Below are 72,089 nucleotides of genomic sequence, written 5' to 3'. Positions count from 1 at the left end.
GCCCAAATCTGTTGTTTCCTGAGTTGTTAATTTTGGCCATCCTAACTGTTGTGAGGTGGTATCTCATTGTGGTTTGATTTGTATTTCTCTGATGCCAAGTGATGTGGGGCATTTTTTCATGTGTCTGTTGGCCATTTGTATGTCTTCTTTGGAGAAATGTCTGTTCATGTCTTCTGCCCATTTCTGGATTGGATTATTTGTTTTTTAGATGTTGAGTTTGATAAGTTCTTTATAGATTTTGAACACTAACTCTATCTGATAAAACATTTGCAAATATCTTCTCCCATTCTGTAGGTTGTCTTTTGGTTTTGCCAACTGTTTCCTTTGTTGTACAAAAGCTTTTTAGCTTGAAGAAGTCCCAATAGTTCATTTTTGCTTTTGCTTCGCTAGCCTTTGGAGATATGTCTAGCAAAAGGTTGCTGGGGCTGAGGCCAGAGGTTGCTGCTTATGTTCTCCTCTAGGATTTTGATGGTTTCCTGTCTCACATTTAGGTCTCTCATCCATTTTGAGTCTATGTTTGTGTATGGTATAAGCAAACGGTCCAATTTAATTCTTCTGCATGTGGCTGTCCAATTTTCCCAACACTATTTGTTGAAGAGACTTTTTCCCTTTGGATATTCTTTCCTGCTTTGTTGAAGATTAGCTGACCATAGAGTTGAGGGCCCATTTCTGGGTTCTCTATTCTGTTCCACTGATCTCTGTGTCTGTTTTTGTGCCAGTACCATACTATCTTGAGGATTACAGCTTTGTAATAGAGCTTGAAGTCTGGAATTGTGATGCCTCTACCTTTGGTTTTCTTTTTCAATATTCCTTTGGGTATTTGGGGCCTTTTCTGATTCCATACAAATTTTAGGATTATTTGTTCCAGCTCTGTAAAAAAATGTTGGTCTTTTGAAAGCAATTGCATTGAATGTGTAGATTGCTCTGGGTAGCATAGACATTTTAGCAATATTTGTTCTTCTAATCCATGAGCATGGAATGTTTTTCCATTTCTTTGTGTCTTCCTCAATTTCTTTCCTGAGTGTTCTACAGTTTTCAGAGTACAGATCCTTTTATTTTTGGTTAAATTTATTTCTAGGTATCTTATGGCTTTAGGTGCAATTGTGAGATTGACTCCTTAATTTCTCTTTCTTCTGTCTCATTGTTAGTTCAGAGAAATGCAACTGGTTTCGGTGCATTGATTTTATATCCTGGCACTTTGCTGAATTCCTGTATGAGTTCTAGCAATTTTGGGGTGGAGTCTTTTGAGTTTTCCACATAGAGTAGCATCTCATCTGCAAAGACTGAAAGTTTGACTTCTTCTTTGCCAATTTGGATGCCTTTTCTTTCTTTTTATTGTCTTAGTGGTGAGGCTAGGACTTCTAGTACTATGTTGAACAGCAGTGGTGAGAGTGGACATCCCTGTTGTGTTCCTGTCCTTACGGGGAAAGCTCTCAGTTATTCCCCGTTGAGAATGATATTTGCTGTTGGGTTTTCGTATATGGTTTTTATGATATTGAGGTATGTTCTCTGTATCCCTACATTGCAGAGAGTTTTAGTCAAGGAAGGATGCTGTATTATGACAAATGATTTTCCAGAATCTATTGAGAGGATCATATGGTTCTTGTCCTTTCTTTTATTTTTGTTTGTTTTTTTAAAGATTTTATTTATTTATTCATGAGAGACACAGAGAGATAGAGAAGCAGAGACACAGGCAGAGGGAGAAGCAGGCTCCATGCAGGGAGCCTGACAGGGGACTCGATCCCGGGGCCCCAGGATCATGCCCTGGGCTGAAGGCGCCACTAAAGCACTGAGCCACCCGGGCTGCCTGCCTGTTGTCCTTTCTTTTATTAATGTGGTGTATAACACTGATTGATTTGTGGGTCTTAAACCACCCTTGCAGCCCAGAAATAAATCCCACTTGGTCATGGTGAATAATCCTTTTAATGTACTGTTGGATCCTAGTGGCTAGTATCTTGGTGAGAATTTGTGCATCCATGTTCATCAGGGATATTGGTCTGTAATTCTCCTTTTTGGTGAGTTCTTTGTCTGGTTTTGGGATCAAGGTAATGCTGGCCTCATAGAATGAATTTGGAAATTTTCCTTTCCTTTCTATGTTTTGAAAACAGCTTCAGTAGAATGGGTATTAATTCTTCTTTAAATGTTTGGTAGAAGAGGTGCCTGGATGGCTCAGTCAGTTAGATGTCTGCCTTCAGCTTGGATCATGATCCCAGGGTCCTAGGATGGAGATCCACAACCTAGGATGGGCTCCCTGCTCAGTGGAGTCTGTTCTTCCCTCTGCCTCTGCCCCTGCTCATATATGCTCTCTCTCTCAAAAAATTAATAAAATCTTTAAAAATATGTTTGGTAGAATTTCACTGGGAGGCCATCCGGTGCTGGACTCTTGTTTGTTGGGAGATTTTTGATTACTGAGAAAGACAATAATCTTAAAGGTATAGGCAGCTTTCACGGAAGAACAGTTACAAACAGGATTTATGAAGGTGGGAACATAGGACCAGAATTGAGAGTTTATATACAGGGACATTGGATGTGAGCAGGTTTCCGTATATGGGATCCTATCTATGTAAAACTTAATCATGGAATAGCAGAGGGGGACTCATGCTCTTTGCTGGTTATTTACTCTCAAAAGGAAGGGAAGAAGAGTTGAGCCAAATGTTCTTATTTCTTAGAAGAATTCAGATCTTCTAAAATTTACCAATCAAATAAGTCTCTTTCCTTGAATTGCAGTGCAGTCAGGGTGGACAGAGGTCAGGAGTATTACACTGAGTTCTTCCAATATGGAAGGAAATTTTGGGAATGGAGAATATATTTGAAAATAAGAAAAACTGAAAATAAATGAAGTATTCAATTGTAGAAGCTACAAAAAATCCATAGAAAGTAGAGTAAGAGAAAAAATAAATATAAATCAGAAATTAAAATGAAAATAAATAAAAATAAAGGATATGTTCATAAAACCAAATGCAGCTTGTTTGAAAAGACTAATAAATAGACCCACATTTCACAAAGTAATTGAAAAAATAAGAGAATGGCATTAAGTGAACAATATTAGAAATTTTAAACGGTGGGGCACCCGGGTGGCTCAGTTGGTTAAGTATCTGCCTTTGGCTCAGGTCATGACCTTAGGGTCCTGGGATCAAGCCCTGCATTGGGCTCCTGCTTGGTGGGTAGCCTGCTTCTTCTCTCACTCCCTCTGCCCCTCTGCCCCTCCCCCTGCTCATGCTCTCTCTCTTTCAAATACATACATACATACATACATATATATCTTTAAAAAAAGAAAATTTAAAGGGCAACATAACTACAGAAGTTGTAAATATTTTAAAAATCAGGATAATTTTATTAATTTTGCCAGTATGTTTGAAAACAGAATAGTCAATTTTCTAAAAAAAATAAAAATCACTAACACTCATTCAAGAAGAAACAGAAAAATAGCCCAAAACAATAGCTGTTAAGAAAATTTTACTGGCATAGGTGCAGCCACTCTGGAAAACAGTATGCAAGGTCCTCAAAAAGCTAAAAATAGAACTACTCTATGACCTAGCAATTGCATGTTTAGGTATTTATCCAAAGGATACAAAAATACTCATTTGAGGGGGTACATGAACTGCAATGTTTATAGCAGCACTTATCAACAATAGCTAAATTATGGAAAGAGCCCAAATGTCTATTGATGAATGGATAAAGAAGATGTAGTATGTGTGTACATATATATACTCATACATCAAAAAGAATGAAATCTTGCCATTTGCAATGATGTAGATGGAACTAGAGTATACATTTTTTAAAAGATTTTATTTGTTAGAGAGAGAGAGAGAGAGAGACGCACAAGTAGGGGCAATGGCAGGCAGAGGGAGAGGGCAATGGCAGGCAGAGGGAGAGAGTAAAGTAACCCTGACACCCAAAGCAGAGTAGAAGCAAATAAAATTTTAGGTAATTTTACTTATGAACACAAATGCAAAATATTACATAAAGCATTAGAAAATTGAATCTAACATTGAATAAAAATGATCAGACAGGATTTATAAGAATGCAACAATAACTCTAGAAAATTATTTAATTCACTATATTAACCTATTAAAGAACAAATATCATATGAATACCTCAAAAGATACATTAAAAAGCATTTGAAAAAATGTAGTCCTCACTCATGATTTTGTTTGGATTTTTCATTGATTAAAACTTTTTTTTAAAAAAGATTTTATTTATTTATTCATGAAAATACAGAGAGAGAGGAGTGAGAGAGAGGCAGAGACACAGGCAGAGATAGAAGCAGGCTCCATGCAGGGAGCCTGATGTTGGCCTCGATCCCGGGCCTCCAGGATCAAGCTCTGGGCTGAAGGCGGTGCTAAACCGCTAAGCCACCCGGGCTACCCAATTAAAACTTTTAAAGATTATTTTTAAGTTTTAATTTAAATTCCAGTTAGTTAACATATTAGTATTAGTTTCAGGTGTACAACACAGTGATTCAACACTTCCATACATCACCCAGTGCTCATCACGGCAAGTGCACTCCTTAAATCCCATCACCTATTTAATTCATCCCCCACCCATCTCCCCTCTGGTAACCATCAGTTGGTTCTCTATAGCTAAGAGTTTGTTTCTTGGTTTGCCTCTCTCTTTTTTCCCTTTGCTTATTTGTTTTCTTAAATTCTACATATGAGCGAAATCATATGGCATTATCTTTCTCTGACTGACTTATTTCACTTACTGTAATATTCTCTAGCTCTATCTATGTTGTTGCAAATGGCAAGATTTCATTCTTTTTGATGGCTGAATAGCATTCCAGTGTGTGTGTGTGTGTGTGTGTGTGTGTGTGTGTGTGTATGCATATATATGTACTACATCTTCTTTACCCATTCACCTGTCGATAGACACTTGAGCTGTTTCCAGTTTGGCTATTGTTAATAGTGCTGCTATAAACATCAGGGTGCATATACACCTTTGAATTAGTATTTTTGTTGGGTAAACACCTAGTAGTGCAATTGCTGGATCATAAGATAGTTCTATTTTTAACTTTTTGAGGAACCTCCATACTTTATTTTCTAGCATGGCTGCACCAGCTTGCATTCCCACCAACAGTGCAAGAGGGTTCCCCTTTCTCTACATCATCACTAATACCTGTTGCTTCTTATGTTGCCGAGTTTAGCTATTTTGACAGGTGTGAGGTGACATTTCATTGTAGTTTTGATTTGTATTTCGATTTGTATTTGATGATCAGTGACGTTGAGAATCTTTTCATGTGTCTGTTGGCCATTTGTATGCCTTCTTTGGAGAAATGTCTATGTCTTCTGCCCATTTTTAAATTGGATTATTCATTTTTTGGATGTTCAGTTTTGTAAGTTCTTTATATATTTTGGATACTAACCCTTTATCAGACATGTAATTTGCAAGTATCTTTTCCCATTCTGTAGGTTGCCTTTTAATTTTGTTTCCTTCACTATGCAGAAGAAGTTTTTATTTTTATGAAGTCCCAGTAATTTATTTTTGCTTTTGTTTCCTTTGCCTCAGGAGACATATCTAGAAAGAAGTTGCCACAAATGATATCAAAAAGGTTATTGTCTGTGTTCTCCTCTAGGATTTTTAAAGTTTCATATCTTCCACTTAGGTCTTTAATCTATTTTTGAAAATTTTAAAAGATTTTATTTATTTATTCATGAGAGACACACACACAGAGAGGCAGAGACACAGGCAGAGGAAGAAGCAGGCTCCACACAGGGAGCCTGATGTGGGACTCGATCCTTGGTCTCCAGGATCATGCCCTGGGCTGAAGGCGGTGCTAAATGGCTGAGCCACTCAGGCTGCCCTATTTCAAATTTGAGAACTTTTCCTCTACAGTCAGGAAGAAGACAGGGATGTCCACTCTCACCACTATTATTTAATATAGTACTGAAAGTCTTAGCTATAGCAATCAGACAACGAAAGAAAGGCATCCAAATTGGCACGGAAGATGTAAAACTTTCACTATTTGCAGATAATATGATACTATATGTAGAAAATCTGAAAGACTCCATCAAAAAAATGGCTAGAATACATGAATTTAGTAAAGTTGCAGGATAAAATATCCCATTTTACCCATTTATATACCCAATAATGAAGCAGCAGAAAGAGAAATCAAGGAATCAATTTCATTTATAAATGCACCAAAAACAGTAAGATACTTAGGAATAAACCTAACCAAAGTAGTGAAAGACCTGAAAACTAATGAAAGAAACTGAAGAAGACACAAAGAAATGGAAAGACATTCCATGCTCATGGATTGAAGAATAAATATTGTTAAAATGTCTATACTACTCAAAGCAATCTGAACATTTATGCAATCCCTATCAAAATATCAACAGCATTTTTCACAGAGCTATAACCAAACAATCCTAAAATTTATATGAAACCTCAAAAGACCCTGAATAGCCGAAGCAGCCTTGGAGAAGAATAGCAAAGCTGGAGGCATCACAATTCTGGACTTTAAGTTATATTACAAAGCTATAGTGATCAAAAACAGTATGGTACTGGCACAAAAATAAACATATAGATCAATGGAACAGAATAGAAAATCCAGAAATGAACCCACAAATATATGGTCAATGAATCTTTGACAAAGCAGGAAAGAATATCCAATGGGAAAAAGATAATCTCTTCAAGAAACGATGTTGGGAAAACTGGACAGCAACATGCAAAAGAATGAAATTGGACCACTTTCTTCTATCATACACAAAAATAAACTCAAAATGGATGAAAGACCTAAATGTGACCCATTCGTGATTTTTAAAAATTTCTCAGCAAAATATTAATAGAATTTCCCTAACCTGATTATTTGATATCCACTAAAAACATACACACAAACAGCATGCTAAGTGGTGAAACTTCAGAAACATTCCTTTTCTTTAACATAAGTAATCTCCATGCACAATGTGGGGATCCAACTCATCACCCCAATATCAAGAGTCACATGCTCTACCAACTGAGCCAGCCAGGTTCTCAGAAACATTCCTTTTAAAGTTAGGTGCAAGGCAATACTAAAATACTACCACTCCTACTTTTTAATACTGTATTGGAGATCCTTGACAACCTACTGGGATTTTAAAAAAGTAGAATAAAAGTTCAAAGAGACAAAATATATCTCTTAAGAGTTCTTAGTTATGAGCAGTAGATGCTGACTCTGGTTGATTAAGCAGAAACAGTTTATTACCAGAATATTTGACAGCTCACAGAATCTTTGGGAGAGCTGAAAAACTAGACTTAAGGCTGAATTCCCAGAAGTGCCTATAACATGCTGCAGAAATGTCTGACAAGGAATCCTTTGCTGCCACCACTGAGGCCTAGACATTATTGATAGACCATTATCACTTCTGTTCCTGCAACTTGACTGCAACTGCTACTCTTGCTCACACTGATGTCAGCTCTGCTCCATCACCGCTCTTAATGTCACTGCTGTCACCACTACAGTATCAGTAATTGCTTGTTCCTCAGCTTCAAGGAAGGCTGGGAAAGACGTCTGGAATATTTTAAGCTCCTAAAGAGGGAGCAGTCTTTATCCTACAACCAGACTCATAAAGTGGGAAATTCCTCAAACATAGAAAAGAGTTCAGATGCTGGGTGGTCAAAACAAAGGATAAATGTACACTCAGGAAAAGAAAAAATAAAAAGTGTTATTTGCAGATGCTATAATAATCTACATGGAAAATCTAAGGCAATTTATAGTCAAACTTGTAAAATTAATGAAGAAGTTTAATTTCCTTGACATAATACTACCACAAACATCAATGGTATTTCTATAAGTCAGCATTATGTAAATAATTTTAAAACGAATAGAAAAAGGATACCGTTCACTAGAGTAAACATACTGTACTATAACATACTTGGAAATAAATCCGACAAAAGATGTATATATTTTTTAAAAAGATTTTATTTATTTATTTGAGAAAGAGAGAGAAAGAGAGCATGAACAGGGGAAACAGTAGAGGGAGAGGGAGAAGCACACTTCCTGCCCAGCAAGGAGCGTGAAGCAGGGTTCAATCCCAGGATCCTAAAACTATGACCTGAGCTGAAGGCAGATGCTTAACAACTGAGCCACCCAGGTGCCCCAAGATGTATACATTTTTTTAAAGAGAAAACTATAACATTACGAATGACATAAGGATTTTTTTTTAAAGTAGAGGTACATATCATGTTCTTCTTTGGGAAGACTTGATTCCAAACACAACAATTTGATGTTTAAATTTTTTTTTTTTTTTTTGATGTTTAAATTTAACATAATTCCAGGTGGGATTTTTAAATGCAATTTGAGAAAGTGATTAAAATGCAAACAGGAGAGTAAATATCTAAAAATATCCCAAACAGTTCTAAACAAAATGAACAAGGAGGTGTGACTGCTTTTTAAAATATCATGTCATGGGTGCCTGGGTGGCTCAGTCAGTTGAGTGTCTGCCTTCAGCTCAGGTCATGATCCCAGAGTCCTGGGATCAGGTCCCTCATCAGGCTCCCTGCTCTGTGGGGAGTCTGCTTCTCTCTCTCCTTCTGCCTGCCATTCCCCCTGCCTGTTGTGCTCTCTGTCAAATAAATAAATAAAATCTTTTCAAAAAATCAAGTTATTATAAAGCTTTAGAAATTAAAATAGTTTAATACTGGTTCAGAAATATTTGAAGAGATCAGGTGAAAGAGAAAGCCCAGAAACAGACTTAATGCATTTAGGGGATATTGAAATCAGGGGTAAAAAGATGGATCAGTTAATAAATAATGTTGGAACAATTCACTTTCCACATAGAAAAATAAAATTAAGATCTTAACTTCACACAAAACACAAAAACAAATTTCAGATAGATTAAAGCTTAAAGTGTAAAAAAAAAAACCCCAAACTTTAAACCATTTGAAGAAAATACAAGGAATATCTTTAGGATCTTGGGTTACAGAAAGTGTGTCCTTTTTAAATGTTCTCTCTCTCTCTCTCTCTCTTTTTTTTTTTTTTTTTTTTTTTTTTAGAGAGGGAGAGTAGGGAGGTGCAGATGGAGAAAGACAATCTTAAGCAGGCTCCACACTTGGTACAGAGCCTGGAGCCCAGAGTCCAAAGCCCAGATCCAGGCTCAGTCTCACAACCCTGAGATCATGACCTGAGTCTAAATCAAGAGTTGGCTACTTAAACAACCGAGCCACCCAGGCACCCTTAGATTTCTTAAAATAGACACAAAAAGTACAAATCATAAAGGCAAAGAACTGACATTTGACTACATAAGTTTTTTGTATGACAAAAGCCATATAATCAAAGTGTAATGAAATGCACAAGCAACTCAATAGAAAGATGGCTACAGGAGCAGCTGGGTGGCTCAGCTGGTTGGGTGTCTGCCTTTGGCTCAGGTCATGATCCTAGGACTCTGGAATTGAGTCCTCACATTAGGTCCCCTGCTCAGCAGTGCGTTTGCTTCTCCATCTACCTCTGCCCCTCCCTTCGCTTGTACTCTCTCAAGGAAATAAATAAAATCTTTTTAAAATTATTTATTTATTTATTTATGAGAGAGAGAGAGACAGAGAGAGAGAGGCAGAGACACAGGCAGAGGGAGAAGCAGGTTCCACGCACCGGGAGCCCGATGTGGGACTCGATCCAGGGTCTCCAGGATCGCGCCCTGGGCCAAAGGCAGGCGCCAAACCGCTGCGCCACCCAGGGATCCCTCTCAAGTAAATAAATAAAATCTTAAAAAAAAAAAAGTGGCTACAGTATGAACAGAAACCCAAATGATTCACCAACATATGAAAAGATGCTCAACCTCCTAGGTAATTATGAAAAAACAACAACAATGAGATATCATGTATCACCAATTAAAAGGTTGATATGCAAGTTGGGAAAAGGTACCTCTTAAACTACTGGCATAAGTATAAACAGGTATAATCTTTTAGGAAAACAATTTGGAAGTATATTGTAGAATTTTAAGTGTGGTAATCCATAGATTGAGTACTGAATAGTGGTTAAAAGGAACTAACTATAATCTAAATACACCAACATGAACTGATGTCAAAAATATTGAGAGAAAAAGAAGCAAGATGCACAATATACACATTATGAAATCATTTTTATAAATTGAAAGCATATGAAACATTGCACATTTTTATTTGTTTATAAAGAGTTCGTTTATAGATATTCACAGAAAAGTATAAAATAATTAGCTAGAAAGACACACACTTTGGTAGCCAACCCATAAGATGATCCCCAATGAATCCTGCTTCCTGTTCTCCATGCCTTTCTATAATCTCCTCCCCTTGAGTTTGACCAGGGCTTAGTGATTTGCTTATAATGAATAGAAGTTATGGTATTACTTTCAAGATTACGTATTTAAAAACTGACTTTTCTCTTATTGGCTCTGGCTCTTCTAGTTCCTATGAAACAAGTTGCGTGTTGTGAGCTGCTCTATGGAAAGGTCCATGTGCCAAGGAACTGAGGGCAGCCTTTAGCTAAGGGCAAGGAAGGAACTGAAGCCCTCGGTCTGATAATCCTCAAGGAACTGAAGCCTGCCCACAACCACTGAGTGAACTTGGAAGTGAATGCTGCCCTAGTTGAACCTGCAGCCCCAGGTAATACCTTGACTGCAACCTTGTGAGATCCTGGGCCAGAGGGTCCAGGTAAAGCACAAGAATTCCTGATCCGTGGAAATTGTAACAAAATAAATGTTTTAAATCATTAAGTTTTGGGGTAATTTGTTTTGCAGCAATAGATACTAATAAATCACATTATGAGGGTTATAGTCTGGATTGGGAAGGGAGTGGGAGGGAATCGGATTAGAGGAAAAATACAGGAATTTAAAACATACTTTTATAGAAATGACTTTCAAAAAGCATGACAAAATGTTAATAACTGTTAAAATCTGGGTGGTGGGAACATGGATATATTTATTTGGTATATCATCATATATGATTTTCCATATTTTATTTTTCAAAAAAGAGAATAAATTCTCAATCCCAGACTAAGAGAAACCTAGGTCTGATATCTTCTAGCCCTCTAGACATGAAAAATGCACCTTTTGTTTTCAGTTTCGCATAGTTGTTAGAGGCTCTCTTGATAAACTCTTTAAGTTATTGTTTCATTTATTCTCCATAGAACTAGTTAAAAGTGAGGTCATTTAAATTCTAAATTCAAAAGCACCAGATTTTAAGAATGACGAGTCTATGGACAAGAAGAATTAAAAGTTGAAAGGGAACCGATTTGTCTTTGAAAATTATGTCACACTAAGTTGAAAACACAAATTTACCCAAGCACATATCAAAGAGGAGTAATGAGACAACTGTAACAATTATCCTACAATTCAGACAAAAATCCTGAAAGTACCATGGGCTACTTACATTTTTTGGTTCTTTCTTCTTTTGACTTTAAGATAAATCAACTTTAAAAATGTTTATTTCATGAAGATATATTTAAAAATTGTCATATGATAAAGTAGCAACTTATATTATTGGATATATCTTTTTTTTTGGATATATCATTTTTATGACATTTGCTACCTACTCACTTCTGCTATAACTAACCATATATTTAAATCATTTGGGTTGGTCAAAAAATATTACTTGAGATAATTTAATAATTATGCAACCTCAAATTTTAGGCTTTGATTTTAAGGCTCAATTCCACATTTTATTCCTTCTCTTTGGATTAACCAGCCATTTTTTTAGGGGCATCTTGACTTTCTCTTACATAAAATCTAGTAAATCAGTGTTTCTTTTTTTTTATTTATGATAGTCACACACAGAGAGAGAGAGAGAGAGAGAGAGAGAGAGAGACGGGCAGAGGGAGAAGCAGGCTCCATGCACTGGGAGCCCGATGTGGGATTCAATCCCGGGTCTCCAGGATCGCACCCTGGGCCAAAGACGGGTGCTAAACTGCTGCGCCACCCAGGGATCCCTAAATCAGTGTTTCTTACATTTCATAATGAATGGTACAATCAATGTTTAATTGGAAGCATACCAGGAGAGGCACCCAGGTGTCACAGTTCGTTGAGGGTGGACTCTTAGTTTCTGCTCAGGTCATAATCTCAGGGTCATGGGATCAAGCCCGTGCTCAGCAGGAGTCTGCTTAGGACTCTGTCTCTCTCTTTCCCTTTGCCCCTTCCCTAAAAATAAATAAAAATGAATCTTTGGGGGGAAAAAAAAGCATACAAATACAGGGAATTGAAAGCTACTCTGAACCTGTAAATGAGATGTTACATTTAAATTGCTCACATGTTGCAACCCACCCTCCCTAAAAAACTGCTGCATGTAAATTTCGAGATGGAGCTCTTTAAAATAACATGATTGCTTGTTACATTGAACCTCTCCCTTGCCATGTGTTCACCAAAAAAGTTCATTTTATCTAAAGAAGAAAGATTCACAGATGCTTCAAAGAAGAAAAGGGGGAATTTTCACTACATTTGCTTTTCAAAGAACATCCTGTACAAGTATTTAAGGGTGAGCAAACCTTACGCTCATTAATGCATGTCCCATCTACTCTTCCTTTTTCATAACCTTACAAAGCAGCACACTTGAGAAGTGATTAGTCCATCACAAAATATGAATCAATTTTGAATAAATATGTAGCTTTATATTTATTTATTATTGAAGTATAGTTGATATACAATGTCACATTAGTTTCAGGTGTATCACATAATGATTCAGCAGGTCCATACCTTATGCTGTGCTTGCCACAAGAGTAGCTCCCATCTGTCACCATAAAAAGCTATTACAATATCATTGATTATATTCTCTGTGCTGTACCTTTTAATCCTGTGACTTAGTCATTCCATAACTGGAAGCCTGTATCTTCCACTCCCTTTCATCTATTTTGCACATCCCCCACCTCCCCCTCTGGTGATCATTAGTTTGTTCTCTGTATGTATGGGTCTGTTTCTGTGTAGCTTTGTATTTAAAACAATGATTTAAAAAACTAATACTTTCTTTCAGAATTTGTGTCATTACTGCTTCTAGTATTATTATTATTATTATTTTTATCAAACTTAGATATATCATTTCCAAGACTGAAGTAGAAGGTACGTTTAAAGATGAAATTGCAGGATGCCTGGGTGGCTCAGCGGTTAAAGCATCTGCCTTCGACTTGGCGTGATCCTAGTGCCCCGGGATTGAGTCCCACATTGGGCTTCCTATGGGGAGCCTGTTTCTCCCTCTGCCTATCTCATGAATGAAAAAAGATGGAATTGCAATTATTGGCTTTCTTATTTGAGTTGGGATGACAGTTGACCCTTGAACAATGTGGAGGTTATACACAGCAAGGGCTGATCCTTGTGCAGTGGAAAATCGGTGTATAACTTTTCTATCCCCCCCAAACTTATTATTAATAGCCTACTGTTGACTGGAAGCCTTATTGATAACACAAGCAGTTTATTAATACATATTTTGTATAGGTACTACATTTTGTATTATCATAATAAATCTAGAGAAAGATAAAATGTTAAGACAATCATTAAGAGGAGATACATTTATAGTATTGTATTTATTGAAAAATATCTGTGTGTAACTGGACCTGCACAGTTTAAACCTGTGTTGTTCAAGAGTCTACTGTAAATATTTTTCTAAAAGGCAGAATGGAATAGGAACAATGCAGAGGTTTGAGCCTTGGTGAAGTGAAGGAAGTCTTCAAGGTTGCTCCAAATGATCTTACAAATGTATCCTGGCTATAGGAAGAGGGCTGGCTTTGCTGCAAAAAGGATTTCAAGCACAACTGCTTAGGGTGTGAAATATTTCTGACAACTTGGACTACACGTAGAGAATATGTATTTTAGAAACCTATCCATCTTGTTCTTTCCATCTGGGTCCAGAGGGCCTAATCATGGAATGAAGCAGAAAATAACCAAGCACTTGTGATCATTATGGAGATGAGGACTTGCAGAAAACCCTAAACATCCAAGATCTTGACATTCACAGGATCCAAAATTCATGCTCTAAAGGCAGAACATTTTGGGAAACAACTTATCACTCACAGATTTCTGTCATTAAGGCATTATATTATTCTAATGAATATATCTTCTAATAATGGGCTGGGTGATATTCTAATATATTTTAAGAGGAAAGCAGGAGGGTTTTGCAGAAGTCATTATTTTAGACCTTATTATTTTAGAGAGATGCCTCGTTATCTCATGTTTATAGATTTCCATGTTTATTGAGTTTGGTAATCTTGAATTTTTTTCCAAAGATTTACTTATTTGAGTGATAGAGAGAATACAAATGGGGGTGGGGAGCAGAGGGAGAAGGAGAAGCAAACTCCCCACTGAGCAGGGAGCCCACACTGAGCTCGATACCAGGACCCTGAGATCATGACCTGAGCTAAAGGCGGACACTCAAGTGACTGAGCCACCCAGGTGCCCAGTAATCTTGAATTTTAAATTTCTCTTCCTATGGTCTTTAAACAATAATAAGAGTCACATATGAATTTATTAAAGTCACATTTTCCCCAGGATATAATTCATTTGCCCAGAATCTATTTAATGAACCACTGTATTTACGTGTGTGTGTTTATCTCCAGAGCTTAAGATTAGCATAGAAGAGGTTTACTGCCTGCCTCGATATAATTATATTCTAAAACAGGAAAGTTTGATGTTTTTTAGGTGTCAGGTTTTTGATGTGTCAGGTAAATATATTATTTCTTTAAGAGTTTATGAAATTTGGGGAGCTTGGGTGGCTCAGTAGGTTAAGCATTTGCCTTCCACTCAGGTCATGGTCTCAGGGTCCTGGGATCAAGTCCCGCATCAGGCTCCCTTCTCAGCAGGGAGTCTATTTCTCCCTTTCTATCTGTGCTCTCTGGTGCTCGCTCTCTCAAATAAATAAAATCTTTAAAATAAAGACTTTATGAAATTTAGAAAGAGTTTATGGATCTTTAATTCTTTCTATGTACTCTTAGATGTCTCAGGATCTCAGGCTGGAACCCATTGGCTTACAGGATGGAAACAACTGAGTCACTACTTGTCCATTCTGGTCATTTCAGGCACTTGTGATAATTGAATCTCTGCAAAGCTGACCCGGATAATTAACATATATTTGAATTTGAAGATGGCTCAAAATCTAGTAATAAATTTGCCACAGTCAGTTAAATCTCAAATAATGAGCTGTATTTTTTTTAAAGATTGTATTTATTCATGAGAGAGAGAGAGAGAGAGAGAGAGAGGCAGAAACACAGGCAGTGAGAGAAGCAGGCTCCATGCAGGGACATGGGACTCGATCCCAGGTCTCCAGGATCACAACCTGGGCCGAAGGCAGGCACTAAAACCGCTGAGCCACCCAGGGATCCCCATGAACTGTATTTTTAAGAAACCATACTTTCAGTATGAATTAAAGGGAGTCACCCAAACCCCAGTTGCCTCAAAATTTCTCCTTTCACTCAATCTACCTTGAAGACCATCCACTTCTTTTTCCTCAGCATGGACTCCAGTAAGCTACTCTTTAATAGCACTTTTTCATTAGGAGTGAAGTGAAGGATCTTGCAATGGGTCATTAGGAGTGAAGTGAAGGATCTTGCAATGGGTCATTAGGAGTGAAGTGAAGGATCTTGCAATGGGTACCTATTAAGTTTGACAGCTAGCCTCCCTTCTCTACAAACTTCTCTCTTTCTCCCTTTTCTACATGGTCACAGGATAGACTCTGAGCAGCCATGGTTATAAATTATGTCCCCTAACTTTCATGTTAAATACAGTTTGGGCTGGGTAGAGACTCAGCCTTGAGAAATTTGGAATTGGGAATAAGAGATGTGGTTTAAGTTGAAATCTTTAATGCAGGAGATATAAAATGGTTTGTGCAGCCATATTTTCTACCATGAAGACTGGGTAGTTAAAGAGATATATAAAGTGGAGCAAAGAAAGTGTCTCACGCATACAGTTCCATCCTGAGACATGGCTTGGTTTCATCCTTATATTTTCCATTTTTCGCTTAAGTTCATTTGGTTTCTGTTTCTTGAAACCAAAGTAATCCAAGAGATAGACTGTCTTGATAGAAGCCTACTGCTTAGTCCTACAGTCACATTGCCTCGATCACATCAGCCAGTACTTATTTTTGAATGCACAAAGAATCCAGTCCCTAAAGATCTAGGAATACAATCAAGGTACCCCAGAAAAGTCAAAATGAGTTCAGAGAAGTCCAAGATTTACATGCACATATAAATGTATATGTATGTAAATATATTCACATATATATTTTTCTATAAAATCAAGTAATTATTTTTTTAACTCATTTTATCATCACACAATCTTTTTTTTTTTTTTTTACACCCAACATGGGGCTTGAATTCACAACTGTAAGATTAAGAGTTGCATGCTCTACCAACTGAGCCAGCCAGGCATCCCTTAAGTAATTAGTTCAAATAGCTATCACAGTCTTTAAAACGTCTAAGACACTAATAAAAGAGAATAGATAGGCAATTATCTCCTCTGTGATACCTAGAGCAGCATAAGTCTCTTTTTGTGGGTAATTTCTTTTTCTAACTTGGGGAAGAAAAAAGTGACCCTGTTCATAGTTTCATTATAGAAAGCATAGCTCTCTATTCATAAAAAGCTGGGGTGGACACAGCTGGTAAAAACTGGATAATTAAAATATTAATCAGAACAGGAGAGATAAAATGACTTTACTTGAATGAAGCAGTTGGACCAAGTTAAAATTGGAAGAAAAATAAAATAGGTTACAAAAGAAACAAAGCAAACAATCTGACATTGTCCAGGTCTCCAAGAAGCACAGTAGAAGGATGGTAACAAGTAGTACTCGCTCTAAATGTTGCTGTAAGTGTACTGGAGAACAGGCGCTTCCTGAGACATGGACATTCATACCCTTTACCTTCTTTGTAACATTTTCTTCCTTCTGCTTTTGTTGTCATGTACACAATGATTGTGATTTACTTACAAAGAATACTTAAAATTTGACATTAAAAAAGGCACATCGGGGTGCTGGGTTGGCTTAGTCAGTTAACCGGCTGTCTTGGCTCAGGTCATGATCTCAGGGTCCTGGGATCCAGCCAAGTCCAGCTCCCTGCTCAGTGGAGAGCCTGCTTCTCAATCTCCCTGTGCCTCCTCCCCCTCTCTTGCTTGCTCTCTCTCAAATAAATAAACTCCTTTTTTAAAAAGGCGTACTATTTCTATAGCATCTTGTTCATTTTTTAAAAATTTTTATTTGAATTCAATTAATTAACATATATATTATTGGTTTCAGAGGTAGAGGGCAGTGATTTGTAAGTCTTTTTTTTTTTTTAAGATTTTATTTATTTATTCATGAAGAAAGAGAGAGAGAGAGAGAGGCTGAGACACAGGCAGAGCGAGAAGCAGGCTCGATCTCGGGTCTCCAGGATCTCCAGGATCACACCCTGGGCTGAAGGTGGTGCTAAACCACTGACCCACCCAGGATTTCCCCTGATTTGTTAAGTCTTTTTTTTTTTTTAAATAATAAATTTATTTTTTATTGGTGTTCAATTTGTCAACATACAGAATAACAGCCAGTGCTCATCCCGTCAAGTGCCCACCTCAGTGCCCGTCACCCATTCACCCCCACCCCCCGCCCTCTTCCCCTTCCACCACCCCTAGTTCGTTTCCCAGAGTTAGGAGTCTTTATGTTCTGTCTCTCTTTCTGATATTTCCCACACATTTCTTCTCCCTTCCCTTATATTTCCTTTCACTATTATTTATATTCCCCAAATGAATGAGAACATATAATGTTTGTCCTTCTCCGATTGACTTACTTCACTCAGCATAATACCCTCCAGTTCCATCCACGTCGAAGCAAATGGTGGGTATTTGTCATTTCTAATGGCTGAGGAATATTCCATTGTATACATAAACCACATCTTCTTTATCCATTCATCTGTCGGTGGACACCGAGGCTCCTCCCACAGTTTGGCTATTGTGGACATTGCTGCTAGAAACATCGGGGTGCAGGTGTCCCGGCGTTTCACTGCATCTGTATCTTTGGGGTAAATCCCCAGCAGTGCAATTGCTGGGTCGTAGGGCAGGTCTATTTTTAACTCTTTGAGGAACCTCCACACAGTTTTCCAGAGTGGCTGCACCGGTTCACATTCCCACCAACAGTGTAAGAGGGTTCCCCTTTCTCCGCATCCTCTCCAACATTTGTGGTTTCCTGCCTTGTTAATTTTCCCCATTCTCACTGGTGTGAGGTGGGATCTCATTGTGGTTTTGGTTTGTATTTTCCTGATGGCAAGTGATGCGGAGCATTTTCTCATGTGCATGTTGGCCATGTCCATGTCTTCCTCTGTGAGATTTCTCTTCATGTCTTTTGCCCATTTCATGATTGGATTGTTTGTTTCTTTGGTGTTGAGTTTAATAAGTTCTTTATAGATCTTGGAAACTAGCCCTTTATCTGATATGTCATTTGCAAATATCTTCTCCCATTCTGTAGGTTGTCTTTGAGTTTTGTTGACTGTATCATTTGCTTCTTATCTTGATGAAGTCCCAATAATTCATTTTTGCTTTTGTTTCTTTTGCCTTAGTGGATGTATCTTGCAAGAAGTTATTGTGGCCGAGTTCAAAAAGGGTGTTGCCTGTGTTCTCTAGGATTTTGATGGAATCTTGTCTCACATTTAGATCTTTCATCCATTTTGAGTTTATCTTTGTGTATGGTGAAAGAGAGTGGTCTAGTTTCATTCTTCTGCATGTGGCTGTCCAATTTACACGCCCTCCTTAATGTTCATCACTCAGTTACCCCATCCCCCCCCAACTCCTTCCCCTCCAGCAACCCTCAGTTTATTTCCTGTGATTAAGAGTCTCTTATGGTTTGTCCCCCTCTCTGATTTCATCTTGTATTTCCCTGATGCCAAGTGATGTTGATCATTTTTTCATGTGTCTTTTGTCATTTGTATGTCTTCTTTGGAGAAATGTCTGTTCATGTCCTGTGCCTATTTCTTGATTGGATTATTTGTTCTTTGGGTGTTAAGTCTGATAAGTTTTTTTTTTTAAGATTTTATTTATTTATTCATGAGAGACACAGAAAGAGAGAGGCAGAGACACAGGCAGAGGGAAAAGCAGGCTCCATGCAGGAAGCCCAATGTGGGACTTGATCCCGGAACTCCGGGATCAACTGCTGAGCTACCCAAGCGTCTCATAGTCTGATAAGTTCTATATAGATTTTGGATACTAGCCCTTTATGTGATATGTCATTTGCAAATATTTTCTCTCATTCTGTAGGTTACCTTTTGGTTTTGTTGACTGTTTCCTTTGCTGTGCAAAAGTTTATCTTTATGAAGTCCCAATAGTCCATTTTAGCTTTTGTTTCCCATCTTGTTCATTTCTTTAATAATCTATATATCCCAACAAATTAAATGGATAACAAACAACAAAAAACAAAACACATTTTAAACTAATAAGAGATACACAAAATTCATATATGGTTATTAATAAGCATTGAATAACAGGATAGTTTTAAAAAGTACAATAACTTTTCTATTTATAATTATGTATGTGTGTTAGGGTTCTCAAGAGAACAGAACCAATATATATATGCAGAGAGACAGAGAAAACTAGTTAGCTAGCTGGCTAGAGAGAGAGGGAGAGACTGAATGATTATAAGGAATTGCCTAACATGATTATAGAGGCTGAGAAGACCTAAGATCTGCAGTTAGCAAGCTGGAGACCTATGAGAGCTGATGTGTAGTTATATTCTGATTCTGATGGCCTGAGAAACAGGAGAGCCAAGAGTTTAAGTTCTAGTCCAAAGCTGGCCAACTCAATACCCAAGAAGAGCTGATGTTTCAATTCAAGTCTGAAGGTAGGAGAAAAAAGTCAATGTCCTAGCTCAAAGCAGTCAGGCAGGAGGCATTCCCTCTTACTCAGTCTTTTTGTTCCATTTAGGTCTTCAACTGATTGAATGAGGCTTACCCACGTTAGGAAGGGTAACCTGCTTTATTCAGTGTACACATACAAATGTTAGCTTATCCAGAAACACCCTTACAGACAAACTCAGCATACTGTTGACCAAATATTGGGTACTTGTAACCCAGTCAGGCTGATATATAAAATTGACCATCAGAAGTCCAGCCACGGCAATTTGAAATCCATATATGCAACTCCTTTTTTAAAAAAATATTTTATTTATTTATTCATGAGAGACACAGAGAGAGAGAGAGGCAGAGACACAGGCAGAGGGAGAAGCAGGCCCCATGCAGGGAGCCCAACATGGGACTCAATCCTGGGACTCCAGGATCATGCCCCAGGCCGACGGCAGACGCCAAACCGCTGAGCCACCCAGGGATCCCCATATATGAAACTCCTTAAACCAAATTTAATCTCTAAATAATGACAATAGCAAGGTCATAATTCTACCTAACATGATACAACTATCCTACATATAACCAAAAATATACTAACTCTTTCCCCAGAAGAGGAGGTCATATTGTTGAGTGATGTTTACTTTTCTTGATATCCCATCCAAATTCTACAATGTAAAATTAACAATACTTAAATATTATGATGTAAACTCAATATATCTTACATTATATGATACGGAAATAAGAATGAAGAAAACAAAGATATTTGTGATATACACACACATGCATGCATAACAAAATAAGGAGAAATGCTCATGACAATTACAATCTTCATTTCTATAACTAGTCACATGGTTATCTCTGGTATTTATAACTAACTTCTTGCACTACTCATTCCGAATTCCCTTGGTCTTCAGCAAGCACCTCAGCTGGTCATGATTCTTTACCTGGTGGGATGACCCAAATCTTCATTCTTGAAGTGTATGAGCCATTAGTAGTTCTGTCTGGATTGTGTTGTTGTAGTTTTCCATTGGTCTTTCTCACAGGGCACAGTAATACTAAGGGATCCCCTGTATTTCAGACATACTCTTCTTTCCTTCTATGGTGGATGAGTAGTCCAATTTCCCTTTGGTAATCAGAGTCAATCACCCTAGCCAGCATAGTAACTCCTTTCTTTGCCTGTTGATTCAGACACATGAGGAACCCAAAGTGGCCAGGCAGCAGTCTTAACTTCCAGTTCAGTGGAATCATCGTTGTATGGTCCGGTAGAAGCAATCCTCCCTTTGGAACAAAGACCTCTAGGCCAGCGGAACATAAGGCTATGGGAACAGGAACCAAAAACTTTGCTACTGGATTACTAGGGGGTAATAGTGAGTGCTACCACTCCTATTTCTACCCCTGGATTCCTGGACCTATGAATTCTGACTATGGAAGAAACAGCACCGTATATAAGGTATTTGAAGTTCTAATAAAATTCATCTAAGAGAAGTATACATTTGTAACCAGATAATCTGTCAGGTAAATGTGATTAAACTTTATGTTTTAAAAATATTCTCTAATGCAGATGTCATAAAATACTCTGTGGTGCAAGATTTGGAAATGAGACTGGCCACCAGAGTGAGTACGTGAGACTCTTTGCAAAGTGTAATGAACGAACAATATGATTTACACGTTCCATGTGCTCAGGTCATTTTAGTCAGGCATGCAAAGTTTATACGCATTAAGAATTAACTTATTATTGTATTTTTCTGCATATTAGAGAACTTGGAAAATAAAAATATAAATTTCTCCTGATGTATCAATGGAAAAAGTATTTAAAGCAGATGTATATTTGCATTACATAAACTCAGTGTAACAAATGTATTGAGTACCTACTAAGGCCAGGTACTTGAGTATACAAATATAAACAGGATAGAGTTCACATTCCCCATGAGGTTATCATCTAATGGGTGGGGGTGGGGGGCATAAGAGATACATTCTAATTAATAAAGAGTGAGGTAAAACAGAGGAAACTGCTACCTAAGGTAGCAAGTTGAATGCGTGATTAGATCTGTTCTTTCCTGAAATCCCACCAAAATGACAGTAAAAGGATTTTCTCTGTGTCACAAAGACACAGAGAACAGAAGGGGAGAAAACTGGAAGAATACTGGAAGCTGGAAAGCAAATGGACTAGTCACAACTGACTTAGCAGAACCAGAAAAGTTGAATCCTAAGCCTACAGTAGAAAAAAAGCAAGTGAAATATGTTATAGAACTCTCAAATAACCTGGGAAATGCAGGACCTGAAGTACCTTTGAAAATGTAGGTAAGGAGGAGCTAAAAGTCAGAAAGACTGTTTACAAATAAGCTTCCTACAACTCTGTCTCACCCAGAAGAATACTCCCAAAGTTTTCTAGACTCTGGAAAGTGAAACAGAAGGAGTCTGGACCAAGAGGCATGCATATATGAGGGCAGGGGTGTTTTACTGAGAATAGAGGGATTAAATAAACTTTTACTAACTGAATGCAGTCTTTTTCTACTGCCAGGATCTCAGAATGCTGGCTGCCAGATAGCATATTGGCAAAGTCTTCTCTGGAGGGTATGACCCGCCCAAGTGAAAAGATCTAAAATACTATGTTTTCAATTCTTTGTTTTAGGTGACCATTCTGTGCATTGTAAGATTTTTAGCAGCATTCCTAGTCTTTGCCCAGTAGATACCAGTTGCACCGCTCCCCCAGTTGTGACAACCAAAAATGTCCCCAGATATTGTCAGTGTCCTTAGGGAAGGGAAATAGATTGCCCTCAATTAAGAACCACTGGCCTACAGTGATGCCTACAGTCAAATACCTCTATCCATGAGCGTCCATTTAGCTTTGTAGTGCCTTTCTGTTGACTATGAGCAGGGAGCCAATGTTCACCAGGTAGTCAAGGAAAAATGAGAAAAAAAAAACTTGGAGGAAATAGGTTATGAGGAAGAAGAAAACTTTTTAAAAAAGATATAGCATCTATAAAAGTTAGAAATTAAAAGTATGATAGAAATGAAATTAAAAGTATGGTAGAAAAAAAAAGTATGGTAGAAATGAAAAACTTAATAGAAGCAGTGGAGATCAAAGTTAATGAAATCTCCAGAAAGTAAAGTAAAAAGACAAAGAGATGGAAAAATAGGACACAGAAGATGAGAAAACTAAAGTAACAGTCTAGGGGGACCGTATTAGGAAAAAGGTTATGTTGGTATAACAAAGAGATTCCAAAATACAGTGGTTTAAATGCACAGAAGTTTTTTTTTCCCTCTGTGGCCTAAGATAGGTAGATGGCTCTACACTATGACCAATTGGCTCTGTTGTGCTAAATATGTTACATCCATATTCATCCCTGTATCCAGGGCTGCTGTTTCAGTTAACACTTTCTAACTAGCAGGAGGGAGGTTAAGAAGAGCCACAAACTTACATATATGACTCATAAGGTACATGTAATACTTCTGTTCACATCTAGCTGCAAGGAACGCTGGGGAATGTAGTCTTGCCTATATGGTCATATGCTTTGCTAAAACTCAAGAGTTCTGTTATTAAAAGGAAGCAGAGGGGGAAAAAAGGAAGGAGAGAAAGGATATTGAAGAAAGTTCAGCACTATCTTCAAAATAAGGACTAACATAAAAGGAGATCCAAAGAAAGAATCAGAGAAAATAGTGGGGAGAAAATCAGCAAACAAACATGTGACTAGGTTTTGCTGTGGTAACAACCCCTAAATCTTAATAGCTTATAAAAACAAAGATTTGGGGTGCCTGGGTAGCTCAGTCAGTTAAGCCTTTGATTCTTGATTTTGGCTCAGGTCATGATTTCAGGGTTGTGGGATCGAGATCGAGTCTTATTACCCTTACTTAATATGCCCACTTTTTAACTATCTAAAACACTTATTTAAAAAAATTTTAAAAATAAAAAAACCACTTATTTCACTTTCTTTTAAAGACTCCAACTTTTTATATTCCACACCCCTCTAAATGAAACCATCTTTCAATAAATACTTATGGAGCACGTATTAAGTGCCAAGCATTGTTCTAAGTACTAGAGATAGAGCAGTAGACAAAACTGTCAGTTTTTTCTCAAGGAGCTTAAATTCCAGTGGCAGGAGTCAGGAAAAGAAACAACTGTATAGGATTAAATATGGTAGTAAGAGCTAGGGAGAAAAATATAGCAGGTTAGGGAGGAAGGGCAGGCTGGTAGGAGTGGTAGATGATAGACCATGTAGATCCTTCTAGGACATAGTAAAGACTTTGCCTTTAACTTTGAGTAAGATGTGTAGCTACTAGTAAAGTTGGAGCCTAAAGAGTGACATGACCCAATCTAGGTTTTGAAAGGATCACTTTGTTTGTAATGATGAGAATAGATCATAGCAGAGAAAAGGTGTTAGCAGGGAGACTTGGTCTCTGGGCCTTGTCTGATCATCTTTGATTATCTTCTTGGCTTACAGCCTTACTTTCTCCCAGTCCGCACGTTCTCAAGGAAATAACTATTAAAGTGTAATTTCCAAATAGTCAAAAATATGACTCATACAAATATAAAATAAAATGCATCAAATACTTATTAATTAATGTCTCTCAAACTGGATATAGACACTGAAAAAAAGAAAATAATATTAGGATTAGATTGCTAGGTTAGATACAAAACTTAATGATCTTCAGGGTAATCAAACTATAACTTGCAGGGTTATCTTTTCTAGGGGAGAGAAATCTATACATTAACATGTAACTTCATAGTGTCTGAGCTCTAAATAGTAAAGAGCCAAACATACGTTTATTCTCCTAGACTTGAAAATTAAATAATCCTTGTTTGGACCTGCTGAACAATGTTTCAGCATACTGACTTTCTTTTGCTTTACTTCCAAATTTGGGGTAAATTAAAAAAAATTGTTTAATTGGCATATAATATTGCCTTTTCTTTTTTCTTTTTTTGAAGTATAATTGGGATACAATGTTATATTAGTTTCAGGTATACAAAACACAGTAATTTGACATGGGTAAATTTTCTTGACAATTTTCCGTGAAAATTGATTCATGTTTTTAGTTTACTGGAGGAATTTGGAGTAGCACTACAGGTCAAATTCTCTTCCTCTTCTCTGGATTTCTTATATACTTTTCCTTTGATCTCTGTCCTTTGCCGTTGCCATAATGTAAGATGCAAAGGGCCTGAATTTAGGCAGTGGCATTACTTTGGTTATTAGGTTTATAGTCAAGATAAGACCTTTCCTTGATCTTATTCTTAAATTTTGTAGCTACTGTGTATATCATTCATGAATGTAATCTTTAACAAGCATTAATTAATCCTACTGTCTCAGTCTTGGGTGACTCCTTTACCTTCACGGACTCAACTATCAACTATCACATAAACCTCAGGAATTTCCAACTCTGAGTCTCTAGCCCAGGCCACTTACCATATACCAGATATGTAATTTAAAATGCTCCCTGGGTGTCTCTATCAAAAGCACCTAAACTAAAAATTCCAGTTGAACTCACTGTTTCTATCACAGTCCAAATGTACCCTACACTTCCTTTATTCTCTATTTCTGTCCATGGTACTACCATTCACCCAGATACCCAAATTTGTGACCATGGAGTCATATCTGGTTCACATTCCAGAACTATATAATCATCAATTCTTGTTCCTTCTGTATCATAAATAGCTCTTCAATCTAATTCCTCTTCTCTCTCACTCCCACCTTAGCCTCCTTTAGGCCTTTACCATCTTTTCCTTTATGTATGCATTAGTCTCAGTACTGCAAAAAATTTCTCTACACTGCTGTGAGAGTTCCATTCTTAAATGCCCATCTGATTCTATTATTGTCCTGCTTAAGTCTTCAAGTGATTTCCCATTTCCTATGGGATAAAACTTAAGTTTTTTAGCATGAAAAGTAGGTAGACAAATTGGCTTCATCACCATCCTCATAATTTCCACCATTAATCCTAGGAAAACAAAATAGTGTGGGGCTCCTGGGTGGCCCAGCTGATTGAGTGTCTGACTCTAGGTTTTGGCTCAGGTCATGTTCTCAGGGTTGTAAGATGGAGCCAGGGCTCTGGGCTCAGCAGGAATCTGCTTGCGATTCTCTTCCTTTCCTTCTGACTCTCCCCATGCTCCCTCACTCTCTCTCTCAAATACATGAAAAAAACCCCACAAAATAGTGTTTGCCATACTGATGCAGCTTTAAGACAAGTCTTGCAGCTGCCTCTGGGTAAATTCCTACTCATTCTATAAGACACCACTCAAAAATCACGTCCTCTTTGGAGACATGCCTGATTCTTTTCCACACCCCTAAATTGGTTCTATATTTAATGCTTCTAAAACACTTCCACATTATCTCCTTTAATATTTAATTTTATTGTACACATTTGATTTTTATATCCTATTCTCTGAGAGCACAATAGGGTTCTAGTCATCTTTGTTTATTGTAGTACCTACCACAATGAAGTACGGCTTTTTGTTTTGCTTTAGTTGTTTGTGCCACATATTCTAAGACAGCTGAGATAAAAAGCAAATTTAATGTAACTCAAACTTGAAGGAAGAAATTTTACTGAGGTTTATTTTATCATTCTTTTATTTTTTTTAAAGATTTTATTTATTTATGAGAGACACACACACACAGAGGCAGAAACACAGGCAGAGGAAGAAGCAGGCCCCAATGCAGGAAGCCCAATGCGAGACTTGATCCTGGGACTCTGGGATCACGCCCCAAGCCAAAGGGAGATGCTCAACCACTGAGCCACCCAGGCATCCCTGAGGTTTATTTTAAATCAATGGTTGTTAATCTTTTGGATTATAGACCCCTATAAAAATATGCTTAAAGTTATGACTTTCTTCTCAGAAAAATATACATACATACATACATACAAAATTCTGCAAAGTTTTGTGGGATTCATAAATGCCCCGAGCCCACTAATGGCTGACAAGTTGAATTCTTGTAGTTTTTATTAATTTATTTCAGTAAGAAGTATACTCCCATGGAACATTTTGTAAGTATGAAAGTTTACAATGAATAGTCTCTCTCCTAGCTTTGTTCCCGCATTCCTCAAGTCCTCTTCTACCGAAGTGACCAGCTTTTGTGTAACCTTCTGGAAACTGTGCATATCCATGCATGAGCATTAAAAATTCTTTTCTTGACACCTTTTTTTCATTTATTTTGGCAATTGTTCCACATCAGTACATAATATTTCAAGTGCATAGAATTCTACTGTATTGCTGTACCCTAATTGCCTTTACAATATACTTTTTAGAGTTTGAAATGATTTAAAGCTTATAAAAAAGTTGTAAGCATAGTACAAATCATTTTTTCGAGAACCATGTGAAAGTAAGTTGCTGACTTGATATGCTATCACCCTGAGTGCTTTTCTATATATTTCCTACAAATAAAAGTATTCGCTTACATGACCATAATATAATTATAAAAATCAGGAAATTAACCTTATATATTACTACCATCTAATTCTCAGACCCTATTCAAATTTCACTAGTCATCCCCATAATGTCCTTTCTGTCAGGTTCAGTTCCTCAGTTTTTCCCTGACTCTTATAGCCATACATTTTTGAAGATTACAGGCTAGCTATTTTTTTAGAATGAATTTAATTTTACTTGTCTGATGCTTTCTCATATTAGCATATTATACGCCTTTGGCAGGAATATAACAGAAGTGATGCTGTGATCTTCTAACTGCATTCTATCGGGTGGCTTACAATTTCTCTTTATCTTATTGTGATGATACTCATGTTGACCATTTGATTAATGTGGAGCCTGACAGATTTCTCCACTGTAAATTTGCTCATTTTTTCCATTTGTAATTAATAAGTATTTGGGGAGGGTGACTTTGAAAATGTGTCAATAGCTTATGTCTCATGAAACATATCAACATAGGCTCATGGTTTCCTGTTTTATTCAGTGGATTATGACAGGATTATCAGTGGCCAGGACCAGCGCAAGGAAGAGGGCATGCGGGCCGTCCTGGATGCACTACTCGCGGGCAAGCAGCAGTGGGACCGTGACCTCCAGGTGACCCTGATCCCCACTTTCGATTCAGTGGCAATGCACGAGTGGTATGAGGAGACGCATGCTCGGCACCAGGCGCTGGGCATCACCGTGCTGGGCAGCAATAGCACCGTGTCCATGCAGGACGAGGCCTTCCCCGCCTGCAAGGTGGAGTTCTAGCTCCGTTCCCGACACCCCGACAATCCCGACAAATGATGTTAACCATCATTTTTTTGATGCTCAAATTGTCCCAGATTTGGCCATTGGGAGCCTATTCAAACTGGCTTCTGTATGTTGACCATTAATTCTTTGAGCATTTTCTTGCTTTCTGGCACAAGATGAGCCAAGCTAAACTTGTGCTTTTTCTGCCCTAGTGGTAGAATCAGCTATTTCTTCAAAGATTCTTGGTCCCTTTAGTGGATAATAATATTTAGAAGCCACCATTTGGGTCTTATATGTACTCATTATTATTAGTGGGGTGCCTCTGCTCCCAGGCCTTCTTAGTGGACAAAGCTAGGGAGAAACACCCCCCCCCACACACACACAGAGTGCATGTATGCACATATATATGTATATATATATAAAATATACACACATATACCTTTATGTCTATATTTATTTCTATATCTATACATATTTCTAGTCACTGATATTGCTAATTCTAATCCAATACTACAGAGTTCATTCTACTTTTCTCCATTTTCTTTTTCTTTTTTTAGGGGGAGAGGGGCAAAAGGAGAGGGAGGGAGAGAGAACCAAACAGGCTCCACAGCCAGCGCAGAGCCCAAAATGGGGTTCAATTTCATAACCCTGAGATCATGACCCGAGCCAAAATGAAGAGTCAGATGCTTAACCGACTGAGCCACCCAGGCATCCCGACTTTTCCGTTTTCATATTTGTAACTCCCTCCTCTGAGAGTGAAAAACTGGATCCCCATTATCCTTAATTTATTTTCTTATTTGATCAATCCTTCTGAATGTAAGCAAACTCCCACTCGGTGCTGTCCCCTGCCCTGAATGGAAAGTCTTCTTACCCTACTCACGATCCAACCCTGCATCAGGCTGATGCTTTCCCTCTACCCTCCAGCGTTCTCCTTTTGTCACCTGTGCTTTGACTCTGTTCCAGGAAGGGAAGGGGAAAAGGGACATGATTTCTTTAACATTCTCTTCCACCCATTCTATTACTCTTACAAACAACAATGCAATTAATAATCATGTCTAGGGCAGCCTGGGTGGCTGTGGCTCAGTGGTTTAGTGCCTGTCTTCAGCTCGGGGCATGATCTGGATCCTGGGATCAAGTCCCACCTTGGGCTCCCTGCAGGGAGCCTGCTTCTCCCTCTGCCTGTGTCTCGTCTCTCTGTGTGTCTCTTTCTCCCTGTGTCTCATAAATAAATAAATCTTAAAAAAAATAATAATCATGTCTATACAAGGTTAGTATATGTTTAAAATAAATTCCTAGAAGTGGACTTATTAGGTCAGAATATGTGCATTTGTTACGTTGCCGACTGTGCTACTTCTCACGGAGTTTAAGCAATGTACCCATTATGATGCCTGAAAGAACTTCTAAGAAGGATAATTCTAATACATAGGAAGACCTAAAAGTTACAGGGTAACATTGGAGAAAATTAAGACAACTTGTTTCTTCTTCCCTGGAAATACATTTACTGCTGTAGAAGCCAGGTTTCCTACTAAGTTAGACTCTTGGTAAGGAAAATGAAACAAAATGTAGCCATCCCAAGCAAATTTAGGAATTGCAAAACCAATAACCAAACACAGGGTAGAAAGTAACTTTAAGGGCCCTCGGAAACCTAAATTAGCACCGTGAACTGCATGGGAGTTGGTACAGCAGCCCTGCAGTTTAGAAGGCAAAAATAAAAAGCAGGACGACACAAAACAGCCAGGAATTTTTTTTTTTCCCCCGACCAAAGTTGTTCCGCCAGATACTTGCCAGAAAACTTCTCACTTTGCGGGTCATTAGCTCTCATCCTACAGCCCGGGCAATGGGATCAGGCGCCTGCTAGAGAGCGTCCTCGGCCATCGTGTCAGAAATGGGGAGTCTGCAGTTCTGCGGTTTGCCCCGTACCTTGCACCTTGCACCTTGCACCTTGCAGGGGTTTTTGGCCTGGATGCAGGTTTGCGCTGCACCTCGAGAAGCCCTTCAGTCCCAGACCTGCGCTGTCCAGCCCAGCACCACGACCCACGTGGGACTATTTACCTCGAAGCACAATGAAAACTGAAGTCCCTCGGTCGCAGGAGCTACGTTGCAACCGCTCAACGGTCCCAAGTGGCCAGTGGGCTACCGTGTTAGAAAATGCACATATGGGGGGTGGGGGTGGGGCAGCCCGGGTGGCGCAGCTGGTGAGCACCTGCCTGCAGCCCGGGGCGTGACCCCGGGGTCCTGGGAGCGAGTCCCGCGTCGGGCTCCCTGCACGGAGCCTGCTTCTCCCTCTGCCTGTGTCTCCCATGAATAAATAAATAAAAATCTTAAAAAAAAAAAAAAGGAAAAGAAAAAGGAAATGCACATATGGAATTTTTCCGTTATCGCTGGCGTTGACAGTTTCAAGTTAAAAAAAAAAAAAAAAAAAAAAAGCTCGGAAGCCACTAGGCTCTACGGTCCCAAATAATCAACAGATGTTATTATTCTTCCCCAGCAGGATGGAGGAGGGAACTAGGCAAAGGAATCAGCAAGCCGAAGCTGCCACGGCACCTGCAGGCAGGGCTTTCTCTGGGAGCTCACTCGTGATTCCCACGGCGGAGGCCGTCTGCGGTGCGAAGGGCGTCCTCGGGCTTCTAGATCGGAGGGAGCCCCCACGGCGGGGCGGGGGCGGGGCGGCGACCGAGGGCCCGGGTCCCCGAGATTCAGTTGTCGGACGCGGCAGCCGCCCCGCCCCCGCCCCGCCCCCGCGTGCGCGCTTCCGCACGCGCGCCGCCCCCTCGGCAGCCAATGGGGAGGGGCGCCGCGCGCAGGGGGCGGGGCCATGACGTGCGCCTCGTGACCCGGCTCGCGGCCTGCGTCCGAGGAAGCCGGAAGCGGCAGCGGCGGCGGCGGCGGGCGGCGGCACCGGCTGGGGGCCGGGGCGGCGGGGGGGCGCGCCCTGGGGGTTGCGAACCCCGCGATGGGTCCCGACGCCACAGTGGCGCGGCGGAGCTCGTTGCTGCTGCTGCTGCTGCTGCTGCTGCTGCGGTCGGGCGCGCTCGCCGTGGCGGGCAGCCCGCACAGGGTCCTCCACGACCTCCTGTCGGAGCAGCGGTTGCTGGAGGTGGAGGACTTGTCCCTGAGCCTGCTGCAGGGCGGAAGGCTGGGGCCGCTGTCACTGCCCCCCGGCCTGCCGGATCTGGATCCCGAGTGTCGGGAGCTGTTACTGGACTTCGCCCGCAGCAGCGCGGAGCTGACCGGGTGCCTGGTGCGCAGCGCGCGGCCGGTGCGCCTGTGTCAGACCTGCTACCCCCTGTTCCAGCAGGTCGCCGGCAACATGGACAACATCAGCCGAGCCGTGGGGGTGGGTAGAGGAGCTCCCGCGGGACCTCCGGGGCGTGCTGGGTCGGGGGAGGAGGATGCAGTGGTGCTTTTACTGCGGGAGCCTCAGTTTCCCCGTTCGTAAGGAAAAGGGGTTGGCCTGGGCCCGGGCATCGCCAGAGCCGATGGCCTTCCAGGGCTCGGAGTGCGAGGTTCGCCCTCATGGCTGCTGTTGAGCAGCATCTTGAGACACGTTTGCAGGTCGATAGGGCTGTTTTTCTCGGGGGTCCTGCGCCCTTCACCCCACCTTTCCTTTCCCTCCTTTCCCCTCTTCACCCCACCCCGACACAGCTTCGTCCCATCCCTGCCTGAGGTTCCCAGGAAGGACCCTTTCCTGAAACCCCAAAGAGCTGGGGGGGGGGGGGGGGAGGGGAAGGAGGGGGGAGGGGAGAGTGTAGTAGTGATTAGGAGGCTGGAGCATTGTAGCCAGGTAACATCAGAGGCGCCACTTCACAGCAGCTTGGTCTTGGATTAATTTATCTTGTAATCTTCGTTTCCTCCTCTCTGCAAAATGGAGAAAAACAGCTGCCCGGCCCGGTGTGACTGTTACAAGGATCAAAAGAGATAACATGTGAGAGTTTATCTTGGTGATGGAGACAAGTCTGCAGCCGGTCAACCAGACGTCCAGTGCTTTGTAGCTGGCCTGCTCTTGGCAAGTTACTCTGTAAGAGCTCTTAGAAGACTAGCACAGAGTAGTAGTTCTCAGGAGCTAGAATTTAGGAAGTGGCATGTCTGCCTTCCATTTTTGGTGATTTTAGTGCTTTTCTGGTCATGTGGTGGTAGGTCCTGTGAGGGGGTTAATAAAAGAGGGAGGGAGGGGGGAAGGGAGAGAATTCATGTTCCTGCTAATAAGAAACTTACAGGGTCTAGAGTAGTAAAGGATAAGAGTGTCAGGGCTGGTAGGAGTCATGAGGTGTGGGCCCGATGCGCCTTGTAAAGGAAAAAACACGAAGAATGACGTTGGGATCATAGGGAAAGTTCCTCATGTATGGAGAGGACCAGTAGTCTCACGAAAATGTGATTGGAATTATTTCATACATCATAGTCAATCTGACAAAATACGAACTCAGAGTTGCATCCTGCGTTGTCAGCCTGATATTACTTAAATCCATTTTTTTTTTTACATAAATAGGAAACTTATTTGCGTGAAATAAATGATGTTGGTTGATCTTTCTGTAAAGAGCTAGTTTTTTTGTTTTTTGTTTTCTGGTTTTACCAATACTATTACACTTTTTAAAAGATTTTATTTATTCCTGAGGGACACAGAGGGAGAGGGAAGAGACACAGGCAGAGGGAGAAGCAGGCTCCATGCAGGAAGCCTGATGTGGGACTCGATCCAGGACTCCAGGATCGTGCCCTGAGCCAAAGGCAGATGCTCAGCTGCTGAGCCACCCAGGCGTCCCAAGAGCGAGTTTTCAAGTTTGGAAAGAAACAATTAAAATCGATGAATCACCGAATTGGCAATTAGCAGAAGTTTATTGTGCACATGAAAAAAGATAGTTTGTAAACTGGGAGCACTAAAAGCAAAACATGGAATGAGGCTCAGAGATGCATTGTTATAAAGCAGTGTATGTAGTATGGGACTGTGACTGTTAATTCTTCACAGAGCTGGTTACAATATAGGAACCTTCTTTTTATTTTTCTTAAGAATTTTCTTAAAGAGAATTGGTTAGTAGTTGCCTCATTTCAATTCTGGGCAATAATAGAAGTCTGGTGTATGATTTTCAAAGGGATAAGGGATAAGCAAGAGGTGACCCAGGTCAAGTTAACCTCACTTGTCTTGCAAAATAAGCTAAATTAAACTTCTGTTTGTATGACCGAACTGGTTTTATCTCATCAGGGAATGTTCAAATCTGGTCTCCATTTGTATTTGATTTTAACATAGGTTAAATAAATGTAGGCTTATCTGCAATATTTTCCAGGCATATTTCTATTAGGTATAGCAAAGTGGATGTATATCCCTCTCTATCTGTCTTCCTATGATCTAAAAATAGAGTACCCAAGACTTGTCACTATTAGCAGGGTATGATATGACATCGTATTGGATTTTGAGCAATTAGGTGAGTTGTTTTGTGGCCAAGATGATTGAGTCATGAGGCAAAGCTTGGATCCTTTGAGGGAGCAAATGCGTTCCTCATTTGTGTAGATACTGTGGAATAGGAAGAGGTTAAAAGATTACCCCAAACTCTAGTATTATGGTCATCACCCAATCTGTGTTCGAATTTCCACATGAATTCCTCACTGCCCAAGAGAGTTGGGGGTAGGGGCAGAAACTTCCTTTCATTTGTGCCTATCAGATTCTACCAATGATCTGGGCACCAGGCTCACCTCACCCTTGTGTGAAAGGAAGAAAGTTAAAGAGTTTTTAAAAAGAAACAAAAACACAAACAAACCCAGAAAAACCCTTTGCTCAATATGGATTTCCACTCCAGTTCATCCTAGACCTTGACCTCGTTCGCTTCCTTTCTTCAGTAGAGGTGAACGTGCTTTGCTAGCTCAAAAGCATGATTTCTACAGTTAGGAGATACTTCATGGATTTAATAGAGTTTTTTTGGATTGGCTTAGGAATTGAATCATCATGTGTAATAATGAACATATGGAAAAAAAGTGTTCTGAGTTTCTTAGAAGTGACCTTGAAGGAATCATTTGTTTGTGTATGTGTTGGGGAGGTTATTTCTAGGGAGTAATGTACTTTCTTTGACTCACGGAGGCTCAGTCTTTCCTTTAAATCAGTTTAATCAGCAAGCACATGCTATTCTTAAATATTGTGCTAGTAAAACGATACAAAAGGAAAAGGAGGATAAGGCCCAAGCTTCAAACTCTCAGTGTAGTTGGGGAAATAAACCTATTTTGAGAAAAAGAAAGAAGGAAAAAAATCATCAATGGGAATGTTATGTTTTGTACAATAGCAGTTTACAGCAAAAGGGGGAAGGAGATGTTGAATTAAAGGAGAACAGAGCAAGGTGGGGCTAAACAGAGAAAACCCATGAGCTGAATTTTGAATAAGATATCCTTTATCATCTCTTCAGGATAAATCCATGTCCATGGATTGATTGGGAGAGGAAGGGAATATAACAAGGAGAAAAAGAATCAAATGTAGAAATTAGCAAGCTATTTCTCTGGCTATAGCAAGCTAATTCATTTAACAGGTTGCCTGATGAGAATTCTATTTTCTTGTCACTTCCTCTTGGAGTTACTGAGACAAGGACCACATATAGTTTTATTATCAGAAGGCAAAGAATACAGTGATTTGTGAAGCTTGAGTGGTATAACTGACTGATTTCCTTAGAGTCATACTTTCAGTCTTTTAGTATAGACCGATCGTGATTTCACTGAGCTGTTCAGCATCCTCAGAGAAGCTGCTAGGATGCCTTGACCACCCCCCCAAACTCTGAATTGCTTAGCTGTATCTCATTCTCCTTGGTTGGCTTAAAAATTTATATAGATAGGTAGATGTAGATCTACAAAGATATGTATATATATTTAGAAGGTGTTAGAGATTAGGAGTATATATCTGGAACTGTTGAACATACTTTTTTTTTAGTATAGACTGATAAATAAAATCTTAGGGATATAGAGAGAGACTCAGAACCTAGAATAACAATAATCTGCCTTTTATTAGCGATCAGAAAGTAATGCTGCTTCTGCATTCATTCAAGAAAATTGAGTACCTATTATGTACAGTTAATAGTAGTTACTAGGGATATAGCTGTAAATGAGCAGAGCTTATAGTCTGTTAGGGAAAACGGACATTAAGCATATTAACAATGCAATTATTTAATTCAGTTAAGTCTTGCAAAGTAAAAAGCCCCAGATACTACTACCAAATCATATGACAAGAGAGCTGATCTTGACTAGGGCTAGTGGTAGGTAGAGCGGTCAGTGGTTAAAGCTGATATCTAAATTCTGAGAGAGTGTGGGGCAGGGACGAGAAGGTATACATGTAAAGAAGGAGCAGGTGTGAAGATTGTGAGTCTGGTGTGTTTGAGTACTCAAAGTACTATGAGCTAGGAGGAGACTAGTGATCCTAGCCTGAAGTTGTAGGCAGGTACCCGATCACATGGGCCTCATGGGGTATGTTAAGGGTTTTAGACTTTTATGTTGAAACAGTGAGATGTTATTGAGAGGTTTAATTCTGTAGAAGGATGTGATCAGATTTATACTTTAGAAAACCATTTAGGTTACATGAGAAAAAGTGGAGGGGATGGGATGGGAAGGATAGAGGAAGAGTAGGTGTAGGGAGATGAATTAAGAGACTCTTGTACTGATAGGAGAACTAGTGGTTAGGCTTCGTAGGGACCATTGTGATGGGGAGAAATGGATAGATTTCAGAGATATGTAGGAGGTAGAATTGACAAGACTCAGTGGTTAACCTGTGGGGGGTTCTTGAAGTCCCAGTGTTTATGGCCTTTCCTTACACTTTCTGTATCCTTAAAACTCCAGGAGTCTTATAGTGCCTGGTAAGTAAGTAGTAGGAGTTAAGTAACTTTGAAACACTGAAGGGTCAGCATGACTTAATTTCTTGCTTGGGGCAGAAGGGAAAAAAGAAATAGGTAAAGATCAAATAACTGAAGAACTTGGATTTATTTTTTTTTTGCATAGTGTGAATTTCATTATTAAAATAATCTGTGGAAAGCATATTCTATGTGGGTACAAACTATTTGGGTACAAATTAGTGTGTCACGCTTTCTTGTGATTTATAAGATTTTGAACCAAAAATTTCCCGGAAGATGAAACTTAAATATTTTGTAATCATTTACCTACCCACCAGATTAAAGAAATTATGTAAATAGTGTATGTTCATTGTAAGAAAATCTAGACAGTGTAAAAGAGACAAAAAAAAAAATGAAAATCACCATAGTTTTATTATTCAGAGATAACCAGTGCTATATTTTAATGAAAGCTTTCCAGAATTTTTTCCTATGTATAAAAAGTAAGAAATATGACGCACACAATTTGGGCCTAAGTGGTTGAAATTGTGCAATAGAACAAGTATTTAAGAAGCACAAAGATTTTCTTCCCTTTCCAGTGCGCCGGGTATCAATAAATATTAGCTGCTTTTGTTTTATTACAGGTGTAATTAATGACATCATTATTTGATCACATCAAAAAATGTTAAAAAATGCTTCTAATATTTTAGTTATTCTTATAAGGTTTTTTTTCCCTAAAGTTATTTGGGAAGCCTAAAAATACTCAGATTGTATTTTTCTGTTTTTGTTGTTGTTACAGAATACATCAGAGAGTCATAGTTGTGCCAGAAGTCTCTTAATGGCAGATAGAATGCAGATAGTTGTGATTCTGTCTGAGTTTTTTAATTCCACGTGGCAGAAGGCAAATTGTGCAAGTAAGTAACTCTTTCATTTTCATGTTGCAGTTGTGGTTCAATAGTATAGATGTCAGATTTTATTTTAGTGAATTTTGAAATCTTTGAAGCTAGATAATACTTTTTATTACTGTTTATTTTATTTATTTATTCATGAGAGACAAGAGAGAGAGAGAGACAGAGAGAGAGGCAGAGACACAAGCAAAGGGAGAAGCAGGCTCCACACGGGGAGCTCGATGTGGAACTCGATCCCAGGTGTCCAGGATCACGCCCTGGGCTGAAGGCAGCACTAAACCACTGGGTCACTGGAGCTGCTCTATTACTAAGTTTAAATGAACTACAATTAGCATCATGGTTTATTAGTGGGAATTACTTGGGCGAATATTGAAAGGCAGAAAAGTGTAGCAGTTGACAGGATGAACTTTGCAGTCAGACAGATCTGGCCTTGATTCTAAGCTCTGCCACTGCTAACCCTGACTCACTAGCAGTCAGACCTTGCTTGGGCTTGTAACTTCGCCTCTTGGACCTTCGGTTTCCTTATCTGATTTGGGGATAAATTGGGGATAATAATGGAACCTACCTTATATGCTTGTTTTTAGGATTAAATGGCAAAAATTGTATAAAGAACTTAGTTGAGTAGCTGACACATAGTTAATGTTGAAATGTTAACTGTTTAATATAATAATAATTATGATGTTTATAATCTGTCAGATGGTGGTGATGGGAGGTGGTAACATCCATTCTACCAGTTTTGCAGGTTTATATGTATTTGTATACTACAATGAGATCATTTTCAGGCACTCTTTGGAAAAGTTAAAACCATTATTTCAATATGTGTTTTGAACACCAACTGTGTACTAGGCAGTTCTTGTTTTCCTTGCTTTATAATTTAGTGAGGGAGAAAGTTACATCTGGAGGATAACCTGAGACAGACAAATGTTTTAATAAAGTCATAGAATCCTTGGGGGAAGTAGAAAATAAACTGGGGAGAATTAGAAATGATTTCCTGGAGGAGGTACTTTTTGATCCTACACCTTTATGGATGGCCAGGTGTAATTTCAATAAATAGAGATGAGAGGAAGGATACTGCAGAGAAGGAGGCATCATGGACAGAGGCACAGAGGAATAAAAGACTAGTAGGTGTTTCAGGGTCTGGGAGCACAGTGGGAGGTAAAATTGGAAAAGGGAAATAGGACCTTGACTGATAGAGTAGTTTATCAAGGCATTTTATTAAGAATTGGTTGCATACTATAGTATTTTAAATATTTACCATACACATGGAATACTAAAGGCAGTAAGAAGTACTACAGGTTAAAAAATGTTTAACATTTAACCTAGTACTTTCCAAGCTTTTTTGTTTTGTTTTGTTTTCTGTATTTCATTAAAAAATATTATTGAAGTATAGTTGATCTACATGTTCTATTTAGTGATTCAACAGTTCTATACATCATGCAGTGCTCACTAGAAGATTTCACTCATTTTAACTACAAAGAGCCTTCATTTTTTCTTTTAATGAAATCCCATTGGAATTTCATCCAGAGAGCAGTGAGGAAGTTATTAGGATAGTTTAGGCAAGAAGCAAAGAAAACATAGAGTATGGACAGGAGAAATCCTCAGGATTAAAAGATCTATGTGCTTGTAAGTCATTAATGAGTTTAACTTTTCTAAGGTCTTGTCTTTTTGTTTAGATCATACGAGAAAAACTAAATGGCAGAAAGACCCTGCTAAATTTCTTTTCTTTGCAGTACATCATAGTATATTGAATATTGACTCTTTTAATTTTGTCTCTATTAATTCAGATTTTTGGGCAGCCCGGTGGCTCAGTGGTTTAGCGCCACCCTCAGCCCAGGGCATGACCCTGGAGACGCAGGTTCGAGTCCCACAACGGGCTCCCTGCGATGTGGGACTGAATGAATAAATGAATGAATAAATAAATAAAATCTTTTTTTTTTTTTTAAAGAGGAACTTTCCTCTTCTTTTTTTTTTTAAATTTTTTTATTTATTTATGATAGTCACAGAGAGATAGAGAGAGAGGCAGAGACACAGGCAGAGGGAGAAGCAGGCTCCATGCACTGGGAGCTCGACGTGGGATTCGATCCCGGGTCTCCAGGATCGCGCCCTGGGCCAAAGGCAGGCACCAAACCGCTGCGCCACCCAGGGATCCCAATAAATAAAATCTTTATAAAATAGATAAATAATTCAGATTTTTTGGTAATTTGAACAGAGGTTTGGCTGACAGTTACTTTTTTTTTTTTTTTTTTAAACAAAAGCTTTACGTTTTGGTGTAAAAGTTTCCAGTATAAATATGATTGAACAGTTTGCTTAACCTATACAGGAGAGTTATTTATTTATTTATTTATTTATAAATATTTTATTTATTTATTATGAGAGAGAGAGAGAGAGAGAGAGGCAGAGACATAGACAGAGGGAAGAAGCAGCCTCTATGCAGGGAGCCCGATGTGGGACTTGATCCCAGGACTCCAGGATCATGGCCTGGGCCGGAAGGCAGGCGCTTAACCACTGAGCCACCCAGGCATCCCAGAAGAGCTATTTTTAAATATTCTTAAACCCTTAAATCTATTGATATAGAAAAAATATGTTAATTATAATTTAAAATTAATTAAAATAAATGGGATATATATTGAGGTTCACTTCTTTTGATTAGTGTGAGGTGTGACTTAATTTTTATGCTTGAGAGGTAAAGCATCTTTTCTTTCCTTTTTTTAAAGGTTTTATTTATTTATTTGACAGGAGAGAGAGCATGAACAGGGGCAAGGACAGGCAGAGAGAGAGAGAGAAGTCCCAATGTGGGGGCTCAATCCCAGGACCCTGGGATCATAACCTGAGCCAAAGACAGATGCTTAGCCTCCTGAGCCACCCAGGTGCCCTAAAGCATCTTATCTTTAAAAGATATTTTCTGACAAAGACTTCACTAACTCAAAGTAGCTTTCTTTTCCAGTTAGTTAAAAAAAGAAAGAAAACATTTTGCTGCATATTTACTTAATATAGTAGTTATAAAACTCTTTAGAATAAATTCTTAGGGTAACTTTGTTTTTCTGTGAGCCATCCTATCTTGAAAATATTCCTTGGGCAGCCCATGTGGCTCAGTGGTTTAGCGCTGCCTTCAGCCCAGGGCATGATCCTGGAGACCCGGGATCAAGTCCCAGTTGGGCTCCCTACATGGAGCCTACTTTGCCCTCTGCCTGTGTCTCTGCTTCTGCGTGTGTGTGTGTGTGTCTCATGAATAAATAAAAAAATCTTTTAAAAAATATTCCTTGATTGAACATCTTTTGAAGAATAAATGAAATGCTTACTTCCTAATTAAAATTAATTTGGTCAAGATATGTGGTTAGGTGAAAGAAGCAAGGTGCAGAGAAGTGTGACATCTTTTGAAGAACTAGAAAACTAAGAGGACTTAGTTTTCATTCAACTTACTTTGTACCCTTTAAATATTATGCCATATGCATTTAATACCTATTCAAAAATACATAAAATTTAACAGAATGTCCAAATCTAGAGTATTTATATGTTATAGTCAGAGAGATTGGCTATTTTCTTTTTTAGCATTATGCATTAAAAGAAATTATCTTCCATTTATTTTTCATTCATATTTTAAAATTTCATCATAACTTATATTCTATATTTTAAATGGAAATAAAATAGTTCTATAAATTTGTATTCCTCAGCTGTTTTCTCTTGGACATTCTAAAATAATCATCTTAAATAGAATAATATCTATCAGAAGTACCAGGGAACCCTTCTAATAATGTTCTTTTTAACTGTATTTAATAAAGGTACGAACATTTTCTGAAAATTTTAAGGAGTTATTCAAGTAACTTTAAGTTTTTTATCAAAAAATTTTTAAAAATATTTTAAATTTATTTATTCATGAGAGACACAGAGAGAGGTAGAGACACAGGCAGAGGGACAAGCAGGCTCCCCATGGGAAGCCCAATGCAGAACCTGATCCCAGGGTCCTGGGATCAGGCCCTGAGCTGAAGGCAGTTGCTCAACCTCTGAACCCCTTGGGTATCCCAATTTTTTACCAAAAGTTAATAAGGCATTCTTACTTGAGCAACATAATCTTCTCTTACAAAGTAGTGAGGAAAGAAATTGGAAGGAAGGAAAAAATGAGGAGCTAAAGAAGGTGAGTAATAAGTTAGCAGTGGAAGTAAATAATATTTCTCAATTTTGAACCCTTGTCTCATTTGAGCTTCACAATAAGCCTTATGAGGTAGAATGAGGGTTCAGAGAGTGTAAGTGAACTATAAATCCCAAGTCTAGAACTAAATTCAAAAGGCTTTAAGATTGTTCATTTGAATAGATAGTGTTCATGAGTTAATGCCTAATTTAGTTTTTTTAAAGTACTACTTGACAAATTCATCGCATAGTCTCTATTGTAAGAAATATAAATACATTTTAATTAGCCCACAAAGGTTTAACATTTATGTTATATACATACTTGATATTCTGGAAAGCATAGTCTTTTACTAAAAATATAAATGTAAAATACTCTCTTTTTCTAAAGAACAATTAATACTACATAAAATTAAAACTAGATAATGTGAAAAAAATTATTTTTAATGGAGTTGCACATTTTCTAGGGAAATGTAAATGTTCAGCAATGGTCTGGCATTAAGTTCTCATGAAATTTCATCTCTAGCAACCAGATATATTAAACACTAAGTTCATAGGATCTTTATTTGTTCCTTTCTTTTTTTTCTTTTAAGTTTTATTTATTCATTTGAAGGGGGGCGGTGCAAAGGGAGAGGGAGAGAGAATCTTAAGCAGACTACTAGCTGAGAATAGAGTTGATCATGGAGCTCGATCTCAGGCCCTGAGATCATGACCTGAGCCGAAACTGAGTCAAATGCTTAACTGACTGCACCACCCAGGCACCCCTACTCTTATTTTCTTAATGAATGATAATAAAGTTTTCCATTTAGTTGTGCACTTAAAATTATTTCCTACCTATTCATTGTTTTAAAAATCATTGGCCTTTATTTTTATTTTTTTAAGATTTTATTTATTTATTCATGTGAGACATAGAGAGGCAGAGACACAGCAGGCTTGATCCTCGCAGGCTCCTCGCAGGGATCCCAATGCAGGACTTGATCCTGGATCCCAGAATCATGCCCTAAGCCAAAGGCAGACTGTCAACTGCTGAGCCACCCAGGTGTCCCTAAATCATTGGCCTTTAGGAATTTGTAGAAGAATACAAGGGTTGTTTACTCTTAATAAATGGAAGACAATAGTCATAATTTTAAAGGAATTGTGTCTGGTCAGAAATTTGCCTGGTTGTTACAATTTTGGAGAATAGAAAATACTACTCCGAAATATGACTATAGGAGACCAGGATATGCCACCCCAAAATATGCCTCTTTGGTATGAGGATATTGAGCTGATTATTTGATAAACTTCAGACACAGGAGAAACTCTGAAGACGGAGTAGAAGTAACCATTTTATAAGGGAAATTTGTATATATAAAGGAGATCTACATTTGTAAGAGTATTTCTTTCTTTGTACCAAGAAACAGATGACTCTAAATCCCAAAAGAATCTTAAAAATGGACAAGGCAGGGACATACATCTGCATAACAAAACTTATATTCACTTACCATGCTTTTCCTGGTCACTTCTTCATAACCAGCCTTCCTCATACTCTTCTTTCTTTGTTTTTAGCTGCAGGTGGCATTTATGCCTGAATTCTAAGCCATCTCTTTGAGTACTCATTTTTCCTGTGTGTCTGCCATGTGTATATGAAAGATACAAGTTAACAAACTTCTGTTTGTTTTTCTCCTGTTATCTGTCTTTTGTTAAAGGAGTACCAGCTGAGAATTTAGAAGAATAGAAGGAAAATTATTTTTCCTCCTTTACAGTATATACATGAAAATCACAATACAAATTTTCAAAAAAATTTTCTGGATCATTTGCCTTTTGTTTTAAACACAAAGTTTTCTCAGAATTTGTGTGAAACTATTAAACTTGAGCCACTAACCCATTTGTTTACATTATCTTTTTGTGATGATCTAGTTATTAACAAAGTTTTCTCAGAATTTGTGTGAAACTATTAAACTTGAGCCACTAACCCATTTGTTTACATTATCTTTTTGTGATGATCTAGTTATTAAATTTGCAAATACACCCTGGTGGTTGAGGCCAGCAATAAGGATCTTTAATGGTGAATTATATGGAATCCATTCATTCTAGTACCTAGAAGATAAAATAAGAAGGGAAAAAATGACAACGAATGAACAAAAACTACATATTTGTTTTTGATGAAGAGTTAAACCAAAATGTGATCTATTTTATGAGAATGTATCTTTTGATATAAAATGACAGTTTTTTTCATCTTCTCTACTAGCAAATGCAAAACTCTAATTATATAGGTAAAAATCTTTTTAAGTGAATTTAAGAGGCTACATTTTAAAAAGAATATTATTTAAAATATAAAAATAAAAAAAAATTTTTTTAAAGACTATTAAGGAGGCACCTGGGTGGCTCAGTTGGTTGACTGCCCGACTCAGGTCATGATCTCAGGGTCGTGAGATTGAGCCCCATGTTGGGCTCCACACTCAGCATGAAGTCTACTTGCCTCTCTCTGTCCCCCTCTGCCCCACCTCAAATAAATAAATAAATAAATAAATAAATAAATAAATAAATAAATTCTTTTAAAAAAGATTGTTACAAATATAAAAATATAAAAGCTAAAATATTGTTTAAAAGAATGTTATTAAAATTAATACACTGCAATTTTGGAGAATAGAAAATACTACTCCACCTTTCCTTTCTTGCTCTAGTGGTGGGTTGACATCTAGTCTCTGCAGTTATTAGTTGATGAAAGGAAGGCCAGAAACCCAATAAAAAAGAAAGTGTCATCCACATACCACTCCCATCTCTTTCATCTTTAGAATTCCTATGTCATTAAATGATATTAGTCTTGGTAGGAAAAAAGGTTTTAGAAATTGATGGAGATTTAAAAGAAGTGTTAACAGCTCAGCTCTCCCGATTCATGTTACAAATAATATGGAAACTCGTTCTTGTGGAGACTGACTGCTAAATAGTAAAGGAAATAAATCAATATTTCTTCTGTACAGAATTTTAAAACTGTTATCAAAAGTATATTGTTGACATAGGGACAGCCTTATTATCGACATGCTTCTGAGTTATCCCATGCATCTGACAATTGAATAATTAGGGTCACAAGCTTTGATGAAACCATGGATTGTTTTATGATAAAATATTTTGGTTCTTTGCTTTTTCTTTATTGAACTTTATTGAAATATAATTGGCATAGAACATTATATAAGTTTAAGGTGTATAGTGATTATATTGATTTGATATATATTACAGAATGATTACCATGGTGTTAGGTAATGTGTTACATAATTAGCATTTCTTTTTTTGTGAGGAGAATGTTTAAGATTTACTCTGTTAGCAACTTTCAAGTATGTAAGTATATAAGACAGTACTGGTAACTCTAATCACCATGCTGTACATTAGATTCCTAGAACTTACTCATCTTGAAACTGGAGGTTTGTATCCTTTGACTAACATCTCCCCATTTCCTCCATCTCCTGGCAATCACCATTCTTCTCTTTCTATGAATTCAGCTCTTAGTTGACTCTATATGCTGAGGTTTATTTCTGGACTTTCAATTTTATTCCATTGGTCTCCTTTCCTGTGTGATAAGAGTCAGTCTTACCTAGTTGATGAAACTCCCAGATAAGGGATTTATAATTGAGTTTCTTTTGGAAGATCTTTCTTTAGGTAGATAAAGGCAATTCACAGAAGGCTCTCTGTGCTTGCTGTTTTTCAGGTAACTCTAGTTCAACATAATTCTTAAGGCAAAGAGGCATATTTTATTTTATTTTTATTATTATTTTTAATATGTATATTTCTTTATTGGAGTTCGATTTGCCAACATACAGTGTAACACCCAGTGCTCATCCCGTCAAGTGTCCCCCTCCCACCCACCTCCCCTTCCACTATCCCTTGTTCATTTCCCGGAGTTAGGAGTCTCATGTTTTGTCACCCTGCAAAGAGGCATATTTTTAGAAAGGCATATTCTATCACCCTTCGCTTACTATGTCTTAATTCCTTAAAAGTCAATAATAAAACTTCGTGGTTAACCAAAAGTTTGGTTAAGCAGAACCTCTCTTTCTCATTTTATCTACATTGTAATTTACTAAGCATTAAACTCACTTATTGGTATGTTATAATTTAAAGTGTCTTTGTTTTCATACTCATTAGTCTTGATTATATTCTTCAGGTACAAAGTTCTCACAGTTTATGCTCTATTTTCTGAAGCTTGTCCTGTTTTTCAGAAATTGGTGATTGTCTCTGTTGTTTTCTATAAAACTGGTTTTGTAAAACAGCAGAAATCTTTATACAAACTCCTAATGGATGCCAAATACCTTATCTAAAGATGCTAATAATTTCCATCATGATAATTTAGGTCTATGTATCTTAACTTGAATCCTCCACACCTTTAAAAATGCCTCTTGAGCTGATGCTTGAGCCCTCACTGAGAAAGAAGCTATGCTAATCTGTCCTTGATGAGACTGCATTGATTATCTGAGATGTGGAAAATTCATAATGACCACTTCACTTAGTGCTTATAGGAAGCTTTATTATTACTAATATTCCTTAACTTCCTAATTTCTAAAATATATAGTTTCTCACTGCTTATAATATTATGCTCCCAATTCCTGCAAAAGTATAAAAGAGGAATTTTACCGGGAGTTCCTTTTTTTTAAATCAGAAAGTCAGGGCTCTTTAGTAATGAAGACATTTAAAATCCTATTGTATAAATGAACTCCTTTGTGCTTCATAATACCACTGTCTAATGATCATTGAAAAAATTTTGATGGTACTGCATTAATGTGGTACTTAACAAGATGACCAGTCTATATTAGCTTTTAGTTTAATTTTCAAATTATTTTAAATGAAAAGAAATAGCTGTCAGTGAAGTAGAAGAGATTAAGTTCTTTTGTTCAGAGGAAGCTTCCTTTATAAATTATTTTTTCATTTGTTTTTATTTTCCATAATTATCCTATAAACTACTTTTTTATAAAGAAATCATTTTTTAAAGAAATTGTTCCAAGGACATACTGTGTATAGAAGAAATTGCCACTGCTCTCTTATGTTCACGTGCTTTATACTGTTTTTATAGGCAGTAGAGGGACACACACACCCATTAATTCCCTATAGTGTGTCAGTTGCAGTGACATGGTTCATTAACATAGATGTGCAATTGCTATGGATGAAATTGTATTCCCATTATTCCCTGCAAAATATCAACTATGAAAACAGAAAACCTGTCTGATCTTTTAGGCTAATATTCTAATATTCTACATATTTGTAGTTGTGTTTGTTTTTATATATTATATACTGCCTCATGCATAAAAGGATTCAAAGCTACTTTGTGGTGACATTAAACCAGCCTTAAGAGGCATTTATTTAAAAAAAAAAAAAGAGGCATTTGTTTTATCTTTTTTTAAAAAGAGAATTTAGTGAATGAACTTTTTGAAAGATGATAGAGCAACATTTTCAAAAAGAAAAAGTGATACAATAAAGAGACTATTTAATTGAAAGTCTGGAAGTGCATTTTGTATTTCAGGGCCTTACTAACCTGATGTATGATCTTCAGTGTATTACTTTATTTCTATGAATGGGACTTACATTCTTGAGAAGATAAAGATGTGGAGAATGCAGAGTATAGGAATTCAGGGAGGGAGACTCTAGGAATAGGTTCATCAACAGAGCCCCATGCATACCAGGTGCACACCAAGCCCTGCACTAGCGCAGATGGTGATGAATAGAACTGAATTCTGATTCAGCTTCTGGGGGCAGGAGTGCCTTTTTGTAATTAATCTAACCCAGAGAGGATGTCTGTTTTTAATGTGCACAGAGAAGTTTTAATGTGCTGGTTGCTCCCCTCCTGCTCACCAGGTTTAAAGTTCATCTCAGCCACAAATACTAGTCAGTTGGTAGTAACTGCCCGAATCCTTGCATAGTGTAAGAGATCTATAGGTAGTGGAAGGACGAGCGGTGTCATGTATTTGGGTGATTCTCAGAATTGAACTGTAATGGTTTAGAATACAGATGTGAAGAGCACCTGGCTCTTGATCTCGGGGTGGTAAGTTTAAGCCCCACATTGGGTGTGGGGATTACTTAAAAATAAAATCTTAAAAAGGATATAGATGTGAATATTTTATTTTTTTCAGTGTTTGCAAATGGAGGCTCAGGAATCAGACTGAATAGGATCTTCAGGTTTTCAGTACCAGTTTTATGGCCATAGCCAACTTCCTTAATTGCTGTAAGCCTGTGTTCCTTATTTAGGGAATGGCGATAATGATAGTGCCTGCCTCTTGATATTATAAGAGTTAGAGCATGTGCATCTCTCACGGTGTTTCATAGCCTAGTGTCTCCTATAGGGGACAGGATAAAACCTCTTTCCTCTACCCATTTTAGGTTCTCTGGCTGGAACTCTATAACTTAGACTGGCCAGAAACAGAAGCTTATTAACATGTGTGATGCACGTGGATACTGTAGAGTACCCAGTGATGGGAGTGACATGGGAGTAATCCAAAGGGATGGTTAGAATTTGGGTTTATACATCGTCTTAAGCTAATCAAAAGAAAAGGGCTTTGGGACTTCTGGGTGGAGGAGACAAGTTATCAGAAGGTGACTAGGAAAAGTATGCTAAACCAGGATTGTTTAGTCAAGTTGGTTATACACATTTAAGTTAGAGCTTCTCCATTGGTTAAAGAGTCCTCTTCTTCCTTTCACTGAAGGAGAAGGAGACATCTTTACAAATGGAAATTTCCTTTATAAATTTTATTTATTAAAACATAATGTGTTCCGTGTTTTTAGAGCTTTTTTCCTGCTTCTGGTTCCTAGTGGCCAATATGCCAGGAGCACCCTAGTGGTTTAGTCAGTTAAACAGCCAACTCTTTGATTTTGGCTCAAGTCATGATCTCATGGTTGTGAGATCGGCCCAGAGTCCAGCGCGGAGTCTACTTGAGACTCTCTCTCCTCCTCTCTTTGTCCCCCCTACCCCCAGGCCACATTTGCTCTCTTTCTCAAAGAAATAAATAAACCTTAAAAAAATAATAATCTACATGCCAAAGAGGCATATTTTGAGGGGGCTGTATTCAAGTCTCTTTCGTTACCTATTTGGTCTCTCTCTCATCCATTGAATTCTTTGCATTGCCAGTTTTCTCCTGGATAATTGCAGTAGCTTCCTGTCCAGTCTCTCCACTTCCAGTTGAGAGAGATCATTTTAGATGGCCCTAAGTGGGTATAATATATGGCCATCAGTTGAAATTAAGGACAAGAGTAGGGTGGAGTAGGTACTAGAGAATAGGAAATATTTGGAACATCCCTTGTGGAATAATTGGTAAGGTGTCTACAAGGATTTTTTTGTGGCCCTGAGATTAGAATTGGAATTGAGTTGCTTAATTATGACCTTAGAATTTTCTATAATAGCATGCTACAAGCAGAATTGGGAGTAGAGAAAGTGAATGGAGATTATTCAGGGTTAGATTATCCAGGGTTTGTGAGTATGTGGAATGTAAAGAGAGCAGGGATTCCAGGAGAGTGAGATTGAAATGGCTGACCATAAGTTTCAGGATATGAAGCCAGGTACTTGCACCTATATCCTAGATACATAGAAAGCAAGAGGAATGAACTTGAGCTAATGTTAATCAAAAGTACCAAGTTGCAGAGGAATATCATTTATTTTAGCTTTTAAAAAACATGTAAAATGCTTCTCTTTGTTTCCAGACTTTACTTGAAGCCCCTTTATCAGTATTTTAGGCAAAATTCTTACCAGCTTGTTTCTTTGGTCCCAAAACTCAATAGATTTGAAAGAACAAATTGAAAATGGTGACCCTGACAAGTTACAATAGAAGTGAAGGTGGAAGAGACACAGAACTACTAAATTTGACACAAAAGATGATCAAAAAGTATATGAATTTAGGTTAAACTAATGTAGGATAAACAGTCTGATGCCTAAACAACACTGAGAATAATACCCTTTTTAAGTCAGCATTTGATAGCTGATGTTCATGACTAAGACTTTGCAGCATATCAACAATCAATTTAAATTTTATTTAATGTATGTTTTTATAAAGGGAAGAGAGTATGTGATTATTTTGTGATTTTTGTGAAAATGGTTATGATACAAAAAATATATCTTTTAGAAACTAAAAGGGAGTAAGCTCATGTATTTGAAAAATTCTCTTACATGGAACACATATGCTTGTTTGAACAAAGAATTACTATAGTTCGAAACAGAAGATGATAGTTTGAGAGATAAGTGACAGTTTATAATTGTTGCTGGAGATATATTAATATACATTTTTGTTTTTTGACAGATTGTTTAACAAACAAAAGTGAAGAATTATCAAATAGCACACTGTACTTCCTCAGTCTATTTAATCACACCTTGACCTGCTTTGAGCATAACCTCCAGGTATTTTTTTATATGATACTTGAAATTAAAATGCTGCATTGTACACAGTAATAGATGAGTCAACTAATTTTTTAGCATTAATTGTTGATGTTTATCTATATACACAATGTAGAACAACAGTAAATGGACCTGGATTTCTGCTAAGTTCTTAATATTATGAGCCTTTAGGAAAATCATCAAAACTGTACTTTTCTTATTTGTAAGGTAGGAATAGTAAAATCTATCCTGCCTACCTTTAAGTATTTTGTAGTGAGGATCCAATGAGATACTGGGTATGAACACAGTAACTTAGTCATGTGATTGTTTAATTAAAACACAATGTTTTTCTATCTGACAGTAACTTACCTTGACTTTGTTTATGCAATAAGGTATTATATTATGTAATGCAGTATATGATTCTACAGGCAGCTTATTCTTTGCCTCAATATTTGCTTAAACATTTTACCTATTTTAAAAGGCACTGTTAAAAAAATAAAATAAAATAAAAGGCACTGTTTAGTAAGGTAACTTGAGTATTGAATTACAATGGTAATTCAATATAAAGGTAGCCTTTAAGAAATGCACCTTGGGGTGCCTGCCTGGATTGGTAGAGCATGTGACTTTTGATCTTGGTGTTGTGAATTCAAGCCCTATGTTGGAGGTGGAGATTACTTAAAAAATAAAATCTAAAAAAAAAAAAAAGAAAGAAAGAAAGGAAACCCACCCTTGTTGGTTTTTGCTTTCTTCACTTCTGACCCTGTTGGTATTGATGGTGGTGATGAAGGGTGAGATTGGAACTCTGATAAAATCCTAGATTTGAAACTTGTTTAACAAGTAAGTAATCCCCACAAACAGATGTAAACATGTATAATATACATGTGATTTTCTCTGTAACCAATGTGATGACACAGAATTATGAATTTCCCTGCGAATAATAAGAACTGTTAGATAAGCAGTTCCCCAGATATCTTCTGCAAGGTGTTAACACATGGCCCATAAGAAAGGTTTAGTTTTCTAATAAGGTTGGGAAATGCTTTACTATAGGACTTCAGAACTTTAGTGGACTAATGTGTGTTGTAAAACTCCAAATAGTAATTATTGTATGCAGTGTATACTAAGTCTTTGTATACCAAGGCCTTTTGTTTACTCTTTTAAGTGTTGTGATGAATGTTTCATTAGGGAAATTAACATTTTCCCTGAGATATTAGTTGCAAATATTTTTCTGAGTTTGTTGTTTATTTTTATTGTGCTTTTCTTTTTGTTATGAGGAAATTTTTAATTTTTATATTATCAGATTTATCAAAAAAATTTTTGATAGCTTTCAGACTTGGTGTCATGTCAGGTTTTTCCCACTTTGTAATTATTTTTAAAAATTTCCCCTGTGATTTCTTTTAGTAATTTTATGGTTTTATTTTCTGCATTTAAACATCTTTTCTCTATCTGAAATTTATTTTGATGTAAGATATGAGGCATAGCTCCAATTCTTTTTTCCTCATGAAATGAATTGTAGAACCAAGTAAAAAAAATTCAGTCATTTTAAGATTTTATTACAAGTGCATTACATTTTAGATTCATCATTTGGAAATAGTTGACATATTTATGATACTGAACTTTCCTATCTAGGAATATGGTATATTCTCTTTTTATCGCAGTAAAATAGAATATAAAGTTTACCATGCTACCATTTTGAGTGTACAGTTCAGTGGCATTAAGTATATTCACACTGTTGTGCAATAACCACCATCCATCTCTAGAAGTTTTTCAAACTAAAGCTCTGTATCCATTAAACAGTGATTCCCCATGTCCTCCTTTAGCCCCTGGCAGCCACCATTATTCTCTCTCTCTCTCTTTTTTTTTTTTTTTTTAGAGAATATTTTTATTTTTCTTTTCTTTTTTTTTTTTATTTTTATTTATTTATGATAGTCACAGAGAGATAGAGAGGCAGAGACACAGGCAGAGGGAGAAGCAGGCTCCATGCACTGGGAGCCCGACGTGGGATTCGATCCCGGGTCTCCAGGATCGCGCCCTGGGCCAAAGGCAGGCGCTAAACCGCTGTGCCACCCAGGGATCCCGATATCCAGTGCTTTAAAGGTGGGGTGTGTATATGTGTGTGTGTTTGAGAGGGGAAGGGAGCCAGCTAAAGAGATAGTGGTGTCCTCTAGCACAGTCTTACTGATTTATTTAAATTTTGCATAGGTTTTATACATTTCTGAAGTTTATTCCAACGTATTTTATCACATTTGGTGCCCCCACTACAGATTTTTACTGGTTACTTTCTTTTAAAATGTTTTATTTTGGAATAATTTTAGATTTACAGAAAAGTTGCATAGGTAATGCAGAGAATTCCTGTATAATGCTGACCCGTTTCCTCAGATGTTAACCTATATATGTTACTATGGTATATTTGTCAAAACTAAGAAAGCAACATTGGTACAGAACTATTAACTAAATGCCAACTTTATTCTGATTTTACCACTTTTTCCACTAATGTCCTTTTTCTGTCTAAGGATCCATTCCAGGATAGCAAGTTACTGGTCACTTCTTAAAGATTTCTATCATATATGTAGCTACATTCCCTTTCTTGTTCCAAATGCTATTTTTTGTGAGTTCTTTCTTCCCTTGAGTTTTCTTTAGGCTTGTTAAAGGTACATTCGTTTTTATTGATCTTTCAAAAACTTGTGTTTGGTTTTACTCACTAGTTCCTGGTTTTTAAAAAATCTTAATGTGTTTGTTTATTCTTTGGCATTTATTAATTCCTCCTATGATCTTTCAGTTCATTTTGTCATTTTTCTAGTTCCTTGAATTGAATGCCTAACATTTCCAGCTTTTTTTGCTCAATAAAATAATTTTCAGATTGTAAAGTTTGTAATTTTGGCCTTTCCAATAATAGATTCTGATATAAAGGGAATTACATTGCATTTATTTTTAAATTTCCAATTTTAATTCTGATTTGTTCTTTGACTTAAGAGTTCTTTGGAAGATTATTTTTTAATAGCAGTGACATGATTTTTTTTGTTTGTTTATTTGCATTTGTACATCTTAAGTTTTATTGAAATTGTGACCAGTAAATGTAGCCTGCCTAGATTTTGGAATTTATTGAGATATCTTTGTGATGTGATAATCAATTATTAAAAATATATTTTTTTGAAGATTTATTTATTTGGGAGAGCACAAGTGAGAGGGGCAGAGGGAGAGTGAGAATCTCAAGCAGACTCTGTGCTGATGGCAGAGCCCAACATGGGGCCTGATCTCAGTATCCTGAAATCATGACCTGAATTGAGATCAAGAGTCGGACTCTTGCCCAGCTGAGCCACCTAGGCACCCCTGAAGGTTTCATTATGTAGGCAATCATGGTTAACTGGTGACTAACTCAGTCTTTAGCTCCTCTTCCCTCCTTAGAGGTCAGAGGTGGGGCTGAAAGTTCCAACCCCCTGATCATGCTTTGGTCTTTCTGGTGACCAGCCTTCATCCTGAAGCTATATAGGGACCCCTGGCCAGTAGTCATCTCATTAGCATGCAGAGGCACTCTTTCACTCTGGATATTCCAAAGGTTTTGGGAGCTATGTTCCAGGATCCAGGGAGAGAGACCAAATATCTATTTTCCATTATACCACACTTAGCCTCCTGCAGACTCTGACAATTTCTCTTTCCCTATTTTCATGACTGATAATTTTGAGGAATACTGGTTAAATATTTTATAGAATGTTCCTCAATTTGGGTTTGTCTCCAGTTTCTCTTGTGGTTACACTGGGACTGTGGGTTTTGGGGAAGAACACTACAGAAGTGAAGTACCTTTCTTATCACAGCCTGTCAGAGATACAGTCTGTCAACATTATTTATTCCTGGTGACGTTATCCTGATCACCTGGACAGGGTAGCGCTTGCCCCATATCTTTAATGTAAAGTTATCTTTTGCTTCCTCTTTCCATATTCCATTCTTTGGAAGTAAATTACTAAGTAACAGGAATGGGGGCTGGGGAAATTAAGCTTTAAGTCCTGGAGGGGTGAGCATTTACTTAAATATTTAGAAATCTTTCTATAATGAAGATTTGCCACTTCTTCCACATTTATTTATTTATATCAGTATGGGCTTGTGGACATTTATTTCATACCATTGACTGTAATTAATTTTTAAAAGCTCTCTCCTATTCACTGAATGAATTCTTTTTCATTAGGGCATTTACTCTGATGTCTACTAATCTGTTTTCCCTTTGAATCATTTTATTTGCTTTTCTTTCCTTATATATTTTGTTTTCTTTTTATGTTCATTGTTAGGCTCATCTTACTTTCTTATATGCTTAGGTGGTCAATGTAATAGGGTGTTTGTACCAGGTTGGGAGGGCTGGAAGAAATCTCTGTCTGTATAGAGTTTGGTTAGAGTTTGGTTTCTATAGCTTAGTTTTCAAAAATCCCCTCAGGCAGGCCCTATGTACTCACTTATTCATTCAACAAATATTTATTGGGCACTGATTATGTGCCAGGAGGCAGTGTTCTAGGACACTGAGAGGATAGAGCAGTAAACAAGGTGGGTAAGATTTCTGTTCTTACAAACTATGTCCTAGTAGGGGTATGATTAATAACAAAGAAAGAAGGTAATTTAAGAGTAATGAGTCCTGGAAAAGGAGTGTAGTATACTACTTTAGATTGAATGGGCAGGAAGTACCTCTCTGAATAGGAGAATTTTGAGATGATCTAAAGGTTGAGATAGAATCAGCCACAGGAAGAATATTTTCCTTAGAAGCAAGGATAAAGACCTTGGGGAAGGGAGTGAGGTTGGTATGTGCAAAAAATAGGAAGGAGGCCTGTTTGGCTGGAGCACAGTGGGCATACGTGAATGAGATATGGGGAGATAGGCAGAAGCCAAATCATGTAGAGCTTTGCAGAACAAAGGAAGAAATACGGATTGAATTTTAACACAATGGGAAGCCATTTAAATCAAGAATGTGGCATGATATGAATTGCATGTTAAAATAGCATTCTGGCTGCCCTGTGGAGAAACTCAGTTGAACCTAGGCAAGAATGGAAAGAAGGAACCTAATTAAGAGGCTGTCACAGGAGAGAGATGGTGTGGACTGGGGTACTGGCTGCAATGTTGGAGAAACGTAGATCAGTTCAGGATGTGTTTTGGAAGTCTAACAGGACTTGCTGATAGATTGGGTAATTCCTGGGAGTAGTGAAGGCTGATCAGAGAAGGAAGGAGAAGAACCAGGATTATCCTAGGCTTTAGGCTCTGAGTAGCTGAGAGGATGGTGGAGCCACAGGAAAGACTGGTTGCAAAGGATTGGGGATTAAGAATTCTGTTTTGAACAAGTTAATATAAAATAGCTATTAAGTTGAGATGTCAAATGGTGTTTTAAATGAAATTGGAGCTCAGGGGAGAATTGTGAGCTTGAGAATCATCAGATCAGGTACAGATGATATTTAAAGCTGTGAAACCGGATATGAGTGAATGAAACTATGATTGGTAATAAAGAGGCCCTAAAGACTGAGTCCTGGGGATATCCAGTGCTTTAAATTGTTTTTTATTTTTTTTATTTATGATAGTCACACAGAGAGAGAGAGATAGAGGCAGAGACATAGGCAGAGGGAGAAGCAGGCTCCATGCACTGGGATCCTGACGTGGGATTCGATCCCGGGTCTCCAGGATTGCGCCCTGGGCCAAAGGCAGGCGCTAGACCGCTGCACCACCCAGGGATCCCGATATCCAGTGCTTTAAAGGTGGGGTGTGTATATGTGTGTGTGTGTTTGAGAGGGGAAGGGAGCCAGCTAAAGAGATAGTGGTGTACCCAGGACGCAGGGGTGCAAGAGCACTTGGCTCCAAGGGTCCCAAACAGACCAGGTTTGGCCACTGCTGACAAAATCCAAAGGCAGAGAAATGAGTGGCAGTGAAACAAGAAAGGAATTTACATGAGTCCAACACAGGGAAGATGGGAGACTAGCCTCTCAAAGACTGTCTCCAAAGTGCCAAACTACTAGGTTTTTATAAGGAAAATGTGGGGCAAAAGTGGGTGGGTACCTGCAGGCAGGCTTTGAAGGTCAAATGGACCATTGTCATGGAGTCCATCCCTGATGAGGTCTCATAGGCTCAGGGTGGTCCTTATTGCTTCAGGAGGTAGTTTCATTTATCATCAGGGGATACTCTGCCCTCAGGGTCTTCCACCAGAGCCAGAGCCAAGAGACAAACGGGAAAGAAGAACCCAACTAGAAAGTTTGAAGTCAAAGGGAGGCGGCCAAATGGCAGTCAAATCTTTCGATGGTAGCAATGAAATTGGTGACATTGGCTGTGGCAGTAGCTCCAAGCTTAGTGACTGAGCACGGATGTAGGTTTAAATTCCACACCAGATCTATTTTGGGTAGTAAGTGCTTGCAGATGGCTTCTTTGGAAACCTGGGCTGCCTTGGTGGCTCTGAAAAGACTGCTTTTTGTGGATGGATCTGCAGGCAAGGTAGGGCTACTATTCTGGCCTATTGCATCTCTAGAGGACAGTGGGTGGGCACAGAAGATAGACGTTCACAAGAGACTGTCGTTCTGGTTGGTTCCTCTGGGACTCGTGTTGTAGCTTGTATACACCTTCCTGTGATGAGAGTTGCATGTCACACCTTTATAATTTAGGTGCTATTCAGGTGCCTGGATTTATCTTTCTTTTCTTGAATCTCTTCAGTAAAAAGTCAGGACACAAGGGCACATGCTGTGTCATCCTCTTCCCACAATCCTAATTCCTCATTCCTGTTAAACACTGCAGAGCTTTTTACCATTTGGTTATGCCACCATTTATTCTGTCAGTCCCTATATTGATGAAGATTTTTATTTGGTTTAGTATTTTAGTGTTACAAACATGTTTTTTTTTCAAATAACTTGGAATATTTGTATGACTTTACCTGTCTGGTATTTTCCTAGAAGTGATATTACTCTGTTAAAAGATATGTGCATTTTAAATTTTCATATCAATGGCTAAATTACATTCCCCCATTAAGGTTCTGTGCTCAATTTTTGATTGAACACATTTAGCTAAATGCACAATTATTCTGTGAAAAACAGGCCATGTGCTATTTCTTGTGGCAGGACTGAGGAGACTTAGTTTCTTTGTCAAACAGATGGTGAGGGTAGCATTGTGTGTGTATTTGTGGGATGGGGGTACATCGGTTTAATTCCTTTAAGTTTTCCTTTCCTCTTTCATTCTAATATTCAGTTAATATTATTGCTTTATGCTATAAGGTAAAGAATAAGGGGAATAGAAAGTAAGAATGTGAACTGACTGGTTAGCAGACTTGTCCTTAAAAAGGCAAGTGTCAGTCCGGGAAGTAGAAAAGATTGAGATTCAGTAATACAATATCTTATATCCATTACCTTCATTTTAGGTTATGTAATTCTTTGTCCCTTTTTGTTGACTAGAGAGGTCTGGATTACAAGCCTTAGGATAAGAGGATTGAGTGGGGATGTAGTTTTAGTGTCTTTTCCTTCTCCGTTAATAAAGTCTTCTGTCTTTCTGTCTCTCTCTCTCTCTTTTTTTTTTTATAAAAGTTTTATTTATTTATTTGAGCCAGCAAAAGAACACACACAGAGGGGAGCAGCAGAGAGAGGGGAAAGGCAGGCTCTCTGCTAGGTAGGAAGGGAACAGGGTTCAATCCCAGGACCCTGAGATCATGACCTGAGCAAAAAGCAAATGCTTAACCGACTGAGCCACCCAGGCGCCCCAAGTCCCTTCTGTTTCAATAAGGCAGATTTCACTGTTAAAGTCAGCCCAGGCAAGGGCCTATTTTATTTATTCTGTGAAAATAGGATAGACAAGAGCAGACATATGAATGACCAGATAATTTAGGAAATTTTTGGTATTTAGGCATTAGTAATTTGGCATCTGAGCTATATTGTTCTGTTATCAGTGGATAGTGCAGTAGTTTTTCTTTTTCTTTCCTACTCTTTCTTTCTTTCTCTTTCTTTCTTTCTTTCTTTCTTTCTTTCTTTCTTTCTTTCTTTCTTTCTCTATTTATTTATGATTTTATTTATTTATTCATGAGAGAGAGAGAGAGGCAGAGACACAGGCAGAGGGAGAAGCAGGCTCCATGCAGGGAACCCAACGTGGAACTTGATCCCTGGTCTCCAGGATCACATCCTGGGCTGAAGGCAGCGCCAAACTGCTGAGCCACCTGGGCTGCCTCTCTTTCTTTCTTTTTAAAGATTGTATTTATTTTAGAGAGGAGAGAGACAATACAGGCTGGATGGGGAGAGAGAAAGAAAATCTCAAGCAGACTGTACACTGAATGTGGATCCTGCTGTGGGGCTCGATCCCTTGACCCTTAGATCATGACCTGAGCCAAAACTAAGAGTTGGATGCTTAACTGACTGTGCCGCCTGGGTGCCCCTGGTTTTCGAAATTTAAGGGCAACTAGAAAGTGCCAAAGATTTTGCTATGTGCTTTTCATACCAGGTATCTAATCCTTGAGGCCTATAATACAGGTAGTGGTAGCAATATGTTATAGATGATAAAACGGAGGCTCAGAGTGATTTACTATGCTATATAACATCACCACTCAGCACTTTAAATGTACTATATTGTTTCCTGTCCTCTAGGAGGGCAAATAGCTTATGTTAAAAAGATATAATATTTATTGTGTGTATTACATGTGCCTCTGACATTTTAGGGGAGCATTCACAGTCTTCTGCAGTTAAAGAATTATTCAGAAGTTTGCAAAAACTGTCGTGAAGCATACAAAACTCTGAGTAATTTGTACAATGAAATGCAAAAAATGAATGAACTTGAGAATAAGGCTGAATCTGGAACACACTTATGCATTGATGTGGAAGATGCAGTAAGTAATTTACTTCTGATATGATATGTGTTTTGCAGTGTTGTTGATTGTGCCTTTAGTATCATTATCCTCTTTAGAGGATATTGGAATCTGCATATGCTGTCTTCAACTAGAAATAACTGGTTATAGGTAGTAAAGTTTTAGAATATCCTGATCTATCAAACTAAAATGGACATAAGTACTTCATAAGTGAGTTGATAATTGTTACATTTGGTTTTTAAGTTTGATGATGTCTGTCATTTTCAGAGGCATAGGTGTTACATGTTTACATTTCAGTCTCTTGTGTACTTGTTGCTGATTAAAGAAGTCTCTGGTTTACTATCATGTGTTTCTGAAGCCATTTCTTAATTACTGTTCTTATCCCGTTGCTTTTATTCTTTATATCTATTATCATCTGAAAATTTTAATTTGTTTACTTATAGTCTGTCACCCCTCAGTAAAATATAAGCCCCACGAGGACAAGGACCTCATGTCCTTTTTTGTTTACTGTTCAGTATTTTAGAACAGTGCCTAGCACATGGTAAGCCTTTAGTAATATGTGTTGATTGGTCAAAGAACAAGCTTTTTCCTCCATTGTATAGGCTGACTTCATATGGGGCACCACTAGATGGCGATCATGCCTTTTTATGGGACTAGGATGCCTGAGTTTTGAGGCATCAAAGAAGTGGGAATTATTAGCTCAAAATGGAAAGCTTCTGGTCAAAATTGATGAACCTAATGCTTGAGAATGATGAATGTGAATAGCAGGTGTGAACTATAGTGTATCAATAATATTCAAGATGGCGAAAAGGACTTACCATCAAATTTAAAATGGATGCACTATGGGGATTTGGGGGCTTTTACTGCTCTAATGTCTGGATTAGTATCTGGCTTCCAGTAAGCTCTCAATAAATACTAAATATATATTTTAAGAATAATTGTCTACTTCATAATTTTTAAAATAAAGAAAAAATATTGATTCTCTGACAGAAGTTGGATTACACAAATCAACCTGGCCACCTGTTTTAGAACATCTTTCTTATAATAAGCAAAACTTACAGTAAACATAGAAAGCACCACTTGCAAACTATATCTTAAAATTTAGGCAAGAACATTTTTCTACATTAAATTTGATAGTTTCCTTATGTCACTTAGCATGTTTGACAGAAACCATGAGCTCAATGAAAATGAGGTATTGCTTCCCCTAAATGTATCTGTTTTTAATGTGTACTGCTAAATAAGATATTATATAATAAAGTTTCCATGACTCATTAGATATTATGTACTTGAAAAATTGTTTGCCATATGAATCTTTCTTCTTTTTATTTATTTTTTTATTTTTATTTTATTTTTTTTTTTATTTATGATAGTCACAGAGAGAGAGAGAGAGAGGCAGAGACACAGGCAGAGGGAGAAGCAGGCTCCATGCACCGGGAGCCCAATGTGGGATTCGATCCCGGGTCTCCAGGATCGCGCCCTCGGCCAAAGACAGGCGCCAAACCGCTGCGCCACCCAGGGATCCCTCTTTCTTCTTTTTAAATTTTATTTATTTATTCATGAGAGACACACAGAGAGAGGTAGAGACACAGGCAGAGGGAGAAGCAGGCTCCATGCAAGGAGCTGGATGTGGGATTTGATGAAGGCAGATGCTCAACCACTGAGCCATCCAAGCGTCCCCATATGAATCTTTCATAATATCTTAGACAAGATACTAAATATTTCATCAATATCATCTCTTGAAGAGAAGCTGTATTTAGTTGATATTTTTTATTTCTATTCTAAAAATACTGCAACAAACTCTGTGAGATTACATATGTAACATATGAAAAAAATTTCTTTTTGTTTTTGTGAGCCTTTCCTCCACCCAGTTTTATTGAAGCATGGTTGACAAATAAAATGATAATAAAGTGTACAATGTGATAATTCAATATACACACATTATGAAAGGGTTCTTATAGTCGAGTTAGTTAACACACCTGTCACCTCACAGAGTTACCCTTTTCAATCTTTTTTAATGAATGAAGCATGGTATAACCATATTCCTATTGATATAAGTTCTCTAAGATCTATGAAAAGTTGGCAATCCGGATGGTGTTATGAATTTAGGATATGAAATTTCCATATGGATATAAGCTTATATAATGACCTTGAACCAGCTCATTTCCCTGGCAGAAGAAATTGTCTTCAATGATCAATAGATTTTTTTTTTAAGATTTTATTTATTTATTCATGAGAATACACAGAGGAGAGAGAGAGAGAGGCAGAGACACGGGCAGAGGGAGAAGCAGGCTCCATGCAGGGAGCTGGATGTGGGATTCGATCCCGGGTCTCCAGGATCACGCCCTGGCCTGAAGGCGGCGCTAAACCACTGAGCCACCCAGGCTGCCCCGATCAATAAATTTTTTAAGGGATATATAGTTGGTCTAAATTCTTGATGCCTGTTATGATATTAATAAAATAATTGTATAAATTGAAGACAAAGTAAATGTGAAATAAAATAATTTTATTTGTTATTGTTCCAGATGAACATTACTCGAAAACTTTGGAGTCGAACTTTCAATTGTTCAGTCCCATGCAGTGACACAGTGCCTGTCATTGCTGTTTCTGTGTTCATTCTCTTTCTACCTGTTGTCTTCTACCTTAGTAGCTTTCTTCATTCGGAGCAAAAGAAACGTAAACTCATTCTACGTAAGTTCCTTTTTATAACTTTATTTATTTAGCTAAAACCTATATTTTAAAAACTTAAACCTGTTTTAGAAATGATGTATATTCTGAAAACTCAAACTGTATTAGGCTAAAACAGCTCTTTGCTTCAAATTTTACAGTTATGCTTACTAATGGAAGAAATGTGTAAGAAGTTTACAATTATAGATAATCAAAAGTCAACATATAGTGTCTTTCAGATGTTTTTGTTGAGGAAGCTTGGAATAAGGTTGGCCACAACAGAAGAATAGCAACAAAGGTTTTTTGGACCTGAAATGGCCATAGGAGGAAGAGGGAGACAGCTCTTAGGTCCATTGAAGCCATGGAAGAGCCACCTAGAAAGACATCTAAAAAGGCAGGGAGAAACTATAGTGAACACACAATTTGTTCATGAACAATTTGGAATCGAAGTTGCAAGATCATTACTTGACGTACAGCATGTGCTCAACACATATTCCCCATCAAATAGGGCAAGCAGAAAAAACACTAACTAGAAGATCTCATAAAGCTGAAGAAGAGTGGGGTCTAAGTCTCATGGTTTCTTATTATTAACAGAATGAAGATATGGGCTTATCCCTTAGTAATTTTAATTTTTAAAATAGAGAATGTCTTTTGTAGAAAAAAGTTTTTTTCCTCTTAAATATTAGTCCTGGTCTAGGAACCTATGATATAAAAATTCTTTCCCTTATAAATTTCTTTCTTTTTCTTTCTTTCTTTCTTTCTTTCTTTCTTTCTTTCTTTCTTTCTTTCAAGAAAGAGAGAACACGGGAGGAGGAGAGGGAGAGGAAGAGAGAATCTCAAGCAGACTCAGTGCTGAGCACGGAGCCTGAAGTGGGGCCCAATCCCACAACCCTGAGATCATGACAGGAGCTGCAGTCAAGAATCAGATGCTTAACTGACTGAGCCACCCAAGCACCCATCTTATAAATTTCTTGCTAGCCTTTCTTCATAGTTTATTTAACTTCACTTCTAATATATCTAACTAAAAAAAAGGTTACTTGCAGATCAGTTTGAACTGGATTTGTAATGTCACCTTGAAAAGCTAGCTAATAGAGGGAAGAGCCTTTAATATGAGTGTATTTAGTAAAGCTTTTCACAAATTGCTAGCATTCTGTAAAATAGGAAATAACTTGATCTTAAAAGTACTTATTTAGAATAATAACAATGTATTGCAGGGACCTTACTATTGAGAAATTTTATTTTTCAGGACTTGGTGTACTTTTAGAGTTCAGCATCTTATTTACTTTGTAATTTAACTCTGTGGAGGATATTTACTGCTTCAGATCAGGGTTTTTGTTTGTTTTCTAAATCACTACCATTCATTTGTATAAGCCACCAACCTTGTTATCTTTAATTTCTTCTTTTTTTATTTCCCCATTCCCATATTCTCTTCCCCACCCTTTTCCCACTCCATCAGCAAGTACTGACAGCCCTACTTTTCCAAAAATGTATCTTAAATGATCATTTCTCTACCTCCGCTGATAATACCCTACCGCCAGCCACCCCATCTCCTGTCCGCCCTAATGCAGGAGTCCCTTAACTGGTATCCCTGCTTCCATTTTTCTGACCCACTACAATCCATTCTCTGTATAGTAGCTAGAGTAACTTTTTAAACACAAATCTTACTATGCTGTTCTCCCACTTGAAACCCTTCATGTGTTCCTGTTGCATCTAGAATAAAATTGAAACTTATTTCTAAGCTATGTGTGACCTGGCCCCCCATCTATCTTTCTAAACTCACTGTACCCACTCCTCTCTTTGCTCATGTTGCTGTATGGAAGCAGCCTGGCCTTCTTTCTGCTCCTCTCAAACACCCCCAGACTCATTTTTACTGCCCACTCCCCAAAGCTCTTGTACTGGCCCCTCCCCGCCTTCCTTGACTAGCTTCTTGTCATCCAGGTTGTAGGCCAAAGATTACTTACTCAAAGATACCTGTTATGACCCCCATCCTAAGAATTCATCTTTCTTTTAATTCTCCTATATCCATTATCTTTCCTTAATGATATTTCTTCACTTTTTAAATTGACTTTTTCATTTATTTTCTACCTTATTTATTCCTCCTGATGCAACTGTAGAGTTGAGAAATCAGAACAAGATAAACATTTTGTTTATCTTGGTCATTACTCTATCATCAACATGTAGAAAGTACTGGGCCTATCATAGGTGCTCAAAAATACTCCCTGAGTGGGACGCCTGGGTGGCTCAATAGTTGAGTGTCTGCCTTTGGCTCAGGTCATGATGCTGGTGTCCTGGGATCGAGTCCTGCATTAGACTCCTGCAGGGAATCTGCTCCTCCCTCAGCCTCTGCCTCTGCCTCTGTGTCTCTCATGAATAAATAAACAAAATCTTAAAAATATATATATTCATTGAGTAAAAGAACATTATATTTAATGGTAGCATTTCCTAGAGTATGTTTCTTAAAATACTGGTCCTGTGAAATTCCTTTGTATGATCTTCATAATGTACCTGAATATAAATTAAAGGCTCTAAGTTGACATTCCCAAAACTTCACAAAAATCCCCATTTGTTTCCATCCTTGAGCACATATCAGAATTGTCTGCCGAGCTTTAATGCAAAACAAAGAAGCAGATGCCTGGGTGCATTGCAGACCTTCTAAACCACAACCTCTGCTCTCATGTTGAAAATCTCTAAAGTAAGGGGATTCCTGGTTATCCAATATAAGATACCTTTACTATGACACACTTGTTTTTCGTTTCTGGAATATGAGAAATATTCATGTTTAACTATAAGCACCAACATTACCAAGTGAAATAGCATGATTTTCTTTATTAACTCTATAACTCAGTCCCATTAGCATCAAAATCAAAATTGATTGTACATATTTTATTAACAGCCATATATATTTGTCTATGTGTCTGTGTATGTGTGTGTAATACAACTCACTTTTCTTTGTTAGCCATTAAATTTTTTTGACTTTTTTTTAGTTTTTTTTTTTTATATATTACAGAATTATCTTAAGAGAAATCTAGATTTGGATTTCTAACTTAGACTTTTATTTATTTTTTTAAAGATTTTATTTATTTATTCATAGAGACAGAGAGAGAGAGAGAGAGAGAGAGAGAGAATGGCAGAGACACAGGCAGAGGAAGAAGCAGGCATCATGCAGAGAGCCTGACGTGGGACTCGATCCAGGGTCTCCAGGGTCATGCCCCGGGCTGCAGGCGGCGCTAAACTGCTGTGTCACCGGGGCTGCCCTCTAACTTAGACTTTTAAATACATAATTTTATTATTGTACTTTATGGCACTTCTATTTTCTAAGTAGAGTACTCTTACCTACATTACATATTTGAGATTATGATGTTCAAGATGAAATAAATTATATCTGTTTTATTTGGTACCGCTTCTGACAAAATCATGTGCAGCTTCAAGCAAAGTTATATTTTTTGAGGTTGATAGAAAAAAATAGGCTTAGGTTTTAATTCTTAGAAGATTGAATCTATTGAATCTATTCAAACATGGAATTAATAGATGAATACTATAGTTTACATAAGAATACCGAATTATTATGTTTAGAGAATTTAAATTAAAATATAATATTTTTTATTTTTCTAGCCAAACGTCTCAAGTCCAGTACCAGCTTTGCAAACATTCAGGAAAATTCAAACTGAAATCTAGAAAATAGAGAATTAACATCATATGCCATGGATGGATGCTGGAAGATACAGCTTGGTTCAAAAGAAGATTAACTGAAAAAAAAAAAAAAAAAAAAAAAGAAGAAGAAGATTAACTGATTCGACAAGTCAACTTCCTCAGAAATGCAAGGACTTCAGATTTATTTTTAAATAAGAATTTTCCATTTTTCTTTCCTTTTCCATCCCTTTTTTAAGAGTTTAGGTATTTTAAATTTCCAGGCCTAGCAATGTTGTCTATGTTAAAATAAGTATTTGTTACAATAACAAAAGATGCAAGAACAATCTTCATTTTATTTTGTAGGCATAGTTCTACTATTTGAGACTTCTGGTATCTCCTTATTAACATAGTATATAAGTAGCAAAGTTTTTGAAAACTAACATTTGAAAATTAACCAGTTATGGCAAAGACTTTGGGAAAAGAAATATACTTGCCAAAAAGTAGCAGGTCCAAAGATTAATTTAAATTACTCACCATTGCAGTATTATTGTTACATATGTATTTAATATGTCATACATTACAAATAATATGTAATTCAATCCCTAGTTTCCTTAATGTCATTTTTGAAACCACTAATTATAAACTCCCTAACAATTTTTAGAAGCAGGAAGGCACATTACATTGGTCTTTGTAGAAAGATTTATGGAAACTGGTTTCTTACTTAACTTTTACAAATAGTATTTTGCACCTTATTTTGCTTTTATTTTATAAGTAATTTGAAATCACTGGACTGCTGTATTATATTCAGGGCAAGATGGATTCTTTTTCTACCAGGGATTTGCATTGTGAATTACATTAAGTTATTTGGCAATTTGTAATTTATTACTACTGTAAATCAAATGTAGTGTTATCACAATATATTTAAGTTGTGATTTTTTCAATGAAGATTCTCTTGGGTTATGTGGAGATTTTTGGAGGGGAGAGATAGGAAGGGTGCAAATAACTTAAGGTTCAGAAAATAGATAGGGAGAGACCTGAGGGGATGCTCACTCACTGTAAGACTGTTGAATGATTCATGTTGAAGGCATGAGTTAAAATGAGAGAATGATACATAAAGCAGTTAGGTTAAGATGCTTATTTTTTCTAAATAATTTAGATCAGATAAACATGATATGATGGAAATGAAGTCAGGTATTTCACTATCAGAAAGCAAATTCTATTTTGGAATGTTTATATCAACCTTTTTTTTTTTTTTTTTTTTTTTTAAAGAAAAGCTTCATTTCAGAAGCTTCAGAGCTTTTTTCCTCAGGTTTTTAGTGTTAGGTATTTCATTTGTTAATTCCTTCTTTCTTGGTGGAAATAGGCTTTGTTTTAAATGTTGAGAATGTGAAGCCTGCTCTATATAGAAATGAGAGGTTAAATAGTACAAGAATTTTATTCCCTTTGTATACTATGAAATGCTCTATAAAGAGACAAGAATGTGTTTTTAATTTTTTTTAATGTTTACTGTATATGCAGAACAAACAAGAAGGCTCATCTTTGGATTTGTAACATATCCAAAGGCTGTTACAGTTTTTCTAGTCTGCTGTGATCCATTTAAAATGTGCTGGGGTTTATTCTAGTGTCACTGCTCATGCTGCTGATACTAATGGCACTATCTTGATTTGAAGCATATAGTTGAGGGCCATTGAAAGCAATCTTTCATTAATGCAGATAAAACCAGTTTACATATGCAGAGTTACAAAATGGCATATCTGAATCTGTAAGTAATGACTCTCTGATCACCTTTCAATGTTACATATTTCTAAAAACCATTGCTTTTGGATATGGTTGCTAATAAGCACTTTAGGAAAGAAAAAAAAACACCTCTACTATTTTTCTGGTCAGGTTATTGCTCTTTAGAAGTAGCATCAGCAATAGATTTCAAAAATAAGTAGTAAGCATTACACTAAAGTGTGTAAATACTTCATTTTTTAGTCATATTGAAAAATTCTTTGCATAGTTTTAAATTCTGAGACACATAGTATATGTGTATGCATAAGATCATCTTCAGCTTTTTGACACTTTGAAATAAAGAAAGTAATTTAAGGAAATTGCAGTGCCATATTTGCTTTTTTTGTTTTGTTTGGAGAGTGAGAGAGAGAGAGAGAAAGAGAGAGCAAGTGGGGTGGGGAGGGGCAGAAGGAGAGGGAGAGGGAGGAAGAGAATTCTAAGCAGGCTCCATGCTCAGTGTGGAGCCCAGTGCAAGGCACAATCTCACAACCCCAAGACCATGACCTGAGCCCAGATCAGGAATCAAATACTTAACTGACTGAACCACCCAAGCATCCCAAGCCATATTTGAGTTTTAAATAAATTTTTAAAACTTCAGATGTCAGGATACCTGGGTGGCTCAGTGGTTGAGCATCTGCCTTTGGCTCAGGGCGTGATCCTGGGATCTGGGATCGGTCCCACATAGGGCTCCCTGCGAGGAGCCCGCTTCTCCCTTTGCCTGTGTTTCTGCCTCTCTCTTTCTGCGTGTCTCTCATGAATAAATAAATCTTTTAAAAAAAAAAAAAACATTCAGATGTAATTGAACATCACATTTCAGTTTTTCAGGCATTGAGTTCAAATGCCTACTTTAAAAGTACCACCTAATGATTTTGTCGCAAATAAAAATGTACTTTTGGATTATTTACTTTTTTTGTTGGATTTGTGAGGTAGAACTAGCATCAGCTATCTTAAAGTGTAACTCTAAATAGCCAGAGTTTAGAAGGCAAATGTTACTTCTAATGGGACAGCATTTTCTAATGTTTCATGGACAGGCTCTACTGCAGTGTGCTCCTTATAAAGTGAAATGTTTTCCTGGAGCATTATATATAATTGACATCACATAAATAATAGACATCAGCAGCAATGAATTAAAAAGCAAAATTGCACTCATAACCTATGTAACAGTTGAAGATGAAAAAAAGATTATGTTCCAAGTAAATTGTTTTCTGAGACAGAAGAAACATTAGAGGTCTTCTAGTCATAGAATCCTAAGCCAGATGGATCCTTAAAGATCCAGAAAGATCACTTGATCTAATCTATCCACTGCATGGATTCCCTCTAAAAAGTGTATCATTTATGTCCTCTCCTCTTAACTAAAGAAGCAGAACATCATAGCACTCCTTATTTATGACTGGGCCATTGTTTGATAGTTCTAAAACTGAGACTTGAAATACCCAATCAGATGTTTTTCTACTCTGCTTATCGTGTAAAAATTCCAAGAAATGATCATATTGATTATAAAAAGGGCTTCCACCTATGCTGAATTATACGTGTAGCACATAAAAGTTATAACTCCAGCAAGTCTGCTTACATTGGGTATAATAGATATTAGTCACATGTAACATTCCTAATGACCAGAAATTTTTTTTGTCTCCTTGACACTACAGAGAACTTTTAAAAGATGATATGACTGAAAAAAATAAATAAATAAAATAAAATAAAAAAATAAAAAATAAATAAATAGAACATGATATGACTAAAAAAACAAATAACTGATTCACGCTTCTTAAAGTAGGAAGGTTTTCAATAATAATTTTTAAAACCTCTTTCCTGTGATAAACAGATATATTTTAAAAAAATCCATCCAGTACCCAAATGGAATCAAAATATTTCAAACCTTTAAAAGGAATGATAAGCCCATTTTAGCTAGATATTGTAGTAGATCCTCCAGTATCCTACTTATGTGCCAGAATTGTATCCAAAAGATTTGCCCAGATTTTCCATTTCATTGGAAATTAAAAACAATTCAACAACTGTAATTTATGGAATAACTGTAAGTGGCAGGATTGAAATTGTTACCTTATCCTATTGATTTCTGAAGCAGAAGAGTAGTCAGAAGAAGTTAGGAGGTTTCTGGTCATTGGAATGTGTATCTTCAGAGACAGGCGCCCACAATAGACAGCCTCGCAGTTACATCTCCCCTTTTTTCTCTCCTACTAGTATCTCATTTTCTACATTCGTTTGAAGTGCTATCACCAGTAATGTAATAGGAGCTGACATACATGGGCTTGACCTTGGCTTTTTAAAATCCTTGTTATATCTTGGCTATTCTTTACTAAATAAGGCAATGTTTTTTTTTTTTTTGTACAACCCAGATTGTCTATTTACTGGGGACGGGGGCTTTTGGAAAATGATGGATCTTATGAAAGGGCTAAAACTGCTTGAAATTACAATGCTTGGCACACTTTATTCACCGTCCTCCCAGGACTTCTTGTTCCAACCCAACATCTCAGGAGCAGAATGAAATGGTTGCTTAGATGCTTTGATTCCTCCCCCTAGGTTTATGTTCTCTGCATCTGGAGATTCTGTGTTCACTTCTTCCTCTGTCTCCTAATACCACAATGGACGGACTCAAAGGAACTATCGTTTGTAGTTTGGCTATTGTGACCAAATCTGCACCACTCATTCTGTGTCTTTAAACACCAGGGATAGGTGCTTGGACGGGTACAGAAGTTTTGCTTGTAATCAACCCCACCATGCTGAGAGTGATTTAAAGAATGTAGTCTCTGGTCAGGCTCTGAAAAACCCTTTTTGGAATTGGGATCCTTGCTCATTGATGGTTGATTTCATGAGGCATATCCATATCACTTCCAGCTCTCAAGGCCACCCAGCTCCTTGGATCTAAGCTCTTTCGTTTACTCTTGTTCCCATAGTGCCACCAGTTTTCCTTGCTCTGATTAACCTCACCAACATGAAAAATTCAAGGGAGCTGATGGGATTGTCGTGAGGTCTAAGTTTTCCAGTACTTTAAAGAAATCACTCCTTTGCCTTCAGGACTGCAAAGTTTCTGATGACAGTCCTGCTATAATCCTTTTATTTGTTCTTCTCTATGTAATGTTTTTGTTGTTTTCTGGCTACTTTTAAGATTTCCTCTTAATTTTTGATTTTTAGCAGTTTTACTATGATGTGTCTAAGTGTATTTTTCTTTGTATTCTCCTTGAGATTCTCTGAGCCTCTTGGATCTTTTTGTTGTCTTTCATTAATTTTGGAAATTCTCATTTTACTATCAAATATCCTTCTGCCCTCTTCTCTTTTCTTCTGGGATTCCAATTAGATTTGTTAGGTGATATAATATTGTCCCACAGCTCTGTTGGATGCACACTGTTGGATGCACACTTCTGTTGTATTCACTATGACTTTCTTCCCGTGTTTCAGTTTGGATCATTCCTTTGTTTGTTTGCTTGTTTATTGAAGAAAAAGAGAAAGAGTTAACAGGGGGAGGGGCAAAGGGAGAGGGAGAGGGAAAGCATCTCAAGCAGACTCCCTGCTATGTATGAAGCCTGACAATGGGGCTCAGTTTCATGACTCTGAGATCATGATCTGAGCTGAAGTCAATAGGCAGTTGCTCAAGTGACTGAGCCACCCAGACACCCCAGTTTGGATCATTTGTATTGACCTGTTTTAGGTTCATTGATGCTTTCTTGTGCTGTGTCCCATCTGCTGATGAGCCTATTGAAGTGATTCTTCATTTCTTGATACTGTATTTTATTTTGAATATTTTCACTTAACTCTTTTTAAAAATATCTCTGCTGAAATCCTCAATCTGTCTTGTATGCTGTGCACCCATTCCACTAGATCTTTTAGTATTTTATTTTTTAAAAGATTTTGTTTATTTATTTGAGAGAGAGGACACAAGCCAGGAGAAGGGTAGGGGGAAGACAGGAGCAGACTCCCCACTGGGAAAGGAATCTAATGTGGGGTTTAATCCCAGAAACCTGGGATTATGACCTGAGCTGAAATCAAGAGCTGGCTGTTCAACCAACTGGGCCATCTAGGTGCTGCAGATCCTTTATTTTAATCACAGTTGTTTTGAAGTTCCTATTAGATAGTATGTATATGTGGGCCATCTCTGGATCTTGTTCTGTTGACTACTTTATCTCATGACAATACATTTTTGTCATTTTCTTCTTTATTTTTAATTTGTCCTTTAATTTTGGTTAAATGCCAGACATTGCATGGAAAAGAACGGTAGAAACTGAGATAAATAGTATTCATACCTGCAAATGGGCAAACCTTTCTATGAGGCTATTAGCATGGAGGGAACTGAATTTCTCCTGCTAGTAGTTGATCTGGACTTGGGGGTTTTACTGTTAATATCATTACCTTCAGTATACCATAGGTTTCAAATTGCTCCAGTGGGGGACTGCTGCCATTTTGTGTTTGTTGTGTGCCCTGGAATGCCAGAGGATTTTTCTGTGTTCCTATTTCACCATCAGCTCTCAGCAGATTGTGTGTACCTGTGCAACAAGTGGGGTCTCTCTCCATGGTCCTATCCCTCCTTCAGCTGTGGAGTTATGTTGCTGGTTTCTTTGCACAAGGCTTATGGTTGGGGCCGGCAGTCTCATGCAGGTCCTGGGCTCTTGAGTTTTAGGGTGGGCCTCCCTCTCCCCATGGCAATCAGACTTTGCATTGTAATGGGATGAGGTCTTAAATGGAAGTGAATTTTCTGTCCTTCTCTCACTGGTAACAGATCTCTGCTTTGTATCACCGAAGGATCCTGGGGACTGGTGGCTTTCCTGCCTTCCTGCAGCATCTGATGGCTTTTGCTTCAACTCCTCTTCTACCATAGCCAGTCTTTTCTTGGGACCAGGGGACAGGAAGGTTTTGTACCATTCCTCTAGTGGCAGATGGCTTTTTCTTTGTATGGAAGATGGGCATGGGTTTTATGCCTTTCTCCCATTGGGAGCTGGTTGTCATCTCATCTCCCCCAAAGGGAGGCTCTTTCAATTCTCCCTTAGTCTTTCATGAACACCCAGGGAGGCCTATGGAAAAGTGCTGGCAAATGGGAGTCATGGGAGTCATGGGGCAGACTCCTTGTATCCATGGCCCCCAGAGATTCTAAGTTGTCATACTAGCCCACAATTGGTCTTTAAGCTTTTGTTAACATTTCAGTTTTTCTCTTCTTACTTTTTTGGTTACTACTCTTCCTCCTGTACTCTGTCCAAAGCAAAACACTTTGTAGGAGCAGTGCTTATGGCTTTCTATATCTTAAGTGGGTCTAGAATTCACTGATTGCTTCTTTGTTGTCAACTCTAAGTTTTTACTTGACAGCAAATTGCTCAGTAGTTCATTCAATACGTTCAAAAAGGTAAAACAGGCAGTGAGCCTTAGTTGACTGGAATTGTGGCAGTTGGAGGTCCCAGTACACTGCAATCATGTCTGTTATGTCCTATAACAGAAGGGCCATTGTGGCCATGAATGGGAAGAACTGTGTGACCATCACTGCCGAAAGGTGCTGTGGGATCCAGTCCCAGATGGTGACCATAGACTTCTAGAAGATCTTTCCCATGGGCGATTGGCATTACATAGACCTGGCTGGGCTCACCACAAATGTCCAGACTGTTGCCCAGCACCTCAACTTCCAGCTGAACCTGTATGAGCTGAAGGAAGGTCGGCAGATCAAGCCTTATACCCTCATGAACATAGTGGCCACATCTTGTATGAGAAGTGGTTTGGCCCCTACTACACAAAGCCAGTCATCATGGGGTTGGACCGGAAGACTAAGCCCCTCATTTGCTCCCTATACCTTCTCTGCTGCCCCATGGTGACTGACAACATTGTGATCCGTGCACCTGCTCCAAACAAATGTATGGGGTGTGTGAGTCCCTCTGGGGGCCTGACGTGAATCCAGAACACCTGTTTGAAACTATCTCACAAACCATGCTGAATACTGTGGATCAGGATGCACTGTCAGGCATGGGAGTCATTGTCCACATCATTGAGAAGGACAAAATTGCCACCAGGACACTGAGGGCTGGAATGGACTAACTTTCTGTTCTCAGAGACTACTTAAAAAAAAGTGAATAACTTTGCTATCAAAAACAAAACAAAGGTAAAGTGGTAAAACAAAAAAGAAGATAGGCAATTATGAAAGCCAAAGAAAGGAGTCAAATCCCAAATAAAAAAATATGATAGCTGAAATTAAGTCAGTGGAAGGGTTTTAATAGTAAATAAGTCCTAGTTAAAGAGTCAATTCAAAATCTGTTA

General features: G+C 37.9%; 1 protein-coding gene and 1 pseudogene across 1 annotated transcript; both read left to right on the top strand.

The window, feature by feature from the left end:
* The first annotated feature begins 30,710 nt into the window (after positions 1-30,710).
* Positions 30,711-66,163, top strand: OSTM1 (osteoclastogenesis associated transmembrane protein 1). Its single transcript, XM_026005775.2, has 6 exons — positions 30,711-31,191; positions 36,438-36,552; positions 48,915-49,012; positions 57,630-57,797; positions 60,299-60,464; positions 64,053-66,163. The coding sequence occupies exons 1-6, from the start codon at positions 30,808-30,810 to the stop codon at positions 64,106-64,108; spliced, it is 987 nt and encodes a 328-aa protein (XP_025861560.1). The 5' UTR covers positions 30,711-30,807; the 3' UTR covers positions 64,109-66,163.
* Positions 66,164-71,257: 5,094 nt separating this feature from the next.
* Positions 71,258-71,870, top strand: LOC112925102 (proteasome subunit beta type-3 pseudogene; annotated as a pseudogene).
* The last annotated feature ends 219 nt before the right edge of the window (positions 71,871-72,089 follow it).

This window comes from Vulpes vulpes, chromosome 1, assembly GCF_048418805.1.
Source record: "Vulpes vulpes isolate BD-2025 chromosome 1, VulVul3, whole genome shotgun sequence".
Classification (NCBI taxonomy): Eukaryota; Metazoa; Chordata; class Mammalia; order Carnivora; family Canidae; genus Vulpes; species Vulpes vulpes.
Note: the sequence above shows the minus strand (reverse complement) of the source record. Positions and strands in the feature narration are given on the sequence as shown.

Bases quoted from the DNA above. Each gene is read 5' to 3' on its own strand.
- OSTM1 (XM_026005775.2), top strand. From the start codon at position 30,808: ATGGGTCCCGACGCCACAGTGGCGCGGCGGAGCTCGTTGCTGCTGCTG. The intron at 36,553-48,914 runs GTAAGTAACTCT...GTTTTTTGACAG, and splicing joins GCAGAAGGCAAATTGTGCAA to ATTGTTTAACAAACAAAAGT. The intron at 57,798-60,298 runs GTAAGTAATTTA...TTATTGTTCCAG, and splicing joins GCATTGATGTGGAAGATGCA to ATGAACATTACTCGAAAACT.